We start from the raw sequence: 72,089 nt of genomic DNA on the forward strand, positions 1-72,089 counted from the left end.
CTGCCTATTGAAATGTCAGTTTCGCCTACCATTGTCAATCTCTTTCAACTGAGGGCACCTTTATCCCTTCATGGATTCAAGAATTTTCTCCCTCCCCAAGTTTTTCCAAATTGCCCATTATTTCAATGGGGTTGTCATCTGACTTGTAACCCTCCCTCGCCTAGGGGGCATGGGGACAAAGCCTTCTATGAGTTCTACTCTATTATTTGGCCGAGTCAATGCTTACTCGTCCTGTCAAACAATAAAACTCTGGTGTTCATCTATGTTGATTGATTATCTGAGTCTGAGCATGGAATCTCCCAAAATTTACTATGCTTAGGTCATCGTTCATGGTTACTTTTGTACAATAAGTGTGTCATTCATTTTTGTGTAGTGTGGTTTGGTGTGTTGTTTTGCAAGGAAATTTCCTTCATAGTATGTTTTTGCCTGCTTTACAGATGTCAATGTCTCCTCACATCGGTTTCACTAATGGTGCTTGCCAAAGTACTCAGAACCTATCATCTACAGCATGGGCCATTTATGACCCCCATGGTGAGTTGCTTGATCTTCAAGGAATTTGTCTAGGTCAAACAACTAATAAGATCGCTGAGTATAGCGCAATTATCGAATTTTTGTCAGAAGTTATCACTCTTGGCATCTGGGATTTGGTTGTCAGCCTTGATCACATCTTGTCATTCTTCAACTCAACGAGAAATATTCCATCAGAAACCGTTAGATATTGAGAATGTATCTACGTATTCGTCTATTTAGAGAGAAATTTTGATTACATTACATATCATTATATTCCTAAACATATGAATACATTGACAAATGCATTAGCTAATTATGTGTTGGATAGGCATTTGTGAAACATGTAAAAATAAAAAACAAATCATTTGTATCATAATAAGCAAGAAAATATAGCATATATATATGTGTGTGTGTGTGTGTGTGTGTGTCAATAATGTTTGTCATACATCAAAGCCTCAAAAAATAATATGTGTGCCCAAAATACATCAGTGGCTCGCAGGCCTCAAAAATATGGAATGCTAGACCTATGCACTAAACAGCATGATGCTCATGATAGCATGTAACTTCTCAGACTACGCGAGTTAGAAGCCAGCAGATCTGATCTGACACCCCCACCATATGCCTTTGGTACTGGTGTGGGACATCACCCATCCGAGCGTACTCTGGGATCCCATGGGTCAAACCCTCTAGATTTCGCACAATATCCTCCTCGTTGTCACTCCCCTCCTAGTAAGGAGCGACATCAAACTACAAAGCGACGCACCTAGCGATCGGGGACATCTCGGCAAGGCATTCTTGTCCAACATCTGCATTCATAAAATCGAAGTGTCATAAACACATATATTTCAAAAATAGTTAAAACATCAAAAACTAAAAAAATGTTTGTTTTTACCTCCATCATCAAAATCCTCTCCTTCTAGGAGCAGCATATCCGGATCTCTGCGGAAGTCGGTATCACTGTAGGGCCAATCCTCCACTACAATCAACTGTCGTCGTAGACATGAGAAGAAGGCGGGCTTGTAGGACATTTGTTGGCCCCCTATAACCCTGAGCATCAACTCGCTCCAACGGACCATCCATGGGTCTCGTGGCATCAGCGGATCCACCTCAGTCAGCTGGTATTGGAACAACAGAACCCACTGCAAGAAGAAGTTCACTAGCACAGACCCAAAGAAAAACTACTTCAAGTTTCCTGCCTTAGCTTTTGATAGTTGGCACTTCATGTTGATTTTCATAGATTCTGCCCAGTTAAAAATAGTGGGCGTTGTGCACTCGATAGCATACAGGAACTTTGACTTGTTAGTCTCATGTGGCACTTGGGACCCAGCCACTCTGTTGATGGTCAATAGTAACACTCTCAACAGAAGATCCTGAACAGTTGCGATCTTGATCTTTCCACTCTTAGATTTGAGAGATTCTGGTAAATGTTTAGCAAGTAACATGGAAACACTTGCCCCAATCGGCCTTGACCCATATAGGTTGACTAGTTCCCCTCTCTAGGACAGTCCTGTGATGAAATAAATATCTGAAGTCTCCAACTCCAGCTCTTGGTCACCAATGATAAAAATTTCCCGATTTATGTCCCAGAGACTAATCAGGTACCGTAGCAACTCAAGTTGAGCCTGCATCCCTGGTGTGAGAAAGAACTTGAGGATCCCATAGTTCCTCAAAGCCTCCAAGAAATTTGGATTAGCTATGGCTTGGGTATTGATATCCTCATGCTCTCCTTCTTTCCAATCCACCATTTTCGGCGATTTTCTTCCTGCAAAAACCATTCAATCAAGTCAATGATCATTTTTTGACAGAGAAATTTTGATTCAAATGGTCAAATTGAGCAAAAACATCTAAATTTTTTGTTCACGGTGCCAACGGGACTTTTTAACAACAGTGGCACCGACAATGTGTTTGCTAGTTTTAGCCACCCATGATCAGTGTGATTTCATGCCCGAAAATTGTGCCGACCGAGGGCGAATTTGTTTTGCCAAAATCTCCCCATGAAATCCAAAAAATGGAAGAAAATAGGAAAAAACACTATGAAAATGGAGCTTAAGGTCTTAGCTCTTACCTGCACCTGATGGCTCAGTGAATAACCTCGTGGATCTCCTATAACCTGCTCCAGAAAAATTAGGGCAAAAAAGGATTAAAAACTCTTCACACAAAGTTAAAATGATAAAAACTATAAAAAAAAATTACTTTTTCTCATTTTTATTCATTTTTATGAAAATATTAGGGTTTTTGTAGTGTTTTTAACTTATTTTTCCTCAAAACTGCATAATGCATTTACCTTTCTTGTGCAGCGACAGGTGATGGATTGTTGACGATGATTCTTGAGTCACCTTTAAGCTCTTTTATGACTCGCAAAAGATGAAAAGGTCGTCGAGTATTTTCCCTTTTGACTCATTAATGCAAATAAAAAGGGAGGTTTGATTTCAGCTCTTTTCTGACCTTTTAAACATGAAAAGGTTGTCGAGCTCTTGTCATTTTGAACTCATTAACAGATGTGAAACATCATTTACCCAGTATACCTTTACCCTTTTTGTGGGCTCGGATAAACTATTTATGAAAAATGTACTCCTTGACTGAAATGGTCAAGCGGTTCTCTCAAGTATAATTTTCTACCCTTTCGGGCTTGAGAGACACAAATGTACGAAAAGGGACCATGTGGAGTTTTCTTTTCAATGTCTTTTCAAACTCTCTAAACATGAAAAAGATACCGAGTTACACCTTTGTCGGACTCGTTAAAACATGAAACAACATTGGATTCATCACCATGATGAACATGAGCTTCTCCTTCCTAGGGCTCACTAAACTTACAGTGGAGCGATAAAAATGTGTCTTTTTAACTCCTAATTACCTTCACATTAATTATCAACCCAGGGACGACTTTTTATTTCAAGAGTGTACTCAGTCCGAGGCGGATATTTACTCAAGAGTAATGTTTTGCAGTATAGTGCTTAAAATGCAAAAGTAAATGAAACCTGGAAACAAAATCTAAGTGGAACAACAAGAAACTGAAATTTCCTAAACTAAATCATTCACTCAAACAACCATCAATCGAGGATACAGTAGCAATAACTCATTCCTCTGGATATTGATGCAATTGAAATCAAACCGGAACAAGACAATCAATCTGGGAACAAGAAAGTAATAACCAATGTTCTCTACAGTCAAAAGTCTTGCTTTAAAGCAATTAAAAGGAAATCGAAATTGAACTAAAGCTGCCATTGAAAGTAAACTAGGAAAACTCTTTAAAAGCAAACTATTGCAATTAATCAACAAAAATGAACAACAAAGTAAATGGGTTGATCCAGGTGGATGTTGGTGGCCACCCACCTATCCCATTTGGACCCCCACAATTGTCCCTTTCAGTCTTTTTCAGTTTCCTAAATTGTAGCACAGTTTACTATTTTTAGCAGTTTTTTGGGTCCTGAACTTCCGGAGCCGTTTTGAGGCCCTAAATGACGTTTTTTTGGGAATCTGGTGCAACATGGGTCCATGGACCGATGTTTCCTCCCAAAGTGGTAGTACTCGGATAGATCTTTCTAACGAGCTATCGTACGCGTCAAACGGAGATCGTATGCCAAAGTTACGACCCCGGTAAATTGATGTACCAATTTACCCAAACGGGGCCCACAATTTGGCGTTTCATCTTCTAGGGTTAGGTTTCGGGATGTGAAGGGTTTTCCATTGTTTCTCAACAATAAATAGGCCTTCGAGCCTCATTGTAACACAGTTCAGAACAGTTCAGAGGCATGTAGCCACACATCTCTTCTCAGAGATAAGCTACCATCGCCCTAGCTGGTTTATTTCCATTTCTGGTTGTAAGCATATTTCAGTATTTTCCATTAATGAAATGAAGCATTATTTCCACTGCATCTCTGTGGTTATGGTTATTGCACCTCTGTATTTATGGTTATCTCTGTAATCTATTGCGTTCCCATTTAAATCTGGATCAGTGGTATCAGAGCGGTCTGCTTTTTCTCTGTTTTTCTTTGCATGTCCCCAACGAGGTCAGGATATAAGGAGTTAGGGCTTGAACTGGTCGAACCTTTGCAAGACCAGCCTCGCAAATCCCGACGGCCTCCCATGGTGGATGAGAAGAAAGACGAGGGGGCAGGAGATCCTATCAAAATCTTGCTCGAAGAAGCGCTCGAGTGGCAAAGGAACGCGATGATGTATAGCTTTGCGCAGATTCTTCAGCGGCTACCCAGAGGCGACGCATCGGCTTCCAACAGTGACTCTGGAAATGCCACACCCTTCAAGGTACAAGTTAATTTTGAAATCCCCATATTCGAGGGTCAAATAGACGTAGATGCTGTAGATAAATGGTTAAATATGCTAGATGGGTATTTTTCTGTTCATGAATTTTCAAATCGGGAAAATATTGTTTTCGCTCTTCTCAAAGCAGCCCCCCACGTCAAGGACTGGTGGGAAACCTACTGCGAGCAGAAGGATGAAAGCACAGGCTCACTATTTTCAGCCTCACCCACTTGGAATGACTTCCGGGATGCCATCAAGGAGCAATACTACCCTGTCGGAAGCTATGAGGACAAATACATCAAATGGACCACACTACGGCAGGGACGAGACCAAGGTGTGCCAGAGTTCACAAACATTTTTCATACCCTTCGCACACAGTTGGGTATCAAAGATACTGAGCTGCATCTGGTACTCAAATACCGTGGCTACCTACACAAATACATCCAGGAAGAGATGGGGTTCTTGAACATCTCCTCACTCGGCACATCATACCGATACGCTGTCAAAATCGAGCAAAAGTTCAAACAGAAGAAGCGAGACTTTGGATCTGCAAATCCGAAGCCCAAAGGACAAAGCCAAGGCGGGGTGACCCAAGACAACCCGTCGAAGCCGCAAGAAAAGTACAATGCCATGAAGCCGAAGAAGGACACAGGGAAGTGGTGTGAGTTCCACAAGAGTCCCACTCATAACACAAGTGAGTGTCAGACCAAGCAGTCGCTGGTGGCCGAGTTGAAGGCTTCCGAATCAGATGCATGTTCTGACCCTGAGCCAGAACCCAACAAGGGGAATGGCAAAGGGAAGCAGATCATTGATGCGGATCCCAGCACCACTGTTGCCACTGCTAAGATCTAGAAATATGAGCCCGAAAATCCAGAGGAAGGGGAGCGCCTTTTCCACTCATAGATGTGGGTGAAGGGTTCGCCACTACAATTCATTGTCGACAGTGGCAGCCAAAAGAACCTCGTTTCAGCAGAGGTCGTGAAGCGGTTGGGCCTACCGACCACACTGCACCCGCAGCCGTACAGTATCGGGTGGCTTCACGAAGGACGAGATCTGAAAGTTCGCCAGCAGTGCCGTCTTCCCTATAGCATCAAACCCTTCACAGACGAGGTATTGTGTGATGTTACACCTCTGGATGTTTGTGATGTATTATTAGGACAGCCATACTTGTGGAGGCGACATGCTGTGCATGAGTCTAGGCCTCGTGCTGTCATTATTTCTTTGAATAATTCATTATACAGGATACCGGAGGTAGCCCCACCTACCGCCACATCTTTGATCACTACCAAGAAAGGAAGCAAGCTCATATCACAGACCAGGAAATTCATCTGTCTGGCTCACTTCCAAAGTAAGGGGAAGATCGTTGCTACATCCATGACCCCCGCAAGGGGTTCCTCCACGCAACAACAACAACAACAAAGGGATACGGTCATGACAAAACACAGGAACAACTTCTCCTCACCCACACGGGTACCACACAAGTTTCAGGTGGACAACAAAGTTTGGTTGCATCTGCAGAGAGAACGCCTTACCAGAACCCATCAGAAACTCAGGCCACTCCGACATGGTCCTTACAGCAGTACCAAGGCTATGGGGAACAATGCTTTGGAGTACATCATTCCTCCATTCCTTCGCCTGGACCAAATGTTCAATGTGGACCATCGTCAACCATGCTTCCCACCATCACTGGACACATCAGAGATTGCAGGACAAGTTCAGCAGATGGAGGAACTCAACGCAATGGGGACCATTGCTTCCTAAGGGGGGAGGAATGATCCAGGTGGATGTTGGTGGCCACCCACCTATCCCATTTGGACCCCCACAATTGTCCCTTTCAGTCTTTTCAGTTTCCTAAATTGTAGCACAGTTTACTATTTTTAGCAGTTTTTCGGGTCCTGAACTTCCGGAGCCGTTTTGAGGCCCTAAACGACGTTTTTTTGGGAATCTGGGGCAACATGGGTCCATGAATTGATGTTGCCTCCCAAAGTGGTAGTACTCAGATAGATCTTTCTAACGAGCTATCGTACGCGTCAAACGGAGATCGTATGCCAAAGTTACGACCCCGGGAAATTGATGTACCAATTTACCCAAACGGGGCCCACAATTTGGTGTTTCATCTTCTAGGGTTAGGTTTCGGGATGTGAAGGGTTTTCCATTATTTCTCAACAATAAATAGGCCTTCGAGCCTCATTGTAACACAGTTTAGAACAGTTCAGAGGCATGTAGCCACACATCTCTTCTCAGAGATAAGCTACCATCGCCCTAGCTGGTTTATTTCCATTTCTGGTTGTAAGCATATTTCAGTATTTTCCATTAATGAAATGAAGCATTATTTCCACTGCATCTCTGTGGTTATGGTTATTGCACCTCTGTATTTATGGTTATCTCTGTAATCTATTACGTTCCCATTTAAATCCGGATCATGGGTAGAAAACTGTAATTAAAGGAATATGAACAACAAACTCTAATTAATGGAAATCAACAACAAAATACCTTGAAGCCTAAATCATTCATTCGGAAAAATAAGCAATGTATCAGTCAAGGGTTCGACAGCAATAGCCCATCCCTTTAGAAACTGATGGAAAGGAAATTAGAACATGGACCACGGGTCTGGGAGTTAGGCAGTAAATGCCAGGGTTCACTACAGCCACAGATCGTCTCTCACACCAAAATTAAGATAATGCAAATAACAGGAAATGGAACAGCAGATTAAATATGAATGTACAACAATCCAAATCAAGCACGCAACACACTTATCATTAAAAGGGACAGTAATCCAAGCTTCGATACAATATGCATGAATCACAGTTATAAAGTAACAACAAGTGTAATGGAACAACAATCCCGAATAAACAATAGTCACAATTTAAGAATACATCATACAGTTGTACCGATTTAGGAACATACAGCACGGTTAATCTGTAATCGAATGACAATCTGTAAGGAACAACAATGTTATATCAATTATTAAAAGGAACAGCAATGCAATACAAAGTTAAAATGATAACATAGCATTCCTATTGCAGATAACGATAGTATCCAATCAAGTATATCTAATAGCGCTGATATGTAAAACAGTAAAGTGCGTCAGATTACTGAACAGAGTAAAAGAAAGAGATCAAACCACACATGAAGCATAAAGATATAATACAGCAGCAGCGTACTCCACCAGAGGCTGGGCCCTTAGCCACCAGCGGATGCTGCTAGGTTACTTCAGGATCAAAGATGGAATGGCAACTAGATTTATATTAAAATATCAAAGAAGAGTTACAGTGGATTACAACAAGAAATCTCTCAATCTCTCAGCCATTATCCATTCTCTCTGCCATCCTCAATTCTGAATCTCTAATTCATCCTCAATTCCATCATTTGAATCCCTCCCATCTCTGATCTCTATTTTCATTTAAATAGAGAGAGATCAAAGAGCAGTTACAATAGAGATAACTACAACATGATTTCTATTACAAAATTGGATTGTTTCCAACCAATTGATAAACAAGAAGATATATTTCCATCCAGCTTTCAACAAGAGCAAGACGAATTTGTCTTTTCAGCTGAGATTTGGAGGACGGCCGCAACAACAAATCTAAGAAAATCGTGCTCAAAGAACCCTACGTTTCTCTCAGTACATGCCGAATATGGGAAAACCGTTCTTTGATGAAGTTAATTGGGTCTGTTCTAGACAAAACCCATGTTCCGGATTTTCCAGATTCTGCTTCATTTGCTCATAATCTCAACCTCAAAACCATCACTTCTTATTCTAGCGAATTTCTGAGTTGGCGCTTTTAATGATCAAATCTTCAATCTGGAAATTATCTTGGAGGCTAAAAATGGTGAATAATGTTACAATTGATTTATTAAAACTATCATTGATAAAATCATGCATAATCATCAATTTATTAGAAATAAAGGAGAATAAATAATATTCATTCATAGAAGCATAAATCATCATAAAATGGATTTATATAATAGATTATAATAAATGACATGATGAAGAATAGTAGAAATGGGTGGAATAAGTGTTCAAAAGTGATAATAATAATGGCATATTAATGGCCCAACACTTACTAGGTTGGATTCGCCCGAAGGATGAACTTACAGTGCAAGCATATGCTATCCCCTTCAATCTTGCGATAAAAATAATTGGGGTACCTACTAGAAATGGTGGGGGAAAATTTGGAAATTCAATCAGTCATGTCAGAAGCTCACTCTTGAACATGACACTATTTGTTTCGTGTCGGGTTGGGATATCCTCCTTTTCATCATTGACCTTCCTGCATTGGGCTGCTCATTTTTTTCCTTCCATTTGATCTCTACCACATCATCATGACCACCAATCCTATGGATCCCAAAGCTTCCAAACTCTGGAATCGTGTGGCCAATATGTTCAAGAGTTAGTCCCTCTATAGTTACACTTACTCCTGATCCTCTGTATCATCTAAAATCATTTGCATCCCTTTGTCTCAAGTCGATGATGTGGGATACATCATTACCTTCCTTAGACAAGGTTGCTTCTTGTCGACTTCATCTCATTATCCAGGAAGCTGGTCGAGAGACTCCTTTCCAATACCTTAGAGCTTGCATGCCGTAATGGAAAGTTATTCACACTCGACGACAAGTTCACATAATTGGCTTTCAATTGGGTGATTTCACATGTGTTCGACATCAGTTCCTTCATTCACATTTCGTGAACTGTTCTTCCAGTACCTTGAGAGCCATTATCATTATTGGTGGTTTCTCTCGCGCTTGTTAATGGTTCACATCATTGACGGTAATCAAGCGACTTCCTAGCATGTTCAACTTGAACACATTCATTCGCATGTTAGGATTTGTACTTTTATCAGGTCATTTGGAGTGTAAGATCCTGGGCTAAGATTACATTAAGTCCAGGTTGCGAGGTGATGGGACATGGTCATGTTGATATACATGTCTCTTTCAGATGGATGGCTGCGACCATACCATGAGTTGTTATATGTGATCCTTCTCATTATTGGATGGTTGTGACCATACCTTGGTTTCGTTATTATCCTTTCTGCTGGATAGCTGCATCCATACCATGATTCGTGTATTATTCAGATTTTTTGGGTGACGTATATGTATCTATGCTTGCTTGCAAGTTCTCCGACGATAGACTCTGGTTCCCCACACACACTTTTAAACCATTTCACTCCTCACTCTATTTCGTCCTTCATGCTTTAGGGGGCATCTATTACATAGCATTTTGTCACTGTCCCTGTACTACCCGTCCACAATCCTGGAGGACCTCTACAGTGTACCCGACATGCTTTCCTATCATGAAGAAACTCCCATTGTGTCCCTCTTCATGAGCAGAACAATTCCCTTTTGCATCATTTCCCAAAAATCTTCTATTTATCCCAGTTTACAAGACTGACACTAATGACCCATGTCCTCTTGGTGCCGATATGCAGGGTTTACAACTGCCCCTAGCGCCGATTGAATCGATTGAGCCATTTCTCAGTCACGCTGATCCTCTTTTGGAATTTTTTTTAAATATGGAGCCAAAGCTTCTAGCTCTAGAAGCTTTGTAACGGAAGTCTAGTAAATGGTTAGGCCGGATGGAGTCAAGGAGTTCAGTTTGGGCTCCCTTTCCCTATTAGGATGGAACTAATCCAAGAGATAAGACCTTCTCCCATGAGAAGAGGAACCATCTCCCCTCCATCCCAGCTATATAAACCTCTCTTTTCCCAAGCACAAGTTAGCTTTTAGTCCTAATTAAGTTCTGGCTAAAGTTTTCATTTTGGAGTAGTCAACAAACTACCCATAGTTTGTAGCTTTCTAGTTTGTGTTTAAGGGGGAATTGTGAGTTTGGTTTGGTGTGAAGACTAGAGGGAAGAGCCTTGAGACTACCATTGTTGAGGTTGTCCATAAGGTGCTAGCAGAAGTGTGGGAACTCGGATATGCTGGAGGAGAACAACAACGTCAAGGCATTGGTTGTAATCTCTTCTTGAACTAATATAGATGCAACTTGCAATTATTTTCCTACATGAAATGTCATCTCACATATTTATGGCTTAATGTTACTTGACGTGTTAAGTAGGCTAAATACAATATTGTATGCCATTACGTTTGTTTTTTGTTGTTGTTTGCTTGTTTGAGGTGTGCACAGGAAGGAAACGAAAGATAGCTGGAGCGAGGAAGCATGATCATCACCAAGCGGAAAAATGTTCTAAGAGGTAGGCCCTCTTAATTGATTCTAGCCTAAGGAAATCTTCCATAGATTGTTTTCTTGTGACTAGACCTGCTCTCTTGGGCTAGAGGAATTGTTTGTGTCCACACTTAGAATTTACCTGCATCACAATCCCATAGCACATCCAGGACTCTTTGACACATCCGGCTCAGCTATTCATAGGTAAGTGGTCTCAACTTGTCTTTTTCAGTATTTCTGTCGCTTTTTGTGTATTCACTTGTGTCATTGTTGTTTTCTTGATTTCTTTGAATTCCTGCTGTCATTTACATATATTCTAGCTTTTCCTATCTCTGTTTCAATTTTCATTGCTATCTCACTGCCGCGCATGCATGAAACTGTTTTGCACAGACATTCGCCCAACAGGTGAATGGCCTAACCCACATGCATGTTGATCTGTTAGCTCAATCTTCCATTCATTTTTTACATGCATTTTTTATCACTTTTGCTATCACTTAGTGTCACCATGCATTTCATCGACTTAGTTGCTTTCACTTGCTAGTCGGCAAGTAGGGCCAACCTTGGCTCGGTCTCTCCCTTCACCAAGAAGACATTGTGTAATTTGGAAAAGGAAGGCTCACCTTCCTCTCCATATTTGTGCATTATGGTCCAAAACTAACCTCCTGGACTGAATTGCACATTTCTGGAGGTCTGTGGCTGCTTGGCCCAAAAAATTGTGCAAATTTTCCCCTGGGTCAGCAGTCTTTCATAGCTGGAATCGCGCATTGTGCAATCCCAGCAGCCAACTGCCCAACTGGATTGCGAATTTTGTAGATCCAACAGCCATTCCAACCTCCCAGTCAGCCCAAACTTCCTTTTGTGCAGTTCTAGTAGCCAGTCACTCAGCCTCCCAGTGAGATTTTCACAATCTTGCTCATCAGTTCCCCAGGTATGTGTTGTGACCTTCCCTGGATTTACATTATTTTCACTGACATATTTCTTACCATGCATACTGCTCATTTCTAGATCTTTTAGGTGTTCATTTGTCTCAATTGCTTCCAAGAGAATAGGATCCCAGGACATTAATGGTGTTGCAGCTGGAACATCAGTTGAACTGGTGTCCTCTAGCATGTCGATCTACGAAGATACGAAGTTGTATCTAGACAAGGACATGAAACTGAAGTGGCAAGAGGTGAATGAAATGTTTGCGAGTAATTTTGGGGAAGATCTTGAAGACCATTAGGTGCATGTGAAAATTCATAAGTCTGGCCTGTACCGAATTGCATGCAGATACCCTGTTTTCCCATGTGCGGATATGATTCAATGGATCATCTCTCACACTGACCTCGACATGATGGCCTTGAGCAATGTTAATGGGACAAAGCTTGCAACCTTCTAGGCATGAGATTGCAATGAGATGTATCATATGGATGAGCCCATGATGGTCATGACCCCTCCGTTCAGCTTTCCAAACAGCAGAGGCCACTCCATAGATATTCTGAAGGATTGGGTAAAGGAGCCAGTTCATTTCAAGATGACCCATAACCAGATCTATAAGACGAAGATATTGTGGGAGGCATACCAATAATTGGTCATATTTGCATGTCAACTGAGTGGCCAGGAAAGCACTAAGACCTTCCCTCAGAGTTGGGTGGTCACGTTGGACCAAAAGGCTAGAGAAGGAAGACCATGCAACTGGTTTGGTATACTGGCTCATCAGATGAAGGAGAAAGTCATGAAGGCTTGACAGTCGCTCGACGGCATGCATGTAGAGAGTTATATGTTTGCCTACATTCTAGATGCAGTCTATGACCAACATGAGTTCCCGAGCTTAGAGTAGGCATGGTAACTGGTGGAGACTATTGTGAGCACATATTTCAAGCTATTGTCTGAGTTCAGCTTTAGAGGAGTGATCAAACAGCTGTCTGACCATCTTGTCGCCCTAGTGTATAGGTTGATATTCGAACAAGATCCACCCTCCATGTTAGAAGAAGCAATGAAGGCATTGTTAGGCATCGTAGATTGGTATGCCTCACCAGACGACATGCTCATCCGATTTTTCAACGTGGAGAAGCCTCTGTGTGTTCTGCCAAAGCTTGCTTTGGACGTGCTTGTCATGTAGGAAGTAGCGTGTCATACCTCAATAGGATTAATAACTAGGCTGTAGCAGAAGAAGAAGGCACCTTGGACCACTCTTCCATTGTGGATTGGGTTATACGAGATCCAGAGCATCAAGCAAGAGGATGTCAAATCTGAACAAATGAGGAAGTACCCATTCAACCTCCGCATCTTCAACCCGTATGACCCAAATTGCATTGTGAAGTATCAATGCATGAGAGTTCAGTTCAAGTAGATGCATGGGAATTTAATTGGGCCGAGGAAGAGTCATGGAGGTATTGTTACCATTACTCCAGACCCAATGAATAGATCATTTTCGCCATAGAATGGTTAGCACGACAGCATAAAGTAGCACCACGGAGAATGCCAATAATAGCAGCAATAGCAGAGGCAGCAGAGCCAAGCATACCTGTGTGCAACAAAGGGAAGAGAAAGATTGTCGACCGCATGGAGGAGGAAAAAAGCTACAAGTTTCAAGCAGATCCACTTGTAGAACAAGCAGCTATGGCTATTCAACATAAGAGGTAGCAGCGTGACAAGTGAATCACGTGAAGGCAGAGGGATCATAAGAGAATGGAAGGAATAGATAAGGAGTTGCATGAGCTAAGGGAGAAACTCCAGAAATAACAAGAGCTACACCAACATCAGAAGGAAGCGTAGCAGTAGCAGATTCAGCAGGGGGCACATCACATGAAGACAGATGAAGCAGCTCCCATACAAGTAGCTAATTCTTCTGAATAACTGGCATCAAGAGAATAGGGTGAACCCTCGCAGGGGAAAGACTTTACTCATGAGATGGAATAGGATTTTGAAGAGTTGGATGCAGACATGGAGAAACAGGAGTTCGAACAGGATACCAACCTCATGCCTGACCATAGAGAGGCTAGCTCGCCCGCTTCCATGCATCCAGATGATGAGAAAGTCTCAAATGACCAAGGCTGCACTTAGATCCTTGGTGGTAAGCCAGAAGCAGAGATGCGCAACAGCTCATTTGATGAATCTCAACATAGAGTTGTGCACCTTGACAGAGTACCAACTCTAGAGGACCGAACATCCCGTGTACAATTTAAAGAACAAGTGATCGTGACTGATGTGCACAAGGACCCAACTGCTTTGGCCGATGCAACTAGAGTGTGTGATCCAAAATGGATCCTAAAACCTCTAAGTCTTCATGTATATTAACTATCAAAAGCACTATCCGAAGGGAAAACAATGAAAGAATGGCGGAAAACAGAGCTTAGCAAGGGTTATAGTAACATTACATAGGAGCCGTCAGATCAGACCGATCAACGGTCCAAATCAAATCGGGATATCGCAATCAAGAGAAGTCGGCGGAGTATATTGGAGGCGACCCTATGGAAATCGCGATACCGTTCAACGCGATTTAACGAGGACTGTTGATCGAGTGCGCAGATCGATGAACCAGATCAAATCGCAATATCGCATCGCTATAACACAAAGGGAAGACTTACCGGAGGCCCGAAGACCATGCGATATGTGATTGCGATATATTGCATCACAGGGATTCAAAGGAGCAGGGCTGATACAACATGCGACTTGAGATAGCCGGACTTGACGGGGTTTATAAATGCGAATCTATAAGTTTTGAGTTCTAATATAAAATATTTTTTCGGGCTTTTTTGTGTATTAGCGCATTTCCGTAATAAAACCGAAATACAAAGGACATGACCTGAAGTGATAAAGTCGGACCTGAAAGGTTTATAAATGCAGCTTTGGGTTATTTTAGTTCTGTTGTAAGCGGGATTTCGGGGCGAGCCTTAGGTGGTAAGTGGTATTGGATGGGCTCTGCCCGATCCCATACACTAGCCGACACGTGGCTTGGCACAGGAGAGAGAAAATCGCCTTTTCGAGTGGGTAATCTTCGTGCACATAAGCCACTCGAAATAGATATCAGCCGTTGGATTGGAGATCATGCAGATCAACGGTGGGCTTGCAATAGTGATCCAAGGTGGACCCGATAGGATTATAGGGTGGATTCAATATTATTTGAAGTCTAATAGAAAGTGTTTTTACAGATTTCTCATTGTTTTCTGTGTATTTCTTTGTCTAAATAGAGAAACTACTTTTTGGGATTTCACCTGCGCCAGTGGTCCTTTCCGTTACTAACAGGTGGCCACCATACCTTAGGGAATTTAGCAATGATTGTTAAACGCTCGAGAAGGAGATGAAGGGACAGCGGCCGGGAGTCAGAGAGCCCAAAAGGGGAGATGAATAGACAAGTGCTGATAGGCTTAAAAGCCATTCAATGGCATAGACAGAGGAGGCAGTTGCTAAGACAAAGAGAAAGCAAAAGACAGAGAGCAAGAGGGTGAGTCTGTGTACTCTTGTAGACTTGAGGATTTCAAGTAAATCCCTGTTGTTTTGTCACTGTTGTGTTGAGACTCAGTTTTGAGCTCACACTTGTAATAATCTGCTCTTGAATACATAATATAGAGGTTGACACTGAAAGTTGGACCAAGAGATGTAGCGAGGAAGTCTGGTGAACTCCTTGATTATTTGTTGTGTTGATGTGTGTAACTGTTATGTTTGCTAACTGCTCATTGTCTATATTATTTGCAATATTTTTGATTCGTTGCACTAAGTAATATAAGAATTCTTGCACATGAGTCTGTAATACCTTTATATTGATTTAAGATCTCATTTTCATATCAGTATACCGAAGCCACTAGCTCTAGTGTTCACTTCCTCATGCGAATGGCAAAGGAACTACAAGTGGCCAAGAAGGGGGGAGACTTGGTAACAATGTCCACCAGATCTAAACTGAAGAATGAAATACTGGAGGAAGTGTTGTCCTTCAACATGGTTATGCGAGGATTGTACACCAAGTTTGGTACCATGCATCAATCAGTTGTTCATCTTCACGGATGGTAGCATCCATGTGTGAGAAGATCTCATATCTTGAATAACATACATGTTGTCATTTATAGCATGCGAGCATGGACGATGAAGTATAAAGGAGCCTTTCTTAATTTTCCCAAGATGATGAAGACCAACGTGGTTGAGCTGCAAGCACATATCCAAAGTTAGATCCAGAACTATGAGGACCTACCCCAATTATCACTAGCATATAGGCTTCCCATGCACGAGTATTCAAGAGCATGGAAGTTGTTGTGCACACATATGAGATTCCATCACTTGGGACTCTCACCCAAGTGAAGACCAAGAAGCAAGTCCAACAAGAGCTTGACTCGTACTTCGACGAGTTGATGTGCATCACCACCGGTCCGTACTTGCATATCAGTGAAGACATCATGCGCAATTATGTTGTTGGTTCAGTCACATTGAGGACAATGATGTGCATTCTTTCAGATGAGTTCGATAAAGGATCCCAAGCAATGTACCCAAATGCCAAGGAGGTAAGGTTCAAGTTGCAAACGGATGTCACAGCGTAACACACGGACACTATCAAAGACTACCAATCTTGGCACCAATATGTTATTGTTGATCAGCATGAGGATGTTGAGTAGCTAGACTTATATAGTTGTCTAAGTCAGAGTGGTGTCTAGTTTGGCTTGTTCAAGCCATTGTTCACATGGGTACATGTGCATTGTAATGTTGAGTCATGTCAAGTGTAAGCCAAATCACAAGAGTGAATGTAAGAGTCATAGAGTAGGTGAAGAGTCATGAGGGTAGTTGAATGGTCACAAAGGGGAATGTCAAGGGTCACCCCACCCTTTTCTATAAATATTCCCTCATAACTCGTTGTATAGGCTTTTAGTCTGCCAAGCCTCTACTAAGACTATCTTGAAGAAGGGTTGGATAGTATTGTAACGCACCTTGGCTTCTCCACTGCACGGAGCTAGTACATCTCTTTGGAGGTGTAGTCAGATGTGGCTGTAATGTTCCACTGATGGGGTTAGCAAGTTTACATGGTGTATTTTATGATTGTGACTTACACTTCTTTATACAATGAAAACCAACACATTTTCATGCATATGTTTTTATTATAGTTGGATTGCTCTGGTTTCCTTAATGATATATGTTGTTTAACTTACGTACTTGTATATGATCTGATTTGTATGCAATTATATGAATCTTGTTGTTAATGTGTTGCATATGTTGTTAATGATTTCACCGTCCATGTCGATTGCTCTGCTAGACATCAAACAGACCTTTCTCTGAGCGTTGTTATATCAACCTTCACACTCGTCTCGGACTGATTCGTGCGTGTTGTTCATGTTATCTTACCTTTTATGATGTGACTGTCGCATCCGTGTTGACTATTCTGCCAGAAGTTGTGCATGTCCTTTGTGTTGTGTGTTACTAGCTGAGTTGGGACTGATCCCTTTCAACCTGGAACTCACGTTCACCTTCCTCTCCCTTTGAAGTGTTATAACCTCTCATACTCATTCCTTGACTCTTTGCATCGATCACACCCTTGCTACTGACAGATTTATCTTACTTGCCTCTGTGCAACATCGCTATCAAGGCATTACCTTACGACCCACTGTTCAGACTCCTACACCAAACGGTCTGAGGTCTAATTGAGACTTCTTATCAGGGAGATCCCCTTGACATGTTGGTGGGTCCAACACTGTCAATAGAAGGTTAGAAAATATAGAGGTGGATGTGGCGGGAGTAAAAACATATACTGAATTCGAAGTAATTGATATAAGGGGTGACAAGGACCCATACCCAACACTCCTTGGTATCAACTGGGCATATGAAAACTATGTTTTCATTGACCTGAAGAAAAAAATAATTCTCTTTGAAGTAGAAGGGGTGCAGGTGATACAACCCTTGGACCCCTATCAAGGATCAAAGTTCACAGAACTTGTGGATGACAAAGATGAGCCAGGAATGCTAGACTAACTGTACAAACTAACGAAAAGAAAGAGGGAGGATTATATAAATCCTATAGTAGGAGAATCTGTCAGCTGGAGGAGTATTCGAAGCTCATAAGCTGGTTTACAAGCCACGTGGAATGAATGGAAGTAAGGGGGATACGAACTTGATACCAGACGATGTCTAAAGATATGCAGGATAAACTAGATAGGGGCAAAGGTAACCAACTATCCCAAATTCCATGGTATTGAATCAATAAATTTTTCTTTTAAACAAAGTAGACAGAGACATAAGACAAAATCACAAGGTTCTATGACTAGATATCACGTTACACGCCACCCCGACAAGGTGGTGGAGAACGCACCGCAACACGTTGCGTGAATGGGGAACCATAAAGCAAGCAATGAGAGAGAGGTTTAGTCAAGAAGAATACCGGCCATAGAATACAGTGAAGTATAGAGGCAATGTAGATCCTAAGAAGAATCTAGAGGACTACATAGAAAATTTGGAAAGAGAAAGGCTTCCGAAAGAACTTTGGGTGCATGTATTTTTGCACACTCTAGGCATAATTCTGTAGGCATAGTACATACAAGAGGAAGTTCATAAACAAAAACATATTTGGATGTCATGGATAGCTAGTTCAATAATAGATTCTCGTTCAAATATGTTGATTGACGCATGGTTGAAACCTCATATGCCATCAAAGGATCCTATTCACCCCAGGACAGTTATGGTAAGGTTGTGTTGATGAGAAGTTTCTACAACATTTTTATGAAGTAGGTTATCTAGAATATATGTCTTGTGACAAAGTAGATGCAGAACCATATGAAGATGATTTAGAAGGATTAAGACACTTGACCTTTGAGGAAACATAAGGGGAAAGGGATGTTCAAGAAAGTCCCGAAAGAGAAGTAGCACACCTGCGCCCGATAAAATTGAGAAAGCATAATATTGGATCAGATGATAAACCCAAGATGGAATCCATCAGAGATTACTGAGATGAACAAACAACATGGGAGATCTTTGCCCTATTGCAAGAATACAAAGACTTATTCCCAACTTTGGTAGCTAAGATAAAATGGATGAAAGGGGACATAAGAGAGATGAAGACTGTGCTGAAACCGGATGTCGTCCAGTAAAGAACAGGCCATATAAGCTAAACCCAAGACTGAAAGAAAAGGTCAAGAGGGAGATTGAAAAACTGCTAGAAGCTAGAATTATATTCCCAATGGATGAAGCAGAATGGATTAGTCCAATAGTTATACAGAAAAAGGAATATGCAATGGATATCAGAGTCTGTTTTGATTACTAAAGTCTGAACAATCCATGTGTGCATGATCCCTTCCCAATGCCATTTAGCGATGAGTTTCCAGACAATGTAGCGGGCAATAGCATAAAGGTTGTTGTTTACTAGGCGATGAACTATGTGTTTAGGGTGCCGAACGATAGTGGTAACGACCAAGCGCGCTTGCTAGGGTCGTGGGGTAGATGGACCTTCATGGTGTCAATTATTATCTAGTGGGAACCTAGTCATCTCCAATTCCTGGTTTATGTTTTCCTAAGGTCCTTCTCTCTAGTGCAGTTGTTGGTGGAGGATTGGAATTCGACGATGCCCATAGTCTTGAAGATAGAATGGATTTTTTGGTGGTTACTTTTTCTTCTTACAAATAGCTCCTTCTTTGTAGGTCAGGGGTTGGGGTGGCTCTTTTTTATGCTGAGGCTCTCCGGAAAATTCAACAAAGGAGGGTTTAATTTTGGTCATAAGGTAGTGTTTTATTCCCTGTTTGGTTGTTTCGGGGTTGAGAGTGTTGAAGATTTGAGTGAGTTAATAGGTGGGTGGTTGGATTTTTCTAGGTAGAAAATTGCAATCTTCCCTCCCTTGTTTCACCTATGGGTTGATAGTGGTGTAGGGTTGGCAAGAAAATCCCACGGTGTGGTTTTTGTTTCGCCGTGTTTGGGAGCTAGGCTTGAACAATGCCGTAAGGAAAAAGCAGGTAGTGTGTGGTATTGTTTGTGGGGGCTTTGGCGAGTGCAATTGGTTGTCTCCTCCTGGGAGGTAGTTCCTTCTCCGGTTATTTTGGGTGGTGGTATAAGGGCGTGTCCAGTCATGCCTTGGTAATGTGGTTGACCATGTGGTGGGGGAGGGAAGCAGTGTCATGTTAGGCAGTAACACAGTGGCTCGAGGTCGGCCAAAGAGAATACAGATAGCAGCGAATAGGAGGAAGTGGTTGCCTCACCTCAAGAACAGTTGCCAGGTAGAGTGGAGGCCCCAGACTCATTGGAAACCATTACAGTTCAGTTGAGAGCCATCTAGACCAATCTGTACATTATGAGAGACCACTGGTATGAGGATCGAAATGAATTGGTGACCTATTTTAATAATACCCAATTATGCCTCAATGAGACCCTGTGTTATAGCTCCAAATCTCACTCTTATGGTTTGTGATGCTGCACTTATGGCCTAGGGCAACCCCTCCTTCCAGACCTGGTCCAAAAATTTAAAAAACAGTGTTTTATTCCCTATACGCGACTTTGCCCTGTGTTAAACGCGTGTACACGCGGGTATGTCATACCCAACCGCGTGTATCTATTAAAACACTTAAAAAAATATAATTTCCTCTTTTTCGGGCGGTGATCGCGGGTTTACCTGCTGGATCACCTGTTAGTGCCCGTGGCCCAACTGTTCCCAACCAACTCCTAACTAAAAAACTACTTTGGAGAGGGTATAAAAAGACATCAAAGGGAAGGCCAAGGGGAGAGAGAAAGGAGAGCAAGATTATTATGCTGAGATTTTTCCCTTAGACCAGGTCTGAAGTCCTTGGTGCATTCTGCACTTCCCCCATTTTGCATAGGAAACCCTTGTTTCCATGTGTATTGGTGATCATTCATCCTTGACATCATCATTGAGTAAGACTTGGAAGGAGCTCTTGTTGGAGGCTAGAGGCTGGAACGAATCCGGGAGGAAGCTTGCTTGGAGCCTGCTGAAGGTGTTCAGGTGATATCTTTCCGATATATGTACTTTATTTGCCTTTATATATAAAGAAACACGTCTTTGTTCCCGAATAATCTTTCTTTATGCTTATAAGATTCTTGTGTTGAATTCTTATGAAAGTAGTTACTTAAAGATTTTTTATAACTAACTTTATAGCATAAAGATGATTTATACATAAACTTCTATACATGTACTGTTGTGTTCTTTGATTTGATTTGTCTTGCAGGTCAGAGAAAGAAGAAGGGAACTCCAAGAAGGGTTTGCACCCTAACGGTCTTCTCGAACGTAGGACCTTAGGTATGTACCCTAAACATTAGAATTTGCTTAAAAGTAAAAAAGATGGCTGTGTGTATGTGTTTCTTTGTATAAGCAATTTTCAGTCTGGTAGAGTCTCAGCCCAAAGGACTCTAGGGGTACTTTCCCTTCAACCACCCTGGAGTTTCTTGAGAGTATATGTCACAATCAACGGTGCCTCAATGATCGCTTGCATGATTTGGAGGCCCGTGTAGAAAACATTTAGTTCCATATGCATGAGCGGGCTGACTTCCATGTAGGCCCTCCTGATCTTCCACCTCACCACCCTTTGTGACATGTTTATCTCGAGTTCTTGGTCTTTTTTGTTATCTTTTGTAATTTAAGGCTAGTAATCCTATCGGAAATAATATCTATCAGGTTGCATCTACTGTTATTTCTAGCACCCCTAGCTCTTCCCTCTATTTTTAATGAAGCTAATGTGGTCATGCAACCTATTTTTGTACTCATGATTTTACTCATGAAAATATAATGAAATTATTTTGACCGAAAAAAAGAAAACTGTAATGAGATTATCTTAAAAATATATGAGTTTGAAAATAAGAATCTTGTCATTGGAAAAGTCAAAAACAATGAAAGATACCAAGCTGAGATTTTTAAACTTGGAAATTTTAGCCCTGCACCCCGTCTAAAAAAAAGTAAACATAAAATTGTTATTACTTTAAATACGAAGATCAAAATTCACTTGCTAGTGATGAGAGTAACATAACTAAGCCCATTTTAGTGAAGTTACTTCTCTTAATAAACAAAACATTAAATCGTTTTAATGATCAACATCTTATAATTGATCACTTTACCACCTTTAAAATTATTATATAAAATTAGAACGATGGGAAGAACAAAACCAAAAGCATTAATCATATGTATTGTTTTCTCAATTTTAAAAAATATTTTAAAATTTTTCTTAACAAAAAAACAAAAACATACATGATAAAAAAATGTGTTTTTACTCCTACCATATTTAAATGTATAAGCAAAAAAACAAAAAAAAATTAATATTAATATTTTTAATTTGTATATAAATTGGATGAGGAAGTAAGTGAGGTTTGTTTTTCCATTGATAAAACCTACAAAACCCTTAAAGACAACATCCATGGAGTAAGCCTTACAGTCGAGGGTGATACTACTGGTGGCTTGAATTTTCGAGTATGCTTCAGTGTCATTCTCAGCTCGAGCTCCAACCCTGCCACTGGAAGTTTCAATTCCAATGGAGTTTGACATATTCAAGAGTGCTAATTCTTGAATTAGAGGAGTCAATATCATATATTGGATTGCTAATTTTAGACTTTGGAGTACTCAGGGTGGGAGTTAGGTTTGGTTTTGAAATTTCACTTGTGAGGGTTTCTACGGTACATGGGAGAGCCATTTTTTTGTAAAAGATAGTTTTTTTAAAGGAAAATCAGTTTGAGGGGAAATTCAACTTGAAACCCTCATATTTGTTTGTAGTTTTTTTGGTATTTGGTTTTCACAAGTAGCAACGGTTATATATCCTAAGGGCTCTCAGGCCAGGAGGGTTTATTGTCTATCTAAACCCTAATTCAACGAATAATGTGGTTACAAAACCCTCTTTTTCCCTAGGCTGTGAGTGGGTGCTGGCATGATTTGGAATTTCAAATGGTGTTAGTTTGCTTTCAAAGGAATATTTGAATAAACTCGACCTACCTCAAGATCTAGAAAAAAAAGGAAAATATTTTTTCTGCAGGATCTTTCCTGCATCCAAGATGACATTATTACCCTAGATTTGGTGAATTTTATAGTCTTTGTGAGACCAACCTCAGAAGGTTCCTTTTGTTTTTATTTCAAAGTCATAGATCTCATCTCTTCACTCGTAACCAAAATTCAAGATCGGATGAGAATCCCATCTAGAAATATTTCGCTCCTATATGAAGGTAGGAACCTTCAAGATCTGAAATCCCTTAGAGAGTATGACATAATTAGTGATGCCCCTATTTATTTAGTATCAATATTAAGAGTTGGAGCCAAATGCTAGGGTGCGTCCTCAACCTCCTAACCCAAATCCTTTAAAGATACACTAAAGCACGACTTTCGCCTCTAAACCCAAAAGGTCTCTCAAGACCATCATTTGTCACTGGATCATACAGCATGCATTCTATCCCTTGAAGTGGATAATCTTGCAACCAACTTCATTTCTATATATTATGAATGATAAGCGATTATTTTTCATTTGCATGGATTTTGGCGATTGGCTACTGCTCTTTAGGAATGGGTGCATCACAATTGGTCTCATAATACAATGTTGTATTTTTGTCCAAAATGATTCTTTATAGTGCTCTTCAAAAATTTAAAGGACTGATAGAAGGTTCTTGATCATGGACCCTGGTTTTGGGGCCATTTTGGTCTCTCATTTCAACCATGGTTTCATTATTTTAATCCTCTTTCCATGATGGCTCTCGAAACTCTAGTCTATGTAAGGTTTCTTAACCTACCCATTCATTTGACACAACTAGATATCTTAGCCGATGTGGGAAACTTACTATGTCACTTCATTAAAATAGACAATAAAGGCTTGTGAAAGGAATCGTCACATTGTTTTGCATATTCGTCAAAGTGTACCTTAGTAAAGGGTTTCCAAGATGAAATCCTTCTCAAGTGGATGGATAGGGTTTATTCACAGTTAGTGGACTATGAAAACATTGTTTTTCGCAGTAGGACTTGTCAATAGCCTGATCATATTGAGAATTCCTACCCTTTTTTGCAAGGGCCCTGTCCCCACCCAAATGCTACGAAAAATAGTTGTAGATGGAAAGAAACAAAGTGAAAAAAAGGATCCAAGGATAATTTGGCTCATAATGAGGACAACACACAACAACACAAGACACATACTGCTAAATTGACTCCTTCAAACTTATCTCAGCCACATGTAAAGCCATCTCATCCCTCAGCAGAGGAATCCCATCCTTCAACATAAAATCAATGAGACTCAACCATAATTTTGGTTTAGTTAATGAGTGGGCCCAAACATATCAAAGAATTTGATCACTCAAATAGTGATAAGGAAACAAAAAATATGGAAAAACCTCCAACAATGGAACTATCTCAAAGAAATGTTTTCATTGTCTCATCTACACTTGTTCTTGATAACTCCTCAAAATTGATTAACATCTGCAAGAAAAAAGGAAAAATCTATGATTAATGACTAGGAATGTAATTAATGTATTGTCTTGTATTTCACTTATATGTGATGCATGGAATCATGTAAGTTATTATTTTGAGGTAATACAAATTAACTTACAAAAAAAACATTATTAATTTTTATAAAAACAAGATATATATATATATATATATATATATATATATTATTTTTAATTAATATTAATATTATTAATTTTTATAAAATGTAAACATCAATATTATTAAAAAGAAAAAATTAACATTAAAATGTAATTTTAAATAATTATAATTAATATTCTTTTTATTAATATTTAATCTTTATAACCAAATAATAATGTATAAAATAAACAAGAGCTACATGGTGGCATGTCACTACTTTTTTGCATAGATGAATTTTGTGCAAGTAGTTTTTAGTTTGTTTAGTTGAAATGATATGATAAAACCACTAATCATATCAACATCAAAATTGGTTATTGAAAGAGCTCAAAAAGTAAAATTGGGTGAGCAATGCCATTAATAATAACAACACCAATGAAAAAATGATATATCTTATATAATTAAATATTTTAATGCAAACTTTAAGTAAGCAACTTTATTTGATATATAGCTTGAAAATTGTATTAATATCCACTTAAAAATGATAATATTTTTATATGTTAGACCATTTAATCTATATTTTAAATAAATTTATAAAGAAAGAATTGAACAAAAGAGAAGCAATAAAAATACTTCTCTTTTATTAATAACTTACCCTTTTTTAGTTTGTGCCTTGAAAATGTTCAATTTAAATAAAGGACAATACTTAATGAATATCACTTCTGCATCTGCAAAATGTAGCAATATGCATTGTCATACCACAACAAAAGGTAGTAGTTTAATATAAATATTTATTTGTAGGAATGTATAATATAAGACTAACTCAACTTTGAAGCTAATGCATTGTGTAACCAATCATAGTTCTACATTCAAAGCATCCAAGATAGTACAATTCAGGTCCCAACACAATAGTAAAGTCCAGACCATTGGCACTCTTATGGTATAATTTTGTCAAACCTAGAATTTGATTACTATCATTCTTTCTCTCTTAGTCACAACTATTTTCAATATTCTTTAGATTAGTGAAAAATTAACAGATGCACTAAACATTAAAATGATGAAGCAACACATTTTTTAGCCTCCACGATGCCTCTTTAAAATATTTTTTTTCTCATCAATTAGCCTAGTTGGGAACTTTATGTCAACTTTGATTCGAAGGTTTCCTTTTTGTCCATGCTCTTTGCCAATAAACATTCCTTCAGTGGGAACTACCTTTTCAGTCCCCATATTTACACCCCAATAATTAGAATGCTTACATTTATCTCATCCAAAGTAGTGAAGCTCGTCATACAACCTATGAAGGCTTCCACAAGGGATACTCTTTTTTAACTTCCAGGTCATTACCTTCCCTCTTGTAAACATTATGAGGCTTCTCGTCAATCGCAAATACAATATTGACAGTAACAACATTTGGCTGCCCATTTCCTTTTTCTGGGAATGTGATTTTTATTCCTTTTTCCATCCAGGTTCAACATCAATCATCATAATCTCCTCCACAGGCATTAATTTTTTGAAAAATATAACTTTGTTCGAAACTTCATATATTATAGATCAAGTAATTCCTACCACATAATAAAATGAGAGAAGAAAAAAAAAAACATGTATATAAAGGAACTTGCCCACAATGTTAAGCCATTACAATTCTCTTCCAATGTGAAAGGCAACTTGTTTTCCACCGAGGGCGCCTTGCGAGGACCTACAAGAGTTGCTTCACCAAAGGATCTAACATATTTGTTATCACCCAAAAAATGATCACCTACCAATTCCTAACTAGGTGAATCACAATACACCATGTAGGATTAATTTTACCATAGTAAAATCACTTTCCCCAGTGGAAATAATTTAGTAAACCATTTTTATTAAATTGTTTTTGTTTAAAATTTAAAAAAAAAAAAGACCATGAGAATAATTGAATAAATCATTATTTATTTAATTTTCTCTAGAAATAATTATTAAATCATTATTTGATAATTATTTCTTAACACATTTGACTAAATCACCTTGGAATAATTAAATAAATCACTATTTATTTATTATTCCTTAATCATATTTTTGGAATAATTTCTAAACCATTGTTTTATAATTATTTCAAATTCACACTTTTCTTAATCCTTGAAAAGTGATTAATAAATCATTTTATTTGTTAATTACTTCAACAATTTTCTAAATAAAGATATTTGACCATTTTGAATATCTTTTCCCTCTCCAAAAAATATAATAAAGTATTCCTAACAGTTAGATCTTGATTTGGTCAATAATATTTTATTATTTTCCAATTTCTAATCTAGCCCAATACTTTGTTATAAATAAGAAGGTTTTCCATTCATTCTTCACCATGATCACTATCATCGTCACCATTATCATCTCATGTTGTTATGCAACCAACTCACAAATAGATAGATCAACGACCTAGAAATTATCCTATTCGAGGGGGGAACCTTCTTTACATTACATAAATGAAAAATTCTTGGATGATTCAAATTAAAAAACATCCTTTATATATATAAGAGCCTAAGGGGTCACAATATAATCATAGCCTACATAACAATAATAATGTAAGGGCACAAAAATAACAATAGTGGGCTTCTATGGGGCATAGTAATAACAATATGGGACTACATGGGCACAACAATAACAATAATGGGGCTACACTAAAAATAACAAGAAGGGGTTGCACTAGTATTGTAGGGACCTAACATGTCCCTCTCCTTCAAAAAATGTTGTCCTCAACACTTGCATAGCTCTGGATGCTTCTGTATAAAATTCCTATCCTCCCATGTGGAATGTTTAGCTGTTAAGTTCTTCCACTTGATGAGATACTATGAAATTGGTCGATTTCATAGGTGTCAAGTTCTTGTTTCCATGACTGCTTCAAGTTCCAATATTATTTTTCCTTATTCATCAAGATCTGGAAATATTGTTTGAACTGGAAGCTTGTCACCTATAACCTTCTTTAATCATGAAACATGGAAAATTAGGTGCACTCGGGAAGATGCAGAAGCTCCAATTTGTATAACATAGTAGCAATATTTTACAACACCTTGTAAGGACCATATTGTTTTGTGATAATTTTGTTATCCTTCTTAGCTCTCTTGAGATACATTTGTTTGTATAGTTGTAGCCGTAAAAATATTCAATCGTCTACATCAAAACTTATTTCGTTGCAATGCTGATATGCCTATTGTTTCATTCGATTATGCGCCAAATTGAGGTTATCCTTTAAGAGTTGGATAACTTTTTGTTGATGCTCTATGTGATATTCCACTGCTTGAACCTTAGAATTTTCTCTTAAAGATGATGTGATGGATGGTGGATGATTTCCATAAAGCGCCATAAATGGGTCGTTTTTGTTGTAGTGTGGAAGGAAGTGTTATACCACCATTCGGCCAGAGGTAACCACTTCACCCATTGTGTTTTCTTATTTGATACATTTCAATGAATATATCCTTCCAAACATTTGCTCACTATCTTAGTTTTCCCATCAGATTGAGGATGATAAGATGAGCTATGAACTAATTGAGTAGCCAGGCAAGAAAATAATTTCATCCAAAAAATTTCAGTGAAAATGGGATCTTTATCGCTTACAATAAAATTTGGGTTTCCATGTAGGTTTTGAATTGTTTCCATAAATTCAGTAACAATTGTATTGGCTTTAAATGGATGAGATAATGCACAAATGTGTGCATACTTGGTAAGTATATCAACTACCACCATGATGACGCTCTTTCCTTTGGACTTGGGTAAACCTGTGATAAAATCCATTGAAACCTCCTCCCAACATTGACTTGGAATGGATAAAGTTTGTAACAAACCCGAGGTCTTAATTGTCTCAACTTTATTTTGTTGGAAAAACAAAAATTTCGCCACAAAATTTTGAATATCATATTTAAGGTCATCCCAAAAAAATTCCTTCTTGACCCTATGGTAAGTTTTTAAAAATATTGAGTGCCCTCTTAAGGAAGAGGTGTGCAATTTCAAAAGAATATTTTGTTTGATTTGGGAATTGTTACAATGATATAACCGATCTGTGTACCATAATGAATCGTTTTTCCAACTAAATGTATCAGATGTATTAGGATCTTGATGCACCTTTTGAATGAGCACCCACACTTATTTTTCATTATTCCATTCACCCCTTGCTTCAGTTATCCAATCTGGTTGGATAATAGAAATGTCACAAAGCAATGCTTCCACATCATCATCCTTTCTTGAGAGTGTATCTGCAACAACATTTTTCTTCCATTTTTTGTAGATGATTTCAAATTCATAACTTTAGTGCATGTAGTATTACCAACATTTCCTTCTCATAAATAGGTTTGTGTAAATACTTTCCTTTGATTGGACGATTTTCAAAAGAAATGGGTCTTCCTTCTTCCATTAAAACAACACCAATTCCATTTCCCGATGCATCATGTTCCACAATAAAGATTTTTGTAAAGTTTGGTGTACCTAAGACCAGTGCTTGACACATTGCCTCTTTAAGATGTTCAAAGGCCTTAGTTGCTTCTGGAATCAAATAAAATATATCTTTCTTCGGTAATGTTGTTATTCTCCCATAATTCTTAACAAATTTGTTATAATACCCTGTCAACGTGACAAATTCTCATAGATGTTTTATGGTTGTGGGGATTTTCCATTCCTTAATGGATTTAATTTTGTTAGGGTCTACCTTAGCACCCTCATGAGATACAATATGACCCAGATATTTCACCTCTTGTACTCCAAAGAAAAATTCGGAGGTTTTTTCATATAATTGTTTCTCCTCCAATATTTTGAGCACCTTGTTAACATGTTGAACATGACCCTTCCTAGACTTGTTGTAGATCAGTATATCAACAAAAAATACTAAAACAAATTTTCTAAGGTAGGGTTTGAAAATGGAATTCATCAAACCTTGAAATGTAGAAGGTGCATTGGTGAGGCCAAAATACATCACCAAAAATTCATAATGCCCCTCATGAGTTCTAAATGTTGTTTCTGAAATTTCCTCAGTCTTCGTTCTAATTTGATGATATCCTAAACGAAGATCCAAATTGGTGAAGTAAATTACTCCATGTAATTCATTTAATAATTCATCAATGATAGGAATGGGAAATTTATCTTTAATAGTGAGCTTGTTGAGCTCCCTATAATATGGATACATGTCCCATGATCCATCCTTCTTGTGCACCAATACTACTAGATCAAAAAGGAACTTTAACTAGGTTGAATTATACCATCCTTTAGCTGATGAAGCTCATCAATGGGTAAATAATATGGAACTTAATGCACCTCCATATTACTAAAATCAACTCTTCTCATAATTCTTTACATGTTTTAATTATGTTTTGCTTAATGAGATGAGTAAAAGTAAGATGTCATGTCTAGTGGTATAATGTGCATTGATTGCAGGTTTTGGGAGAAAATTGTGGCTAATTAGGTTGCAGGAACTTGAATGAGACAAGAAGGAGAGATTATAGGAGATATAATATCCCTCCTTAACTCCTTACTCACTCCAATATCAATCAATCAAATCACACCAGCTCGGAGTTGCAAGCAACCAATTCATGAGGATCATTGGCAGTGAAGCCAATGACAATTAAGAACCAGTTGATCTCAATATTAGGAGCCAAGCCTCCCTAGACTTAAGGAAGTTGTTGGCAACTTCAGTTATATAAATAAAGAGGCCTAGAGACTCATTATGATTTGGATTTTTTGTGAAAGATAGCTAAGAATTTTTCGAGTTGAAGGATTGTGATGAAACACTTTTATGTATTTTTGATATGTTAATGAAAATGAGCACCATTCCGTTGATCCAACACAGAGTTGACTCAGAGGGCTGAAGATCTTGGGCTAGGGCCCAACCCTAGCAACATAGGTTCCTCTTACTGTATATGCATGCTTAGGTATATCATAGTTAGTTGTTAGATTGATTTTGGTGTTGTTAATTTGCAAGTATTGGTAGATTTGATTAGTTTGCTTCCATTTTTGAATAGCTCTAACAGTAGCATTATAGAGATAAGAGAATATTAAAAAAAGGCTAACAACAAGTGGATCTTACCTCATTCCTCCCTTCCAGGGACCATGGCTTGAGGAACAATTCTCATTCAGCCCAAAAAAAGACAGAAATTTGGTTTCTTATGAAATTTGGGGTTTTTCTGCTAATTAGGTCATCATCTTTCAGTTTTAGAAGATAGGTTGCAATTAACCTTTCTAATATCTTGGGTCTTGCATTAAATTTCATGTTTCTTTCATAATGGTTTCAAGCATTCCCATTCATGAACTTGGAAAATAAATGATGAAAATTTTGTTTTCTTTTACTTTAGTAAACCCTCTTGATTTGAGATGAATTTATGGATAAATTCCAACAATGATGTATATGTTATAGGAGTTTCTACATTTCAGGAGGACCTCATATCGTTACCCTCAGCCAAACCATATCCACCCATGATCTCCAAAATCTATTAAGTTCTCAATTCGAATTATCGTTTTACAAGGAAAACTTGCCATGCTTATTCAGAAAATCCAACCATCGTAAAGTTTTGGTTTGAGTTCTGAGTGAGTTCCTACCACTCCCTTCCCTTATTTCCTCCTTAATCACCTTCTCCAAGCTCCATCCCACCTTTCAAACCACTCCCTATGCTTTCGGCTTGTTCCTGTAGAAAATAGGGGATCCTGTAGGTGAACTAGTACATCCTGTAGACATCCTATAGGAAAACCTGTAGTGGCTTGTTTTTAGCCCGAATTGTGAAAAAAACATCACTAAATCTAGGAGTAGACCCCTTATTTCCTCCCAATCCATCTAAACCATAGCACTTATCTCCCTCCACACCTATCTCCTCAGCCATGCAACTAAGAAGGATTAGCATTTACATTTTTACAAAAAGATAAAAAAGAAAAAAGGTCTTTAAATTTATTAATGCACACAACAGTTAAGTGCTTGTTTAAATCAAACTTTGTGCTTAGGCTAGTTAAGACCTCACATATATTAAATTAAAGTTCTTTTGCAAGCAAGGTATATTAACAGAAAGCTAGATGAGTTATGTGTTTTGTAGGCATTTCTTTTAATCTTTCATTACTGCAGTAAGTAGCAGTTCGATTCTCTCAATTAGGGTAAAATTCTCCTCTCTAAATTGGCAACCAGACTTATTCTAATCAATAGAAGGCTAGTTTGAGAAACTCTAGTGGTCTATCACCCCATCTCATCAGTGACAAAGAGTGGACCGATTACATCTATTTGTGTATACAGCATTGTCACCTCCAAGTTTGTACTAACTTGTTGTGCTATTCAACAACCCCCCATTTGTTAACATAATAGTTAATATTATATTAATAAATGGGTACCCTTAAAAATTCCTTCCAAAAAAATAAAGTTAACATTTAGGCATTTTTTGTTATTTTTGGAATAAAGCAAGATATCAAGATGAAACCCTTTGAAAAGCTAGCAAATGCTTGCCTTTTCGCATATCTCATGATCAAGCATGTCAAAAGCCCTGTTAACAACCAAAACTCATGAAAAAACGATCAAAATGGATTACCACGCTCAACCTTGAAACTATTAGACTTTTCATTTGAACTAAGCCCTAAAAAATTTCTTATTAAAGTAACACCCGCATCGCATATCGCCACTTGCAAAGAGCACACCCTCTCAGAGTATCTTTAACCATGCGATATGCGATACTATGATGACACGTTCACCATTATCGAATCTCATTGGAAACCCTGAAGAAAGATCTAACACCTTATCAACCCTGTGATATTGTGAAATGCGATGGAAGCCCGGACCCGATGGCCAACTATGTTATAAAAAAAACTCAAGTCCGTTGTGCAACGAAAAAAGAATTTACAAAGAAAATCCTATCAGTTATGCTTTGAAAACTAATAAAGAATGCCCCGCATATCACATTTCGCAAAAACCAAAGGAATGGAAAATAAAGCGCACACCCGAAATGTGATAATGTGATCTGCGATATTGCATCGCAAATAGAAAAATCGTCATTTTCGCAGTTAAAAATATCGCCACCCTAATAAATTTGTTTCCCGACTTACGATGAAATACATTAATGAGCAATAAAGATAGGGATAAGGAACCATTAATGGGAATTTAGTACGGGTTAATGGCATTTACGTTTGAAAAGTTGTTCGACGTGATATGATATCCTCTCACTTGTGTTTAATAAAAACTCATTTCTTGTCACCTTTCCAAAGTCATATGTATCATTCATTCTTATGTTCATTTTTAATTGTGTCTATCTGATAGCTTCTACTTCACTCCATTTTCAGGAAAAATCCACAGCAAGAGTTGTTGGGAGAAATGGCAAAGAGCGAAAAGGCAGTTGCTTCTGAAAAATAAAAAATGATCCCTCTGTTCTCTAACACTACATGTAGGAAAGACACAGGAACCTGGACATGGAGGCCATGTATGATTTATTAGAAGAAGAGAAACCAGGACCTCTGGTAACAAAGGCCACATCAGATGGTCATAATTCCTCCGATGCCTCCTTTTTCGAAACACCATGCTCATTTTTGCACCACATAGCCACAAGGCCAAAGATAATTCCATATACAGATATGGTTAAGTGGATAATCGATCAGGTGGATGTCTCAGACAGAGAATTCAAGAATAGCAGGAAGGAGGTTATGGGATCTTTTTCACTAGACAGTCTGCAGCTTATGTACAATCTACCAGAGTGACAAAATCTCTACAATAAATAGTTCCTCGAGAAATTTGCTAAGGAGAATGAAGACCCAGCAGATGTCACGTGGACCTGGACTGAAAATGAAGGCAAGATAAAAAAGGGTAATACGGGTATGTATTCTACAACATCTATCTCCCCCCCTCATATTTTTGCAGTAGCCATGTTATGTAGAATGTTCGACAAGCTCGATAGTACTAAATTTTCCCCAGAATGGCTACCATTAATAGATGCAGTCTTAAATGCAACAATAATGAATTGGGCCCAAATTTTGTTTGATAATTTGGCGAAAGCCATAATGGAGTATAGGATAAAGAGGAGTATCTCTTCAAGGGTTTACCCTCCATTTTTCATGAGTGTTTATGTAATGGACACTATATGTTTTGGTTCCAAATTTCATATCATGGGATGGAAGTGGACTGTCCAAGACCCGCTTCCTATCCATATATATCATAAGAGTATGTGGGAGTCTCAGTTTCACCCACATTTTTACAAAATTTGTCAAGAAGTTATGTTGCCTATTCATAAAAAAGTCTACAACAAGAATGCCCCTAAATTTCTAGAGAAGATGAAGTAGATATCCTACCTGTAGCCAGATTGTTTAGGGAGGATACATTTACATATTGTTATGCTCCTATACCAATAGGTGTCATATTTCATGATTGACTGGTTAAAATCCCAAATATGTTCATCCTTTCCCTGCTGCAAAGGTTTCCATATTTTGAAAAGATCAAAAAATTAAAAAATGAAAAGAAGGTATGCCCTAAAAGAAAGATCAAAGCGCAAAAAGAATGAAATGGTCAAAAAAGAAAAGAAATGATTCCCAAATAAAGAAGACCAGGAAAGTGTGCTAGTCCAAAATGCCACTACTATTCTATTTTTGCAAAGAATCTCATTGTGTTCAGTTGGTTGACTCTTGCCACAGTTGATGGATGGCCAAACAGCGTAATCTTGGCCAGTTCATGTTTGAATTTCTTGTTTTAGAAATAGAGAATAAAATCTGTCCAAAATGTTCAATCTTGGCAAATAAATAGTTAGGTAGAGAAACAAAGGAGCTCAACTGTTAAATCTGAGCCCTTGGAATAAATAAGGGCAGACTTAGATAGGATTCCCATGAAAAGAAAAAGAAAATTTGTAAGGGTTTGCTAATCCAAGTGCACCCATGGACGAAGAAGAAAAATGTTAGATATAATATGCTGGGTAGGCAGTTTTGGTGTTGCAAAAACAGGCTTATGATTAATTTTGTCTCTCAAATATGTTCACTTTGTTGATATCAGAAGTATCATGGCAATTATTTGGTTACAAATCAAGTGATGTGTGTCTAACTTCCCTTCACACTTTTCCCAAAATCACTTACTAACCTCCCCCCAAGGATATTGAGATCTGCTCAATCCTCTTAAATCACCTCATTTCATGAAAAAGCCTGAGTAAAATAACATTCTTGCTTTAGGCAAAGAAACCACATTTCTTGTGTAAAACCTCTATTCTCTCCTAAGCCTAAGTTGTTGGACTTTATAACTTGGCGCTTACCCTTCATAGATTCATTTTGACCGTTAACACTATTATATAAATCCCTATATTTCTCCCCCCTCGTATTATGTAAACATATGAAAAACCCCAAAAAAATTAATATCCTGCCCCTGGTTAATCTATAACCGTAGCACTATATAAATGAGGGTTTAATGGTTCATCTAGAATGCATTAAAAACCTCCACCGCACAAATATTCAAAAGTTAATTAACATCTGGTTAATTAACAGTTTAATCCCCCCGACAACCAATCAAAGCCACCCCGATATGGTTAAAAATACTTATTTAAATATATGGGTCCCGCGCCATAGCCCTGACCCATCTCCGACATACCGCCAACCGTTGGATCTGGGCCCACTGATCGGATGGCTCACGATCATATCGCGAGGCCCTCTGTTGCCGATGTTTACCACCCGGGGAGCTGGTGGTATTACCATCGTACCTGGGACACACAGCGCCCTCCTGCCATGCTCGCAGCCCCTCCACCCGAAACCACCTTAGCACATAAGTGGTGTGGGCCAATACCACTTACCACCCTCCCGCTGACCCCGCCTGCTGACTTCATTGCCACGTCACCTCCACATCAACATCCGTACCCCGTGTCACGACAAAACGTCACGTCCTGATGACATCATCTAATCGAAAAGCGCCAAAAGCCCTGCGAAGCCAATTTTTGTTAAAAAAACTTGTAAAATTGTCATTTTCGCCCATTTTACTCGTTGTTTTCACGAGATTGTTGCATGCAAATTACGTCCAAGCAACTGCTGAAGCTCCAGTCCGTCACCCCGGCCAAGCAAAGTCCAGCATCCTGCTCCTCAACTCGTCAGTCAACCTGCCAATTACACTCGTTCGGCTCCAGAATATAGGTATTTACCTCCTCTCACCTCCCGAACCTGTATTTTTGGTTTTCCTCTGTAAATTGCACCTATAAGAGCCAAATTCAAGCTGAATCAGTCCATAATTCCCATACCAAGACATCCAGAAACTGCTCTTTACCTGTTTTTCCCACACAAACTTCACCTTCAGTTAAAAACATAAAGAATTGAACAATGGAAGCCCCTGTGGCCCTCAATGTAGGGCCCCTTAATGCACCTCATACAGACCAACATCATTTACCCTTGGCCGACAGATATTTCCAAATAAAAGACCCGATCGATTGCCAAAATCATGTTCATACTTTTTTCCTAATCAGAAATAGTCATTTGAACAACTTTGATATCTATGGAATATGGGAATCCAATCTACCCAGGTATTACCTTCCCTCAGTCAATGTGTTCCCAGATATTATTCGCCACTGCTATGCCAATTATGACCCTGTCAGTAAAGCAGTTATGACCCCATCACAAACTATTCTCTTTTACATAATTGCTGAGTCTATCAATGAAATGTTGCACTTCCTTCCAGTTCAGCCTCTTTCTCCTCTTTCCATGGGATTTTTGCTTGATCAAGGCTCCCAATTGTCCACTGCAAAAATAGCCCGGATTGCTAAGTTATTCATGAGACCAAATTGCCAGCCTCAAGGCCCACCTCCTTATTTATATGTCTCGTTCAACGAGACTGGAAGAATTATGCTTGACATGATATCAGTGATCTTGGGATTTAGATCCAGTGAATATGTGGATGAGACTGTCCTGGTTCTGTTATCCACCTTTACTCCAGGACAACCCCCTACTATTAAGTATGACTATGCCTCTTTCATTGCTGACAAAATACATGCTCAATTTATGAATTTAGAAAGAGAATTAGTGTTTAAATACACAACTTTCATATACCATCTAATGTTGTATTATCACCCAGACATTTTTATATTTCCCATCAAGAAATTGGATTCTAAAGGAGAAAGGAGGTCTGTGATCTTTTGGACCTCTATCTTCCACATAATTGTTGAATCCCCTTATACTTACTGTGAGTTCATTGACTTGTTTATACATCTAGCCTCCAGTTTATTGATAGGAGCTCCTCCTCCTATGCTCTCTAGTGACATAAAGAAGATTTTACAGCTCTCCAAAAACTACAGGATAGGTGACTGGGACTTCTACTAGGACCACACTAAAATCAGGATATATAACTGTGAACTGTGCCCTTATAAGCTGCCCAAATATGTGTCCATGAGACTATTTTCATTGGAATATTTTAGGCAACTTATCAATGCAGATTTAACTCACTTTTGCAATGTAAAGAAAAGGGCTCAGCTAAGAATAAGAAATCAGTTAGGCCCTTTTATCATTAACAAGAGGGAAGCATGGGAAGATGCTGATAAGATATTAGGAGAAGACCTTAAATTGAAGAAAAGCTTCTGGTGGGTACCATATGACCCAAATGGTTTTATAAGTGACAGAAAAATAAAAAACCGGCTATCATCTTACACACATCATAGGATCCCTGAAGTAGAACAATATGCTAATCAGGATGAGTGGGTAGAAGGTACATTAGTAGAAGAACTTACTCGGCAAGAAAAAATGGAATAAGCTATGAAAGATTTAGAAAAGACCCTTGACCTGGACTCTTTTGGACAGGTATCTTTCAAGCTACCTCAGCAAACTGGAGTGGGTACATTTTCTGCTGGAACTTCACAACAACCTATACAAGAAACCAACACACCAGTTTCAGGCTCTTCAAAGGGCAAGGAAATAGCAGGTACAGAGCAGCAAGAAATGACTGATCAACAGGAGAAAATTCCTCCAGTACAAAATAAAGCACCAGAGATACCAGCATTACAGACTCCTCTAAATGAGGAAAAGGGCAAGAAAAGAGATAGAGAAGAGGCCACACCCATCAGTGGACCTGCAGAACAGCTAGGTGCAAAAAGGCAAAGACTGAATCCTCTATCTGAACAGGAAATCATTGAAGAAACAATAGAAAGCCTAAGAGGTGAGAGGGCAACCATCCCACAGACCTCCCCAATGATAGACACATCAACCAACTCACACAGGCAAGAGTTAGAAAGGAAACATAGTGTGGAAGTTTCATCCACAAGGCCACCAAGAAAGCAGGCCTCTAGAATCAAAAGAACATTCACAGAAATAAAGGCTAGAAATGATCCATTGAGGTTGCAAATTTATAACCAATATCTTAAGATGAGTAGCCAGGTAAGAAAATAATTTCATCCAAAAAATTTCAGTGAAAATGGGATCTTTATCGCTTACAATAATATTTGGGTTTCCATGTAGATTTTGAATTGTTTCCATAAATTCAGTAACAATTGTATTGGCTTTAAATGGATGAGATAATGCACAAATGTGTGCATACTTGGTAAGTATATCAACTACCACCATGATGACACTCTTTCCTTTGGACTTGGGTAAACCTGTGATAAAATCCATTGAAACCTCCTCCCAACATTGACTTGGAATGGATAAAGTTTGTAACAAACCCGAGGTCTTAATTGTATCAACTTTATTTTGTTGGAAAACCAAAAATTTCGCCACAAAATTTTGAATATCATATTTAAGGTCATCCCAAAAAAATTCCTTCTTGACCCTATGGTAAGTTTTTAAAAATATTGAGTGCCCTCTTAAGGGAGAGGTGTGCAATTTCAAAAGAATATTTTGTTTGATTTGGGAATTGTTACAATGATATAACCGATCTGTGTACCATAATGAATCGTTTTTCCAACTAAATGTATCAGATGTATTAGGATCTTGATGCACCTTTTGAATGAGCACCCACACTTATTTTTCATTATTCCATTCACCCCTTGCTTCAGTTATCCAATCTGGTTGGATAATAGAAATGTCACAAAGCAATGCTTCCACATCATCATCCTTTCTTGAGAGTGTATCTGCAACAACATTTTTCTTCCATTTTTTGTAGATGATTTCAAATTCATAACTTTAGTGCATGTAGTATTACCAACATTTCCTTCTCATAAATAGGTTTGTGTAAATACTTTCCTTTGATTGGACGATTTTCAAAAGAAATGGGTCTTCCTTCTTCCATTAAAACAACACCAATTCCATTTCCCAATGCATCACGTTCCACAATAAAGATTTTTGTAAAGTTTGGTGTACCTAAGACCAGTGCTTTTCACATTGCCTCTTTAAGATGTTCAAAGGCCTTAGTTGCTTCTGGAATCAAATAAAATGCATCTTTCTTCGGTAATGTTGTTAGAAGTGTTGTTATTCTCCCATAATTCTTAACAAATTTGTTATAATACCCTGTCAACGTGACAAATTCTCATAGATGTTTTATGGTTGTGGTGATTTTCCATTCCTTAATGGATTTAATTTTGTTAGGGTCTACCTTAGCACCCTCATGAGATACAATATGACCCAGATATTTCACCTCTTGTACTCCAAAGAAAAATTCGGAGGTTTTTTCATATGATTGTTTCTCCTCCAATATTTTGAGCACCCTGTTAACATGTTGAACATGACCCTTCCTAGACTTGTTGTAGATCAGTATATCAACAAAAAATACTAAAACAAATTTTCTAAGGTAGGGTTTGAAAATGGAATTCATCAAACCTTGAAATGTAGAAGGTGCATTGGTGAGGCCAAAAGGCATCACCAAAAATTCATAATGCCCCTCATGAGTTCTAAATGTTGTTTCTGAAATGTCCTCAGTCTTCGTTCTAATTTGATGATATCCTAAACGAAGATCCAAATTGGTGAAGTAAATTACTCCATGTAATTTATTTAATAATTCATCAATGATAGGAATGGGAAATTTATCTTTAATAGTGAGCTTGTTGAGCTCCCTATAATCTGGACACATGTCCCATGATCCATCCTTCTTGTGCACCAATACTACTAGATCAAAAAGGAACTTTAACTAGGTTGAATTATACCATCCTTTAGCTGATGAAGCTCATCAATGGGTAAATAATATGGAACTTAATGCACCTCCATCTTACTAAAATCAACTCTTCTCATAATTCTTTACATGTTTTAATTATGTTTTGCTTAATGAGATGAGTAAAAGTAAGATGTCATGTCTAGTGGTATAATGTGCATTGATTGCAGGTTTTGGGAGAAAATTGTGACTAATTAGGTTGCAGGAACTTGAATGAGACAAGAAGGAGAGATTATAGGAGATATAATATCCCTCCTTAACTCCTTACTCACTCCAATATCCCTCAATCAAATCACACCAGCTCGGAGTTGCAAGCAACCAATTCATGAGGATCATTGGCAGTGAAGCCAATGACAATTAAGAACCAGTTGATCTCAATATTAGGAGCCAAGCCTCCCTAGACTTAAGGAAGTTGTTGGCAACTTCAGTTATATAAATAAAGAGGCCTAGAGACTCATTATGATTTGGATTTTTTGTGCAAGATAGCTAAGAATTTTTCGAGTTGAAGGATTGTGATGAAACACTTTTATGTATTTTTGATATGTTAATGAAAATGAGCACCATTCCCTTGATCCAACACAGAGTTGACTCAGAGGGCTGAAGATCTTGGGCTAGGGCCCAACCCTAGCAGCATAGGTTCCTCTTACTGTATATGCGTGCTTAGGTATATCATAGTTAGTTGTTAGATTGATTTTGGTGTTGTTAATTTGCAAGTATTGGTAGATTTGATTAGTTTGCTTCCATTTTTGAATAGCTCTAACAGTAGCATTATAGAGATAAGATAATATTAAAAAAAGGCTGACAACAAGTGGATCTTACCTCATTCCTCCCTTCCAGGGACCATGGCTTGAGGAACAATTCTCATTCAGCCCAAAAAAAGACAGAAATTTGGTTTCTTATGAAATTTGGGGTTTTTCTGCTAATTAGGTCATCATCTTTCAGTTTTAGAAGATAGGTTGCAATTAACATTTCTGATATCTTGGGTCTTGCATTAAATTTCATGTTTCTTTCATAATGGTTTCAAGCATTCCCATTCATGAACTTGGAAAATAAATGATGAAAATTTTGTTTTCTTTTGCTTTAGTAAACCCTCTTGATTTGAGATGAATTTATGGATAAATTCCAACAATGATGTATATGTTATAGGAGTTTCTACATTTCAGGAAGACCTCATATCGTTAGCCTCAGCCAAGCCATATCCACCCATGATCTCCAAAATCTATTAAGTTCTCAATTCAAATTATCGTTTTACAAGGAAAACTTGCCATGCTTATACAGAAAATCCAACCATCGTAAAGTTTTGGTTTGAGTTCTGAGTGAGTTCCTACCACTCCCTTCCCGTATTTCCTCCTTAATAACCTTCTCCAAGCTCCATCCCACCTTTCAAACCACTCCCTATGCTTTCGGCTTGTTCCTGTAGGAAAATAGGGGATCCTTTAGGTGAACTAGTACATCCTGTAGACATCCTATAGGAAAACCTGTAGTGGCTTGTTTTTAGCCCGAATTGTGAAAAAAACATCACTAAATCTAGGAGTAGACCCCTTATTTCCTCCCAATCCATCTAAACCATAGCAATTATCTCCCTCCACACCTATCTCCTCAGCCATGCAACTAAGAAGGATTAGCATTTACATTTTTACAAAAAGATAAAAAAGAAAAAAGGTCTTTAAATTTATTAATGCACACAACAGTTAAGTGCTTGTTTAAATCAAACTTCGTGCTTAGGCTAGTTAAGACCTCACATATATTAAATTAAAGTTCTTTTGCAAGCAAGTTATATTAATAGAAAGCTAGATGAGTTATGTGTTTTGTAGGCATTTCTTTTAATCTTTCATTACTGCAGTAAGTAGCATTTTGATTCTCTCAATTAGGGTAAAATTCTCCTCTCAAAATTGGCAACCAGACTTCTTCTAATCAATAGAAGGCTAGTTTGAGAAACTCTAGTGGTCTATCACCCCATCTCATCAGTGACAAAGAGTGGACCGATTACATCTATTTGTGTATACAGCATTGTCACCTCCAAGTTTGTACTAACTTGTTGTGCTATTCAACAACCCCCCATTTGTTAACATAATAGTTAATATTATATTAATAAATGGGGACCCTTAAAAATTCCTTCCAAAAAAGTAAAGTTAACATTTAGGCATTTTTTGTTATTTTTGGAATAAAGCAAGATATCAAGATGAAACCCTTTGAAAAGCTAGCAAATGCTTGCCTTTTCGCATATCTCATGATCAAGCATGTCAAAAGCCCTGTTAACAACCAAAACTCATGAAAAAACGATCAAAATGGATTACCACGCTCAACCTTGAAACTATTAGACTTTTCATTTGAACTAAGCCCTAAAACATTTCTTATTAAAGTAACACCCGCATCGCATATCGCCACTTGCAAAGAGCACACCCTCTCAGAGTATCTTTAACCATGCAATATGCGATACTGTGATGACACGTTCACCATTATCGAATCGCATTGGAAACCCTGAAGAAAGATCTAACACCTTATCAACCCTATGATATTGTGAAATGCGATGGAAGCCCGGACCCGATCGCCAACTATGTTATAAAAAACACTCAATTCCGCTGTGCAACGAAAAAAGAATTTACAAAGAAAATCCTATTAGTTATGCTTTGAAAACTAATAAAGAATGCCCTGCATATCACATTTCGCAAAAACCAAAGGAATGGAAAATAAAGCGCACACCCGAAATGTGATAATGTGATCTGCGATATTGCATCGCAAATAGAAAAATCGGCATTTTCGCAGTTAAAAATATCGCCACCCTAATAACTTTGTTTCGTGACTTACGATGAAATACATTAATGAGCAATAAAGATAGGGATAAGGAACCATTAATGGGAATTTAGTACGGGTTAATGGCATTTACGTTTGAAAATTTGTTCGACGTGATATGATATCCTCTCACTTGTGTTTAATAAAAACTCATTTCTTGTCACCTTTCCAAAGTCATATGTATCATTCATTCTTATGTTCATTTTTAATTGTGTCTATCTGATAGCTTCTACTTCACTCCATTTTCAGCAACAATCCACAGCAAGAGTTGTTGGGAGAAATGGCAAAGAGCGAAAAGGCAGCCGCTTCTGAAAAATCAGAAATGATCCCTCTGTTCTCTAACACTGCATGCAGGAAAGACACAGGAACCTGGACATGGAGGCCATGTATGATTTATTAGAAGAAGAGAAACCAGGACCTCTGGTAACAAAGGCCACATCCGATGGTCATAATTCCTCCGATGCCTCCTTCTTCGAAACACCATGCTCATTTTTGCACCACATAGCCACAAGGCCAAAGATAATTCCATATACAGATATGGTTAAGTGGATAATCGATCAGGTGGATGTCTCAGACAGAGAATTCAAGAATAGCAGGAAGGAGGTTATGGGATCTTTTTCACTGGACAGTCTGCAGCTTATGTACAATCTACCAGAGTGACAAAATCTCTACAATAAATAGTTCCTCGAGAAATTTGCTAAGGAGAATGAAGACCCAGCAGATGTCACGTGGACCTGGACTGAAAGTGAAGGCAAGATAAAAAAAGGGTAATACGGGTATGTATTCTACAACATCTATCTCCCCCCCTCATATTTTTGCAGTAGCCATGTTATGTAGAATGTTCGACAAGCCCGATAGTACTAAATTTTCCCCAGAATGGCTACCATTAATAGATGCAGTCGTAAATGCAACAATAATGAATTGGGCCCAAATTTTGTTTGATAATTTGGCGAAAGCCATAATGGAGTATAGGATAAAGAGGAGTATCTCTTGAAGGGTTTACCCTCCATTTTTTATGAGTGTTTATGTAATGGACACTATATGTTTTGGTTCCAAATTTCATATCATGGGATGGAAGTGGACTGTCCAAGACCCGCTTCCTATCCATATATATCATAAGAGTATGTGGGAGTCTCAGTTTCACCCCCATTTTTACAAAATTTGTCAAGAAGTTATGTTGCCTATTCATAAAAAAGTCTACAACAAGAATGCCCCTAAATTTCTAGAGAAGATGAAGTAGATATCCTACCTGTAGCCAGATGGTTTAGGGAGGAGACATTTACATATTGTTATGCTCCTATACCCATAGGTGTCATATTTCATGATTGACTGGTTAAAATCCCAAATATGTTCATCCTTTCCCTGTTGAAAAGGTTTCCATATTTTGAAAAGATCAAAAAATTAAAAAATTAAAAGAGGGTATGCCCTAAAAGAAAGATCAAAGGGAAAAAAGAATGAAATGGTCAAAAAAGAAAAGAAATGAATCCCAAATAAAGAAGACCAGGAAAGTGTGCTAGTCCAAAATGCCCCTACTATTCTATTTTTGCAAAGAATTTCATTGTGTTTAGTTGGTTGACTCTTGCCACAGTTGATGGACGGCCAAACAGCGTAATCTTGGCCAGTTCATGTTTGAATTTCTTGTTTTAGAAATAGAGAATAAAATCTGTCCAAAATGTTCAATCTTGGCAAATAAATAGTTAGGTAGAGAAACAAAGGAGCTCAACTGTTAAATCTGAGCCCTTGGAATAAATAAGGACAGACTTAGATAGGATTCCCGTGAAAAGAAAAAGAAAATTTGTAAGGTTTTGCTAATCCAAGTGCACCCATGGATGAAGAAGAAAAATGTTAGATATAATATGCTGGGTAGGCAGTTTTGGTGTTGCAAAAGCAGGCTTATGATTAATTTTGTCTCTCAAATATGTTCACTTTGTTGATATCAGAAGTATCATGGCAATTATTTGGTTACAAATCAAGTGATGTGTGTCTAACTTCCTTTCACACTTTTCCCAAAATCACTTACTAACCTCCCCCCAAGGATATTGAGATCTGCTCAATCCTCTTAAATCACCTCATTTCATGAAAAAGCCTGAGTAAAATAACATTCTTGCTTTAGGCAAAGAAACCACATTTCTTGTGTAAAACCTCTATTCTCTCCTAAGCCTAAGTTGTTGGACTTTATAACTTGGCGCTTACCCTTCATAGATTCATTTTGATAGTTAACACTATTATATAAATCCCTATATTTCTCCCCCCTCGTATTATGTAAACATATGAAAAACCCCAAAAAATTTAATGCCCCTGGTTAATCTATAACCGTAGCACTATATAAATGAGGGTTTAATGGTTCATCTAGAATGCATTAAAAACCTCCGCTGCGCAAATATTTAAAAGTTAATTAACATCTGGTTAATTAACAGTTTAATCCCCCCGACAACCAATCAAAGCCGCCCCGATATGGTTAAAAATATTTATTTAAATATATGGGTCCTGCGCCATAGCCCTGACCCATCTCCGACATACCGCCAACCGTTGGATCTGGGCCCACTGATCAGATGGCTCACGATCATATCGCGAGGCCCTCTGTTGCCGATGTTTACTGCCCGAGGAGCTGGTGGTATTACCATCGTACCTGGGACACACGGCGCCCTCCTACCATGCTCGCAACCCCTCCACCCAAAACCACCTTAGCGCATAAGTGGTGTGGGCCAATACCACTTACCACCCTCCCGCTGACCCCGCCTGCTGACTCCATTGCCACGTCACCTCCACATCAACATCCGTACCCCGTGTCACGACAAAACGTCACGTCCCGATGACATCATCTAACCGAAAAGCGCCAAAAGCCTTGCGAAGCCAATTTTTGTTAAAAAAACTTGTAAAATTGTCATTTTCGCCCATTTTACTCGTTGTTTTCGCGAGATTGTTGCATGCAAATTACGTCCAAGCAACTGCTGAAGCTCCAGTCCATCACCCCGGCCAAGCAAAGTCCAACATCCTGCTCCTCAACTCGTCAGTCAACCTGCCAATTACACTCGTTCGGCTCCAGAATACAGGTATTTACCTCCTCTCACCTCCCGAACCTGTATTTTTGGTTTTCCTCTGTAAATTGCACCTATAAGAGCCAAATTCAAGCTGAATCAGTCCATAATTCCCATACCAAGACATCCAGAAACTGCTCTTTACCTGTTTTTCCCACACAAACTTCACCTCCAGTTAAAACTACAAAGAATTGAACAATGGAAGCCCCTGTGGCCCTCAATGTAGGGCCCCTTAATGCACCTCATACAGACCAACATCATTTACCCTTGGCCGACATAGATTTCCAAATAAAAGACCCGATCGATTGCCAAAATCATGTTCATACTTTTTGCCTAATCAGAAATAGTCATTTGAACAACTTTGATATCTATGGAATATGGGAATCCAATCTACCCAGGTATTAGCTTCCCTCAGTCAATGTGTTCCCAGATATTATTCGCCACTGCTATGCCAATTATGACCCTGTCAGTAAAGCAGTTATGACCCCATCACAAACTATTCTCTTTTACATAATTGCTGAGTCTATCAATGAAATGTTGCACTTCCTTCCAGTTCAGCCTCTTTCTCCTCTTTCCATGGGATTTTTGCTTGATCAAGGCTCCCAATTGTCCACTGCAGAAATAGCCCGGATTGCTAAGTTATTCATGAGACCAAATTGCCAGCCCCAAGGCCCACCTCCTTATTTATATGTCTCGTTCAACGAGACTGGAAGAATTATGCTTGACATGATATCAGTGATCTTGGGATTTAGATCCAGTGAATATGTGGATGAGATTGTCTTGGTTCTGTTATCCACCTTTACTCCAGGACAACCCCCTACTATTAAGTATGACTATGCCTCTTTCATTGCTGACAAAATCCATGCTCAATTTATGAATTTAGAAAGAGAATTAGTGTTTAAATACACAACTTTCATATACCATCTGATGTTGTATTATCACCCAGACATTTTTATATTTCCCATCAAGAAATTGGATTCTAAAGGAGAAAGGAGGTCTGTGATCTTTTGGACCTCTATCTTCCACGGAATTGTTGAATCCCCTTATACTTACTGTGAGTTCATTGACTTGTTTATACATCTAGCCTCCAGTTTATTGATAGGAGCTCCTCCTCCTAGGCTCTCTAGTGACATAAAGAAGATTTTACAGCTCTCCAAAAACTACAGGATAGGTGACTAGGACTTCTACTAGGACCACACTGAAATCAGGATATATAACTGTGAACTGTGCCCTTATAAGCTGCCCAAATATGTGTCCATGAGACTATTTTCATTGGAATATTTCAGGAAACTTATCAATGCAGATTTAACTCACTTTTGCAATGTAAAGAAAAGGGCTCAGCTAAGAATAAGAAATCAATTAGGCCCTTTTATCATTATAAGAGGGAAGCATGGGAAGATGTTGATAACATATTAGGAGAAGACCTTAAATTGAAGAAAAGCTTCTGGTGGGTACCATATGACCCAAATGGCTTTATAAGTGACAGAAAAATAAAAAACCGGCTATCATCTTACACACATCATAGGATCCCTGAAGTAGAACAATATGTTAATCAGGATGAGTGGGTAGAAGGTACATTAGTAGAAGAACTTACTCGGCAAGAAAAAATGGAATAAGCTATGAAAGATTTAGAAAAGACCCTTGACCTGGACTCTTTTGGACAGGTATCTTTCAAGCTACCTCAGCAAACTGGAGTGGGTACATTTTCTGCTGGAACTTCACAACAACCTATACAAGAAACCAACACACCAGTTTCAGTCTCTTCAAAGGGCAAGGAAATAGCAGGTACAGAGCAGCAAGAAATGACTGATCAACAGGAGAAAATTCCTCCAGTACAAAATAAAGCACCAGAGATACCAGCATTACAGACTCCTCTAAATGAGGAAAAGGGCAAGAAAAGAGATAGAGAAGAGGCCACACCCATCAGTGGACCTGCAGAACAGCTAGGTGCAAAAAGGCAAAGACTGAATCCTCTATCTGAACAGGAAATCATTGAAGAAACAATAGAAAGCCTAAGAGGTGAGAGGGCAACCATCCCACAGACCTCCCCAATGATAGACACATCAACCAACTCACACAGGCAAGAGTTAGAAAGGAAACATAGTGTGGAAGTTTCATCCACAAGGCCACCAAGAAAGCAGACCTCTAAAATCAAAAGAACATTCACAGAAATAAAGGCTAGAAATGATCCATTGAGGTTGCAAATTTATAACCAATATCTTAAGATGACCCCCACAAAACAGCAAAGATTAATATCAACATATGACATAAAGGAGGGAAAAATGATCATGAGCTATTTCAAGCCCAAACTGCAGCAACCACAATTAGCAGTTGACTACATCAAGACAAATCTGAAGGTCTTCGCCAAAGATATTCATCCAATAGACCATATTGAGTTGCAAAAACAGACCAGATAGATGGTGTATTCCACACTAGCTGACAAAGCAATGTTGGCTCATAAATTGCAAAACTCATTAGAAAACACCTCTGCTCAGCTAGATTTAGAGAAAGCTTCTTCTCTAGCAAAGGACAACAGGATTAAATCCTTGGATGATATTATCATTGAACTGGGACACGATCCCAAAGATACCAAAGGCATAAAAGCACTAATGAGGAAAAAGGAAGAGGACATTGCTACCCTCAGAAAACAGCTCAAATGCCTCCTTCTATGCATCCACAGACAACAGATGTTTTACAACAGAAGTCCGAAGAGGACATGATGGACCTGCTCATGAGGTTGAATAAAATATTGAGTGAGACAGAGCAGTCATTGGAGAAAGCACTACAAGAAAAGCAGGTAGAGTCGACCTCCCAGCCACCTGAAGTAGCTCCAACAGTCACAACTGCCCCTTCTACATTCATAACAGCAGTGCCTCCCACTTTCCCGACATCAACAGCAGAAGTCATCACAGGAGCAACATCAACAGCAACAGCACCAGGCAGCAGCACTACTATGACCACAGAGAAATTAATAAAATCCATGGAGCAGTTGAAACTCCAAGTATCTGAAGTGAAGCAAGTCAAAGAAAATTTGGCAAAGATTGTGAAAAGCTATGACAAATCTAAGATGAATGTGGCAGAGAAAACAAGGGAGGTCAAAGCATTGGAGAACAAGGTAAGAGCCTTAGAAAAGGATCTCTCTCTGCATAAGCCTCTGGCAAAAATCAGAGGAATCCTGTGGAACAACATCATTCAATCACTTAGTGATGTATGGAGGTCTATTTAGACCATTTATGAACAGTTTGATTTGATAAGAGTAGCCCAAGTAGAAATTCAGAAAACAAGAGCCTTATTGGGACAGATGCCTGAGCAAGCTAACAGGCTAAAACGTTTTTTGAATACTAAGACCAGTGAAGAACTGGAAGCACTAGATATTAGAGACATAACAGGTACCATTCTGGACATTAAGAGAGTTATAACCATGAGAACTCTAATGCAAAACTTGGACAGAAGATGCCAGGACATGCAGGTAGAGATTGATTCTTTCACAGAAAAATTTACAGTCCTGCATCAAAAAGGTTTGCCAAGTCCTTTGGGAGATAATGATCGTCTGATGAAGCACAAGGACTATGTACATAAATTAAATACATTTGTTGTCAATCAAGCTAATGCATCTTCAAGTACTTCAGGAGAAAAAGCACTCCCATCTGGCCAGTCCCTTTATGACAGCCTGGAAAATCTATTCTACATAGAGCATGAGGTGAAGCATCTGTTCACCATCCCTCCTAATTTCTTCAGGTACATAGAGACTGACGAGACTTTAAGGAAGCTACAGAGACATAAAATACCAGGACCAGAGTGGTGGCAAAGCATGTTAGAAATCTTGTAAATTTATCTTTGATCAAATCAAAATTGTGCACCATCTGTTATAATGCGCAGAACAGAAATAAATCACAGTCCTGCAAGTCAAAAAGCATCACATCAGTGTTAAAGGAAGTCTGGCCAAAGAACAAAAATTAGCACAGAGGATCAGTAGAAGAAAACTGGGAACCGACTTGTAGCACCTACCTCCAGTACTTCTCATATATACGGGTCAACCAGCACAGCACGAATTTATTACATCAATTTTTTGTCTCCCTGTTTTCGAGATTGTCTGTCTCTATCCATGTAAAAGAAGCATTAATTGTCAGTAGATATTATTTCTATCAGATATTTTGCATAATATCTTGACATTTTTGTATAAATACCCCCCAGACGAAGTATTTGGGGTTGGTTGGTGGTGAAAGTTCATAGTTTTGACTGTAATACTGAACAATTTTTGGAATAAAAGGCCTCTGGAACCATTTTGTCTAGCTCACTGGATGAAGAATTGATGCTAAGGACCATGTTGCAGAATTATTGAATCGTTTATAGATCAATAAGTCTCTTCTAACTTGTTTTTTACAGTTTCTATGTTTATTATATCATCTATGTTTCATGATCTAAATAATAGAGAAAAAGAATAACACGGAATTTTCTTGTTTGCACTCTGTGTTCAATATTTGTTATTATTATTGTTTTCTTCAGAATTAGCATAAACAGTGAATTCTTAATTGCTCCTGTTTCCCCTGGTTCTTTCACCTTGGATATTAGCTAAGGAATTCTTAATTGCTCCTTAGTAGTAATCATCCATTTTCCCCTCTGTCAACATGATGAAGGATTCTTAATTGCCCTTCACCCATTAACTCCATTCCATCTGATTCCAGCCTATAAATTGTTCCATGTTTGATTACCTTGCTCTGTGATAAATCCTCTGATAAGAAACCTAACCTGGGAAGCCCTCCCTCTTGGACTCCATCGTGCCCAATGGACTGAAATGTTTCAGTTTTACCTCACTGTTCTATTGAGTCCCCATCCTTCCAACCAAAACTCTAAACAAAACCATTTCACTCCATAACTAGCCTAATACACATTAAAACAAAGCTAAATTATAAAGAGAGAGCCCTCTCTGGATGCATATTGGCTAGAATCTGTATCTAAAAGATTGTTCTGTGGTTACCTCGGCCGTATTCCCTTTCTACCAACTTTTGGGAACAACCTAAGTGATAACATCATTGGAGACTCCACTGGGGAATCTGAATAATTGTTTGTTACTATTGTTTATTTTTATACGCTACAAATGGAGTCTAAAGTTAGCCAGGTAGCCTTTGAAACTGTATTTTCTATGCAATTGCAAGAGTAAATAAAAGCTGCTTCAATCTATCTCTAGTCTAGTTTTAGGCGTTGAACAATTGTCTCAAATACTTGATCAGTTCCTTGTTTCAATAGGTCTTTAGGAAAATTCAAAACTCCCATATTTTAAAACTTCCTAAAAAGGTACTGTCTAAAGTTGTATCCTTCAAATATTTCAAGAAAAACCAAAAATATATTCAGAAGTTGGCTCCAAAGAAGAAGATCCGTTACACTAGATAAAATCCAGATCCAAATCCCCCATCTCTGTTTCAAAATCCTAATTTGATTTCTAAGAACCTTAGAAGCTGGTAGAACCTTACCCAATCTGAGCTTACTCCTTCAAAAGCACTAGTCTTTTCTGCCATTACTGTAGCTTCTCCTAGTTCACCATTAGCACTTCAAACCACCTTTTCCACTCCCCCATCCACAACACATATTTCAGCTGCTATCCCTGCTCTTCCAGCTGTTACACTTATCTTTGCAAATATGGCAAACCGATATGCTCCCCTGCAATTACCTGCAAATCCAGGGGCTATGCCTCAGGATTATCAAAGCAAAATCACTTATTTTGATGGTACTAGCACTTACAAAGCTCAACAACACATCAAGAAAATGATGGATTATTTTGAAAACTATGAGATTGATGATGATGATGTAAGAATGAAAATCTTTGTCCAAAGCTTAACTAGAGATGTTAGAACCTGGTTTAGAGCACTCCCTGCAAATACTATCCATGATCCTGAAGCTCTTTATCAAACTTTCTTAAACAGATGGGAAAAGAAGAAAGATCCTCTCCACATTTTATCAAAATATGAAAACTTGAAAATAGGTCCACAAGAAACTATTCAAGGTTACTGCACCGGATTTAACAATGTATACAGTGCTATTCCTCAGAATCTTAGACCTCCACTAGACTTGGCCTTGATCAAATTTCCTGATGCATTTGACTCTGACATGGCATACTAGCTTAGGGAAAGAGATCCTCAAAGCCTAGAAGACATGCAAAGTATAGCTGTCAGTGTTGAGGCCACCTTGATTTCTAAGTGAGCTCAGGCTAGAGCTGAAAGGAGGATACCCATCAAAGAAGAACCTTCTGCATTTGAGCAGAAATTAGATGCTATCATTAAGGGAATGGACAAACATGGTGATAGAGTAGAAACAATTGAGAGAAAATCCCCTTGGGATGGTCAACCAAACAACACTAGAAGAAACCTAAATTTAAAAAAAAATCAGAATCCCAATGCTGGAAAGGCTGGCCTTGATCAAAACATTAGACCTCCATTCCAAGAAAACTATGTTGAAGCTTCATCTTCTAGTGAACCAATAGAAGACACTCAAATTAGCTTAATGGGGTTCAGTAGTGAACAACAAATTTTCTTGACCCAAGAAGACCAAGAAGCTCATACTCTTAATCAATTTCAAATCCAATCAGGTGAGTCGTTTGACACAACCATATATGAAGTTCACAAGAAATCTAATCTGAGAGGCAGGAGAAAAGATGTCCCTGATGATAATAAACAGAAACAAACTAAACAATCTAGCAAAGCTAAAATCAAGAACCCTCCCATACAAACTCCTCCTAAAGCAATTCCTGACCCAAATGGTCCAATGGTTGAAGATGTTTCAGATAATCAACAACCTAATAAATAGCTCTCAACGTCCATTCTTTCCAAAGAAATTGTGGGATAACCTCCAGAAATTGACATACAAGTAACTTCATCCCATAACACTGCTCCTAACAAAAGGAAAAGCATTGAAAAAATAGCAGAAAAAGAAAATCTCACTGTCCGAAATGAAAAAATTCAAACAGAAAAACCTTTCAACCTTGAGACCGAAATAGGCAAATTAAAGATAGAAATTCCATTATTAAATTGGCTAAGCGTGATGTCTATAGAGAACAAATCAGTAGATCACTTCAAATTTCAGAAAATAGAGATGCAGTAAATGTCCTTGATGACCAACCAAAATTAATTTTTGGCCTTGAAGTAAACGGAAAGTCGGTAGATGGAGGGGTTCCTTCTTTCTACGTAAGCCTAAATATTCATGACAAAATACTACACAATGCAATGTTTGATTCTGGAGCTTCCCATAATTTAATGCCCAAATCTATAATGGAAAAGTTGGAACTAGATATCACCAGGCCATACAAAGACTTGTTCTCCTTTGATTCAAGCCAAGTCAGATGTTTAAGATTGATCAAAGATTTATGTGTATCATTAGTTCAATACCCTGCCAAGACAATTTTAATGGATGTATTGGTAGCTGATATCCCACCAAAATATGGCATGTTGTTGTCCAGATCTTGGGGTGCAAAGTTCCAGGGATCTTTACAGTTGGAGATGTCATATGCCACCATTTCAGTATTTGGCCAACCAAAGAGATTATACAGAGAAACTTTGATGAAATACGTGGTGAGTAGCCAGGATAAACCCCATAATTTTCCCATCTATTCCATGCATTCTGATATGGACTCCTTCATCCTATACAATGCTCAAATTCACCCTTCAACTAATGACAAGGTTTTAGCACTTGAACAAGAATAGATTATAAAAGAAAAACCTATTGCTCAAACCCAAGAAATTTCTGAAATAATCGATATATCAGACACATAAGGGAAACCATATGAAACTAAAAATCTAAATCTCCCTAGTAAGCAAGTTTCTAAGACCCTTGATACTGGTTGTAATCAAGAAACCCTATGGTATTTAGAATTTGACGGATCAGTCAATAATCTAGGAGCTGGGGCAGGAATTTGGATACATAATATGGAAAATGATCATGCTGAAGGGCATGCATATAGGTTGAATTTTAGATGCACTAATAACATGGCTGAATATGAAGCCCTCTTTCTAGGACTTAAATTGATCAAAAGTCTAGGGGCAGTTAGGGTATCAATTTTGGGAGACTCTGATTAAGTTATTCAACAAATGAAAGGAAACTTCCTCACAAATGATCTAAGATTAAGGTCTTATAGAGGGGCAACAATTGAAATACTCAATACCTTTCTTGAAACTCAGCTTGCCAAAATTCCAAGGAAACACAATTTGCATGCTCATAGCTTGGCAACATTTGCCAGCACTTGTAAACTGCCATTTGAGCCTAATCATCATTTTACAGCTGAGATTAAACACCGGCCAACTATACCTGACAATGTAAAAAACTAGCAAGTGTTTGACAATGACACTCAGATTAATAATTTCCTGACCTTAAAAGAGGAATTTTCCAGCACTGATATAGGCACAGGCATTGTGGGAGAAGTTGATCAAATTGACAAAGTTGAAACACACATTTCAGCTGAAACAGCAACTCAAATACTACATCCAAAAAAATTTACGAACAAAAAGCTATAAGAGCTTGAGGAAATAGACTTTGATGAAGCTGTTGGAGGAGAATCTGAAGTTATTGATTAAAGGACAATTTTTTACCCACAGGATTAACTCCTCTGGAAGACATTTTTGATTCTAATGATATCCCAAGGAAACCCAAAATGCAGTCATTAAATGCAGACATTGAACACTGTAACATAGGGACTGAACAAAATCCTAAAATGATAAAATTGTCCAAAACTTTGCCTCCTGACCAAAAGCTGAAATATATTGAACTGTTCAAAGAATTCCAGGACGTTTTTGCATGGAGCTATGAAGATCTCAAATCTTACAATACTTTTGTGATTCAGCATACAATACCCCTAAAAGAAAATCAGAAACCTTTCAAGTAGAAACTCAAAAGGGTCAACCCTGTACTCCTCCCTCTAATTGAAAAAGAAGTCAAAAGAATGTATGAAGCTAGAATAATTGCACCTGTCAGATTTTTAGAATGGGTCTCTAATTTAGTGCCCACTAGGAAGAAAATAGGTGAAATCAGATTGTGTGTTGATTTAAGAAATCTGAATAAAGTCTCTTTAAAATACCACTACCCCTTACCTAAGATGGAGCACATTTTACAAAGGGTAGTAGGTTCCTATAGAATTTCACTGCTAGATGGGTTTTCAAGCTTCAACCAGATTTTAGTTCACCCTGAAGATCAAGAAAAAACTGCTTTTACAACTCCATAGGGAACTTTCAAATATGTGAAAATGCCATTTGGACTCAAGAATGCAGGGGAAACCTTCCAACGTGCAATGGACATAGCTTTTGCTAAAGAAATTCATGATTTCCTGGTCATATACTTAGATTATCTCACTGTGTTTTCCAAATCAAATCAACAACACCGAGACCATCTGAGCCAAGTGTTTTTAACCTGCAGAAAATATGGTATATCACTAAATCCAAAGAAGTCATTATTCGGCCTAGAAGAGGGCAAACTGTTAGGTCACATAATCTCAAGAGATGGCATCAAAATTGACCCTGACAGAATACAAGCCATTTTACAAATACCACATCCCAGAAATATCAAAGAACTCCAAGCTTTCTTAGGGAAAATCAAATTTTTAAGAAGATTCATACCCAACTTGGCTGAATTAATTAGATTGTTGAATAATATGCTGAAAAATGATTCCAAGGTCAAATGGACATTAGAAGCCAAACAAGCATTTGAAGAAATCAAAATAGCTTTAACCAAAACACCAGCCCTTACAAGCCAAAAATTTGATAGAGACTTCATAATATTTTCATTTGCATCAAAACACACTATTGCTACTCTTTTGCTACAGAAAGATGATCAAGGATGTGAAAAACCCATAGCCTTCTTTAGCAAAGCACTCAAGGATGCACCTCTTAAATACCAAATCATGCAAAAACAAGCTTATGCACTTGTGAAAGCCATCAAAGATTTCAGAGTCTATATACTATACTCTCATATAATAGCTTATGTGCCAAGCACTGTTGTCAAAGATATCCTAACCCAAGAGGGGATTGAAGGCAAGAGAGGTAAATGGATTGCTACTATATTAGAGTATGATATTGAAATAAAACCTACAAAGCTTATAAAAGGACAGGGATTGGCTAAAATCTTGACTGAAACCAATTGCCAAGCCCTAGATATTAATGAACTGGATAATGAACAGGAGATGGTGACTCCACAAATCAGCCAGGCCTTCCTAGAATCACCTTGGTATGCTGATATATGTTATGTATTATTAAACCTGCAGGCTCCTCCAGGGTTATCTAGAACAAAGAAAAGGTTTATTAAAATGAAAGCTTTAAAGTTTTGTATTTTAGATGGTGCTCTCTTTTGGAAAAATCATGAAGGTGTTCTACTAAATTGTCTAATTAAAGATGAAATTGACAAGGTGCTCAAAGAATTTCATGCAGGGGACTGTGGCGGGCATTTATATTGGAAATCAACTGCTGATAAAATCCTAAGGGTTGGATTTTACTGGCCCACCTTGTTTGCTGATGTCAAAAAGTTTGTTACTGCTTGCCATAAATGTCAAATCTTTGAAGGCAAGAGGAAACTTCTCCCTCTACCCCTTAGACCAATTTCCACTGAAAGACCATTTCAACAATGGGGTTTAGATTTCATTGGGGAGATTCACCCTCCCTCTACCAGCCAGCATAAATGGATTTTGACTGCTACAGACTATTTCACCAAGTGGATAGAGGCCATCCCTTGTAGACAAGCCAATGATTCAATGATCATGCAATTCTTAGAAACCAACATCCTGTCTAGATTTTGCTGTCCTGAAAAAATTATAACAGACAATGCTGCTACTTTTAAATCCAAGAGAATGATCAATTTCTGTCACAAATACCACTTTACCTTAGGCCACTCCACAACCTATTACCCCCAAGTTAATGGTCTAGCTAAGTCATCCAATAAAATCCTGATGAATATCATTAAGAAAGTATTAGAAGAGGACAAGAAAAATTGGCATAAGAAGCTTATAAATGCATTATGGGCAGATAGACTGACTACCAAGAGGTCCATTGGAACTAGTCCCTATGAGATTGTATATGGTATGGAGGCTGTATTTCCCTCCTCTTTGGGAATACCTGTAATGAAATTGTTGCAAGAAGTCCACATACAGCCATATGACATCCAGAGAAGAATAAATCAGACTATACATTTGCAGCAGACTAGAGAAGAGGTATATCAAAGATTTCAAGTGCTACAAGAAAAACTCAAGAAGATATTTGATAAGAGGACTAAGGCAGAGGATTTTTGCATAGGAGACAAAGTTTTCAAATGGGGTTCCAGAAGAGAAGATAAAGGAAAACATGGGAATTTTGACTTCCTATGGAAGGGACCTTTTTATTATTCAGGCCTCACAGGGAAACAATACCTACTTTTTGAAGAGCCTGGATGGTACAGAAGCAGAAGATGGACCAGTTAATGGTCGGATGCTGAAACATTATTTTGAGCCAGTTTGTTGATATGTCAGGACTGTAACTTGTATATAACGATGCTTAGTTTCTGCAGTTTATTACAGCAATAAAAATGGGAAGGAATGTGTACGAAATTTTGAAGAACAGTCAAGGAACTTTACCACCTTTTTGTGTCACCTTTTTAATTTAAGAAAAAGTTGAAAAAGAAGACTTGGGAACTGAAAATATGAGAAAAAATACTCAGACAAGCTATCGAAAACAGAGGTGCAATTATTTGAATCAAGTCATGAGAGATGGGTATATTTTGCATGGTCCTATGTTCAGTTTGTTTACTTACAGCAAAGGAAGATTTCAGAATGCAGTAGGAATTGTACATAAGGCCATCTGACCTGCTGTTCTTGAATTTTCACCAGGAAAAGCCATCCCCAAGTGGAGCCAGTGTTATGCTCCTATACCCATAGGTGTCATATTTCATGATTGACTGGTTAAAACCCGAAATATGTTCATCCTTTCCCTGCTGCAAAGGTTTCCATATTTTGAAAAGATCAAAAAATTAAAAAATGAAAAGAGGGTATGCCTTAAAAGAAAGATCAAAGGGCAAAAAGAATGAAATGGTCAAAAAAGAAAAGAAATGAACCCCAAATAAAGAATACCAAGAAAGTGTGCTAGTCCAAAATGCCACTACTATCCTATTTTTGCAAAGAATCTCATTGTGTGCAGTTGGTTGACTCTTGCCATAGTTGATGGATGGCCAAACAGCTTAATCTTGACTAGTTCATGTTTGAATTTCTTGTTTTAGAAATAGAGAATAAAATCTGTCTAAAATGTTCAATCTTGGCAGATAAATAGTTATGTAGAGAAACAAAGGAGTTCAACTATTAAATCTGAGCCCTTGGAAGAAATAAGGGTAGACTTAGATAAGATTCCCATGAAAAGAAAAAGAAAATTTGTAAGGGTTTGCTAATCCAAGTGCACCCATGGAATAAGAAGAAAAATGTTAGGTATAATAGGCTAGGTAGGCAGTTTTGGTGTTGCAGAAGCAGGCTTATGATTTATTTTGTCTCTCAAAGATGTTCACTTTGTTGATATCAGAAGTATCATGGCAACTGTTTGGTTACAAATCAAATGATGCATGTCTAACTTCCCTTCACACTTTTCCCAAAATCACTTACTAACCTCCCCCCAAGGATATTGAGATCTGCTCAATCCTCTTAAATCACCTCATTTCATGAAAAAGCCTAAGTAAAATAACATTTTTGCTTTAGGCAAAGAAACCACATTTCTTGTGTAAAACCTCTATTTTCTCCTAAGCCTAAGTTTTTGGACTTTATAACTTGGCGCTTACCCTTCATAGATTCATTTTGACCGTTAACACTATTATATAAATCCCTATATTCCTCCCCCCCGCATTATGTAAACATATGAAAAACCCCAAAAAATTTAATATCCCACCCCTGGTTAATCTATAACCATAGCACTATATAAATGAGGGTTTGATGGTTCATCTGGAATGCATTAAAAACCTCTGCCGCGCAAATATTCAAAAGTTAATTAACATCTGGTTAATAAATAGTTTAATCCCCCTGACAACCAATCAAAGCCACCCCGATATGGTTAAAAATCTTTATTTAAATATATGGGTCCCGCGCCATAGCCCTCACCCATCTCCGACATACCGCCAACCGTTGGATCCGGGCCCACTGATTGGACGGTTCACGATCATATCGCGAGGCCCTCCGTTGCTAACGTTTACCACCTGGGGAGTCGGTGGTATTACCGCCGTACCTGGGACACACGGTGCCCTCCCGCCATGCTCGCAGCCCTTCCACCCGAAACCACCTTAGCGCATAAGCGGTGAGGGCCAATACCAATTACTGCCCTCTCGCTGACCCTGCCCGTTGACGTCATCGCCACGTCACCTCCACATCAGCATCTGTACCCCGCGTCACGACAAAACGTCACGTCCTGATGACGTCATCTAATCGAAAAGCGCCAAAAGCCCTGCGAAGCCAATTTTTGTTAAAAAAACTTGTAAAATTGTCATTTTCGCCCATTTTACTCATTATTTTCGCGAGACTGTTGCATGCAAATTATGTCCAAGCAACTGCCGAAGCTCCAGTTCGCCACCCCGTCCAAGCAAATTCCAGCATCCTGCTCCTCAATTCGTCAGTCAACCTGCCAATTACACTGGTTCGCCTCTAGAATACAGGTATTTACCCTGTCTCACCTCCCAAACCTGTATTTTTGGTTTTCCTCTACAAATTGCACCAATAAGAGCCAAATTCAAGCTGAAGCAGTCCATAATTCCCATACCAAGACATCCAGAAACTGCTCTTTTACCTGTTTTTCCCACAGAAACTTCACCTCCAGTTAAAAACATAGAGAATTGAACAATGGAAGCCCTTGTGGCCCTCAATGTAGCACCCCTTAATGCACCTCATATAGACCAACATCATTTAGCCTTGGCCGATAGAGGTTTCCAAATAAAAGACCCGATCGGTTGCCAAAATCATCTTCATACTTTCTGCCTAATCAGAAACAGTCATTTGAGAAACTTTGATATCTATGGAATATGGGAATCCAATCTCCCTAGGTATTACCTTCCCTCAGTCAATGTGTTCCCAGATATTATTTGCCACTGCTGTGCCAATTATGAACCTGTTAGTAAAGCAATTATGACCTCATCACAAACTGTTCTCTTTTACATAACTGCTGAGTCTATCAATGAAATGTTGCACTTCCTTCTAGTTCAGCCTCTTGCTCGTCTTTCCATGGGATTTTTGCTTGAGCAAGGCTCCCAACTGTCCACTGCAGAAATAGCCCGGATTGCTAAGTTATTCATGAGACCAGATTGCCAGCCCCAAGGCCCACCTCCTTATTTATATGTCTCGTTCAATGAGACTGGAAGAATTATTCTTGACATGATATCAGTGATCTTGGGATTTAGATCCAGTGAGTATGTGGATAAGATTGTCCTGGTTCTATCATCCGCCTTTACTCCAGGACAGCCCCTGCTATTAAGTATGACTATGCCTCTTTCATTGTTGACAAAATCCATGCTCAATTTATGAATTTGGAAAGACAAGGAGTGTTTAAATACAAAACTTTCATATACCATCTGTTGTTGTATTATCACCCAGACATTTTTATATTTCCCATCAAGAAATTGGATTCCAAAGGAGAAAGGAGGTCTGTGATCTTTTGGACCTCGGTCTTCCATAGAATTATTGAATCCCCTTATACCTACTATGAGTTCATTGACTTGTTTATACATCCAGCCTCCAGTCTATTGATAGGAGCTCCTCCTCCAAGGCTCTCTGGTGACATAAAGAAGATTTTACATCTCTCCAAAAACTACAGGATAGGTGACTAGTACTTCTACCAGGACCACACTGAAATCAGGATATATGGCTGTGAATTGTGCCCTTATAAGCTGCCCAAATATGTTTCCATGAGACTATTTGCATTGGAATATTTCAGGCAACTTATCAATGCAGATTTAACTCACTTTTGCAATGTAAAGAAAGAGGCTAAGCTGAGAATAAGAAATCAGTTAGGCCCTTTTATCATTAACAAGAGGGAAGCATGGGAAGATGCTGATAAGATATTAGGAGAAGACCTTAAATTGAAGAAAAGCTTCTGGTGGGTACCATATGACCCAAATGGCTTTATAAGTGACAGAAAAAGAAAAAACCGGCTGTCATCTTACACACATCATAGGATCCCTGAAGTAGAACAATATGCTAATCAAGATGAGTGGGTAGAAAGTACATTAGTAGAAGAACTTACTCGGCAATAAAAAATGGAACAAGCTATGAAATATTTAGAAAAGACCCTTGACCTGGACTCTTTTGGACAGATATCTTTCAAGATGCCTCAGCAAACCGGAGTGGTTACATTTTCTACTGGAACTTCACAGCAACCTATACAAGAAACCAACACACCAGTTTCATGCTCTTCAAAGGGCAAGGAAATAGCAGGCACAGAGTAGCAAGTAATGACTGATCAGCAGGAGCAAATTCCTCCAATACAAACTAAAGCACTAGAGATACCATCATTACAGACTCCTCTAAATGAGGAAAAGGGCAAGAAAAGAGATAGAGAAGAGGCCACACCCATCAGTGGACCTGCAGAATAGCCAGGTGCAAAAGGGCAAATACTGAATCCTCTATCTAAAGAGGAAATCATCGAAGAAACAATAGAAAACCTAAGAGGTGAGAGAGAAGCCAGCCCACATACCTCTCCAGTGATAGACACATCAACCAGCTCACACAGGCAAGAGCTAGAAAGGCAACATAGTGTGGAAGTTTCATCCACAAGGCCACCAAGCAAGCAGACCTCTGATATCAAAAGAACATTCACAGAGATAAAGGCTAGAAATGATCCACTGAGGTTGCAAATTTATAACTAATATCTTAAGATGGCCCAAAGTGCAGCAAACACAATCAGCAGCTGACTACATCAGGACAAATCTGGAGGTTTTCGCCAAAGACATTCATCCAATAGACCAGGTTGAGTTGCACAAATAGACCAGAGAGATGGTGTATTCCACGCTAGCTGACAAAGCAATGTTGGCTCATAAATTGTAAAACTCATTAGAAAACACCTCTGCTCAGCTAGATTTAGAGAAAGCTTCTTCTCTAGCAAAGGAAAACAAGATTAAATCCTTAGAGAATATTATCATTGAACTGGGACATGATCCCAAAGATACCAAAGGCATAAAAGCACTAATGAGGAAAAAGGAAGAGGACATTGGTGCCCTTAGAAAACAGCTCAAAATGCCTCCTTTTATGCATCCACGGACAGCAGATGTTGTACAGCAGAAGTCTGAAGAGGACATGATGGACCTGCTCATGAGGTAGAATGAAAGATTGAGTGAGACAAAGCAGGAATTGGATAAAGCACTACGAAAAGCAGGGAGAGTCGACCTCCCAGCCACCTGAAGTAGCTCCAACAGTCACAACTGCCCCTTCTACAGTCATAACAGTAGTGCCTCCCACTGTCCCGACATCAACAGCAGAAGTCATCACAGGAGAAACATCAATAGCAACAGCACCAGGCAGCAGCACTACTATGACCACAGAGCAATTAATAAAAGCCATGGAGGAGTTGAAACTCCAAGTATCTGAATTGAAGCAAGTCAAAGAAAAATTGGCAAAGATTGAGCAAAGCTATGACAAATCTAAGATGAATGTGGCAGAGAAAATAAGGGAGATCAATGCATTGGAGAACAAGGTAAGAGCCTTAGAAAAGGATCTCTCTCTGCATAAGCCTCTAGAAGAAATCAGAGGAATCCTATGGAACAACATCATTCAATCACTTAGTGATGTATGGAGGTCTATTCAGACCATTTATGAATAGGTTGATTTGATAAGAGTAGCCCAAGTAGAAATTCAGAAAACAAGAGCCTTATTGGGATAGATGCCTGAGCAAGCTAACAGGCTAATACATTTTTTGAATACCAAGATCAGTGAAGAATTAGAAGCACTGGATATTAGAGACAGAATAGGTACCATTCTGCACATTAAGAGAGTTATAACCATGAGAACTCTAATGAAAAACTTGGACAGAAGATGCCAGGACATGTAGGTAGAGATTGATTCTTTCACAGAAAAATTTACAGTCCTGCATCAAAAAGGTTTGCCAAGTCCTTTGGGAGATAATGATCATCTGATGAAGCACAAGGACTACATACATAAATTAAATACATTTGCTTTCAATCAAGCTAATGCATCTTCAAGTACTTCAGGAGAAAAAGCACTCCCATCTGGCCAGTCCCTTTATGACAGCCTGGAAAATCTATTCTACATAGAGCATGAGGTGAAGCATATGTTCACCATCCCTCCTAATTTCTTCTGGTACACAGAGAATGACGAGACTTTAAGGAAGCTGCAGAGACATAAAATACCAGGACCAGAGTGGCAGCAAAGCATGTTAGAAATCTTGTAAATTTATCTTTGATCAAATCAAAATTGCACACCATCTGTTATTATGCGCAGAACAAAAATAAAGCATGGTCCTACGAGTCAAAGCGCATCACATCAACGTTAAAGGAAGTCCTGCCAAAGCAGAAAAATCAGCACAGAGAATCAGTAGAAGACAGCTGGGAACTGACTTGCAGAACCTACCTCCAGTACTTCTCATAAAGACGGATCAACCAGCACAGCATGAATTTATTACATCAACTTATTTTCTCCCTGTTTTCAAGATTGTCTGTCTCTATCCATGTAAAAGAAGCATTAATTGTCAGCAGATATTATTTATATCAGATATTTTGCATAATATCTTGATATTTTTGTATAAATCCCCCCCAGACAAAGTATTTGGGGTTGGTTGGTGGTGAAAGTTCATAGTTTTGACTGTAATACCAAACAATTTCTGGAATAAAAGGCCTCTGGAACCATTTTGTCTAGCTCACTAGATGAAGAATTGATGCTAAGGACCATGTTGTAGAATTCTTGAATCGTTTATGGATCAATAAGTCTCTTCTAACTCGTGTTTTATAGTTTCTGTGTTTATTATATCTTCTATGTTTCGTGATCTAAATAATAGAGAAAAAGAATAACGCAGAATTTGCTTATTTGCACTCTGTGTTCAATCTATATTATTATTAATGTTTTCTTCAGAATTAGCATAAATAGTGAATTCTTAATTGCTCCTGTTTCCCCTGGTTCTTTGATCTTGAATATTAGCTAAGGAATTCTTAATTTCTCCTTAGCAGTAATCATCCATTTTCCCCTCTGTCAACATGATGAAGGATTCTTAATTGCCCTTCACCCATTGACTCCATTCCATCTGATTCCAGCCTATAAATTGTTCCATGTTTGATTACCTTGCTCTATGATAAATCCTCTGATAAGAAATCTAACCCAGGAAGCCCTCCCTCTTAGACTCCATCATGCCCAATGGACTGAAATGTTTTAGTTTTACCTCACTGTTCTATTGAGTCCCCATCCTTCCAACCAAAACTCTAAACAAAACCATTACACTTCATAATTAGCCTAATACACCTTAAAACAAAGCTAAATTATAAAGAGAGTGTTGGGTCCCTATAATACTAGTGATTACCCCATTACTATTGTAGTTATACCCATTATTAATATTGTTGTGCCCCTATTGCCCCCATATTGTTATTACTGTGCCCCATAGAATCCCTCTATTGTTATTTTTGTGGCTTTATATTATTATTGTTAGGTCGGCTGGGTTATATTGTGACTCCTTAGACTCCTATATATAGAAAGGAGGTTTTGTCATTTGAATCATCCAAGAATTGTTCATTTATGTAATGTAAAGGAGGTTGCCCCCTCAAAGAGGCTGAATTCTAAGGCGTTGGTCTACCTTTTCTATCTTTTCTTGAGCTGGTTTCATAACATTTGGTATCAGAGCTTTGGATTCTAGGGTTTCGCTGCTCCAAACAGGTCATCGTGGAATTTTCGCTATAACTTTTTTCTGTGACGTTTCAGAAGCTAAAAAAAAACCCATTTGAGAAGACATCGCGCTAAATATTGGATCTGAATTTCAAAGCTTTGTGCGCTATATTTGTGGAGATATGATCTGAGGAAGTTGGTCTTTTTGCAGACTCCCGAATTACATTCCAAACAGGTGACCTGGGGAAAATCATCATAACTTTTTCCCTAAGCATTGGATTGAAATTTCATAAGAAGGTGTAGAAACAGGACGAACTGTAGTTTCTTATATGTATTTTTTCAGAGCCAAAGGACGAAACAGTGACTCGTGGCATGTCGTACAATTTCGCTCTACTGAACTAGTCTATAATCAGGTCACTGTGGGAGATTTCGCATAACTCTTTCTTGGAGAATCCAAATTGGATCAGACTAGTGGCATTAGAAAGAGGACACAGAGGGCTAACACAGGCTGCAATTTCAGAACTGGATGATCTGAAAGTACAGAGATACATCAAAGGCAATATCGAGCTCCTAGAAAGTAAAAAAAAAAGGTGTGTAGATTCTTTTAAATTTTTTCTTAAGAGTGGTTTGAAAATTTATTTTGAAGGAATTCAAAGGGCTAGTAGAGCATTATTATCGGTAATTGATGCCCCGAGGAAAGAAAATGCAAACACCTAGTAAGGAACCTGAAAGCTCTAGCATGACTCATGAAGAAGAAGAAGAAATGCTATATGATATATCAAAATTACAAGAACAAGTGCAACAAGTGTCACTTGCACAAAAAGCAACAAAATCTAAGATGGATGGTTTAAGGAAAGATGTAGAAGCTAAGATGGATGTTTTAAAGAAAGGTGTAGAAGCTAAGATGGATTGTTTAAAGAAAGGCGTAGAAGCTAAGATGGATGGCATGGAAGCTAAGGTGAATGGCATGGACGCTAAAATTGATGGCATGGATGATAAGATGGAAGAATTGAAGATAAATATGAATAAGTTGCTACAAGAAATGGTCAATAATGGTGAAAGGGTACTAAAGGAAACTCATGATGAGAACAAAAGAAATGCTAATCATGATTCAATAGACTCTAATGTTGGATCGAAGACTCACCATATTCCAAAAATCGATATGAGGAAGTTTGATGGCAAGGATCCCGCCACATGGATATTACATATGGAGCAATTCTTCGATCTCAATAATGTGCAAAACACACAAAAGTTACGTATGGCAACTTTATATTTGGAACCAAATCAGTTTGTATGGTATCAATGGCTTTGCTCTCATAAACAATTTATCACTTGGGCAATTTTTGTGGAAGAATTGATAGCACATTATGAGGATACAAAAAGCAACACTTTTTTTAACCAATTGATAAGTCTCAAACAAAAGGGATCAATAATGGAGCACTTTGAGGAGTTCCAAAAATTGAACATAAGGGTAAAAGAGATTCCAGAGGAGCATAGGATTGATGTGTTCATAGGGTCTTTAAAGGATAATATCCAACATGATGTTCGCCTTTGGGAACCTGATTCATTAGAGAAGGCATTCAGGTTAGCAACAAAAAGGGAAAGCAAAATTATGGCAACCAGGAAGCATACCACTCACAACTATAGAGACGGAAGTGTTGTTTCCCCTAGTCTTCCACAACCTATAAGGTTGACACCACAACAATTGGAAGAAAAAAGAGTAAAAGGGCTTTGTTACAGTTGTGATAGAAAATACACTAAAGGTCATAAGTGTGTTGAGAAGAAATTATTCTACATAGATTGTGAAGAGGAAGAAGAAAAGGAGAAAGAAAGGTCAAACGAAGAGGATATACTCGAGGAACAAAGCCTAGATGAAGAACAAATAAATCTGACCATATCTTGTAATACATTGGCGGGAATTACCACTCCTCAAACTATCAAGATAGAAGGACAAATCAAGAAGAAAAAGGTAATAGTGTTGATTGATTCAGGAAGCACCCACAATTTTATTCATTGTAAGGTAGCAAAAGAATTGAATTGCTTCCTATATCCGGCACCAGAGTGTCAAGTGATGATTGCAAATGGAGGAACAATAAATTGCTCTGCAAGGTGCCATAATATCAAGCTATCCATGGGAGAATATGTATTGACTAGCCCAATGCTTTCCATTCCAATGGGAGGTGCTGATGTTGTACTAGGAGTCCAATGGCTACAATCCTTGGTGTTATCGGGAAATCTAGTGTCTATTTAGAGCTGCTAGTCCCACTAAGGTTGGTAGCTACCTTAGAAACAAACAAACTAAAACCACTTTCGTTTTCCTTTATGAGAAGTAGATAAGAGGGGAATAAAGGAGACCAACCTCTGTCTTGCACTTGGTTCCTTGCTTGATTCCTCTCCCTTCTGATAGATCTTTGCCACTCACTTCCTCATCTACCTAGCTTCAAATAGCACCTGTGGAATCAAAGCAGCATAACACTATCCAAGCTCTACTATCATAAACAATATAGGACCAGATATATATTGACCACACAAATTCACATATCATCAATCAAACAAGAATGTGGAGGAAAACTTGAATAGCTTTATTAATAATCAAGAATAGCAAAGAGGATTACAACCAATTGTTCTGACCCAGTGTCATCCTCTTAGTAAGAAATCACTTCTTCACCTCATGAAAAGCTTAGATCACCCAACACTATGATGTTACACCAAGAAACCAGCAGCACTTCCTTACAAGATACAAAAATCCAGCCTCCGGATCTCTGGGATGAGGGATCCATATATAGATGTTTGCAAGGGGGGTGAGTCAGCTTCTGAGATTTGATTAGTGTCTTCTCTCTGATAGTTCTTGATTCCACTTGGAGATTGATAATCTCTTACACATCCCTGGGCGAATGCAGAGAGGCAAGTGTCACAGGAGAAGTTTATGGAAGATTCCATGATCGTCCACCTTGCAGATTGACCCTGCCATTTGTCCACTCTCTCCCATCGCACCCCATAGAAGGGATTTTCAGTATGCATCACACCTCCCGTGTGAATTTAGGTGGGATGCAGCACACTTTGACCATGGAGCAGGTGAGATGGTCTAGTTTTGACCAGTTCTGAGTAGTTTTTCATGGAGAACTTCTGGGAGATGATGTAATCAGCTGACCTTGTTCTTTTAGGGGTTGGAACAACACTTTTAGGGACTTAAGAGCCCTTGGTTTATGGACATTTATGATTGGGGTTGCAGTGCCCAAAAATGTCTATAACAGTTGCCCACTAAAGCATGAGGTCGTTAATATTTTGATGTCGGGTGAAATGCTTTATCATGGGGATCTGAAGTTTTTCCGAGCTCGAAGGCGACCTGTAATAAGATACAATACAACACATTATCTTCATAACATTTTCATGATCTAGCTGAGGCAGGCATTCCCATGCTCAGCTTTATAAATTCATTTTCATGTACATAAGATAGATAATCGTCTTTGTGCAGACTGATGATTCTGGTAGAGCCATCATCCCTTGGATTAGATGATTGTTTGTGCAGAAATGATGTACATTTGATGTCTTTATTTTCCTGAATATATGTCGCAACCCGGATGGATGAAACTAGATCCGGGGTCTTCAATCTCGTTCGATCTTCACTCAAAGTACAAGTCGATCCATGTGAGAGATGTTCTGGAGTCGAACATGGAAAGACATCGCCTCATTACCAGCCAAGGATGTAAGCTGTTAACAGGCGCGAGAGGAATCCCCAATAATGATGATGACCCTCAAGGTACTACAGTACAAGTCACGTGGTGTGAATAAGGGACTTGGCATTGAACACCACGCAAAATCTTTCGGTCAAAGGCCATTGATGTAAACCTGTCGCCGGAAGTGAGAAACTTGCCATTTAGGCATGCAAGCTTCAAAGTACTGAAAGGGTTGTTCCTAGATCGACTTCCTGGATAATGAGCTGATGTCAACAAGAAGTGATCCATCATAGGAGGGCCTTAGTGAATCCCACATCAATGACACGGAACAGAGCAAATGATTTTAATGGAGGTGAAAACGATTTGATGACATAAGTTTCAGGGTGGCGGTCATGAAAGAATGGAGAGTAAATGTATTGCAGTGGATGAGACACAGGTGAATTCTCTGAGTGACTTCTCTTGAACATATCGGCAACACTGCCATGATGGATTGGTAGCGTTAACCCCAAATATGGATGGTGTGACAGAACCATGGTGATATGACCAGTGAAAGGAACAACCCAACCCGACTCGGATGTGGAGTGAAAGTGTCATGTTCAAGAGCGACTTGCTATCAATAAAGTTTTTTCAAGTTTTCTTCCCAATTTTTCCCCAGTCATTGCTGACCAGTACCTCTTTATTTTTGTCAAGCTTGAGGACGATAACATATGCTTGTTCTACAGTTTTCCCTTCAGGCAAACCCATCGCTATGTTTTAACGAGCCTAGCGATAGTGAAACTCGTTCTTGTCTGTATGGACAAGTTTGTCGCTATTCGGTTTTAACGAGTTTAACGACAAAGATAACTCGGTCCTTTTCAATTTTAGAGAGTCTGAAAAGGGACGTAAAGAAAACTCCAACAATCCTTTTTCGTCACATAATCCCTTAAGTCCGAAAAAAGTATAAAATAATACAAAAGGGATGAATTTTCGGTAATTCTAACGAGCCGAACAAAACAAGCGCTCAATCTTTTGTGTAATAATCCCTCAGGTCCAAAAAGATTAAAATCTAAAGGAGGGATAGCACTTCCGGTCACTTTAATGAGCTGGAGAGGCCAATTACTTGGCAATCTTTTCATATTTTATGAGTTAGTTGAAAAGAGCTTAAAGGAGACTCATTTTTTGAGGAACGAGTGATAAATTTGGGTAGCAGCTAATTCCAGGTAAGGTTTGGAATTTTCCAATCACGGCAGTGTCACAAGGATGGCTAATAGGATCACTCTTCATAGTGGTTCCTCAAAAGGGTAAACAATCAAATGGAGGTGAATGATCGGCCAAAATAGAGTGGAGGTGATCATGAGAACATGACCAAGGCTTCAAAGGCTGATGATAATACATTCACAATGGTTATTTACCAGAAATTGGTTCATTTTTTAATGAGCTTAAACTCTGGGGGAACATTTTCTCAATGCTTATGTTTATTTTTTAACGAGATTGAATTCCGCGTTAAAACTGCTCGAGATAATGGTCATTGATGATCTTGATTTTACCATCGACAACTTTTTTTCCTTCAAAGGTTGTATTGCCTGCTCAATTGCTTCATCAAACTAGTTAGAAACGAACAATATATGTTTGAAAAATGAGTCAAAACACTAATATTTTACTTGAATTACGTGAAAAGTAATTTAAAAGTGGTTTTTACCTCTCATTTTACCATTTCATTTGAACTTTGGTTTGTTGGAGCTTTGGAGGTGTTTTCCCCCTTGATTTTCACCAGCTGATTCTGGGAGATTCTGTGGACGATTCTTGGTGTCGTCTGGACCAGGTAGGAGCTAAACCTGAGCTCTTCAGTTTCACTCTTTCCTTTTTGAATTCTGAGCATGTTTTCTAGTTTTTCTGAGCCTCTGGGGTTTGAGAAACTCGCCCTGGTCCATCGCACCTCTTCTATATTGAAAGGTGCGATGCATGCTGGCTTGGCCATTAGCCAGTCAGCATGCATCCCACCCAGAACATTGCTGGGGGTGCGATGGGTGCAAGGAGGGAAATTTGTGCGTAGTTTTTCATTGAAATTTTTGCCTGTTTTTCAACAAATCAGGATCCTGACTCTCCTCTTGTTTGTTTTCAGAGATTCATTGGAGAAAAATGCCTGTTACATGGCGAGAACATGAGCATGAAGAAGAGGACATGCTTGCTTTACATGATCCAGTTACGGTAAATGCACTGTGGAACTGTTGCCTGTTCAAGTTTTTCCGCATCTCTAGCATGAGGCAGAAAATAAAATTGTTGCAATATTTTCTCAATGCATGGGATCCTACCACCCAGGTGTTCCAGATTAGGGGTAAGTCCATCCCCTTGCCTATCGTGGACATCTATTTTTTGACCGGCTTATCGAGGCGGGGTGCCCTTATCTCATTATCAGGTTCAGCCCGTGGGGGTGAATCCGTGAGAGATTACATTCGCAAGTATTGCAGAGAGGGATCTCAGCCGAGTAAGGACGGCAAGATCAATATCCAAGATGTCACTGACAGGTCCTTGAGGACCATTCTGTTCACTTTTGCTAGACTGGCTAGTAGTGTGGCTCTTCAGGTGGCCAACAGGTCTTATATGCAGTATGCCTTAGAATGCCTTGAACCAAAGGTGTTCAACTAGTGTGATGGAGTACTCTCTATGATGAAAGAACAACTGACCAGGGTGAAAAACGGAAGATTGAAGAACTTTGGATATGGTTCTGTTTTGACCGCTTTTGCCTTGGAAAAGATCCCGCTGATGCAGCCGCAGTATGTTTCACTTGGTTTACCTCCACCGATTTAGCCACGGATGTAGAGATGGGTCGACCTTATGTCCAGACATGCTGGTCAGTCCCAGGTTTCCTTTTCTGATACCTTCTTCGAGTGGTTCAACCATCAGGAGATGGTTTTATCCGAGTATCCATATGTTGGTATGGATTTCCAGGGTGATCCGGATTTGGTACTGCCGACTGGCGAGCAGTGGGGTGTCATCGGTAAATTCTCTGACCATATCTCTGTTTATCGTTTCTTTCATAATGTTCTTGTGCTTTCTTCTATTAGGACTAATCAAAACTCATGTGCTCATGCAGATGTTGGACCAGTTCGGCCAGTAGTACGCCTGAGAGTGCCAGCTGCCACTCCAATAGGAGAGGCTGTGGGAAGGGCTTTCCTTCACAACCTTGATGTGGCCGAGACTCTTTCAGCATTGCAGGATCAGGTCGAAGGCCTCACTCTTGGTATTCTGGACGTGAGGACTGACGAGCTGCCTCTGAGGTTGCAGGGACATACTATTGGCGTGTCGAGTCGATGGATTAGGCTTTTATGCATGATCAGGCGGTGACTTGTTATCACCAGCATCATTAGACTAGGGTGCCCCCTAGAGTTTTGAGTTTTGGGTCATCTGACCAATTTTTGTCTTGGTTACAGAAAATTATGTGTAAACCATAAACAGTTATATATATATATTTTTGATTTTCGGAGCTTTATTTTGGTTAAGTTACATGATCCTTATGCAAATACTGATGAAATGCTTCTTTTTATAAATGTTGCAAATGTCTATCTAACACATAACTTGCCAATGAATCTGCTAATGTGTTCAAGCTTCTGGAAATATGCTGATATTGAATAAAATCAAATTGTCTTTCCAAAATCTTGACCCTTAGGAACATGCGATAGATAGCTGGATTTCGGACATAGTAGATACCAGTGAGTTGTAGTATGACGAGTTGTGAGTCTAGCCTGACAAAAATTCGGTGTATGCCATGTGTGATGGCATCAAAGAGGAGTTCTATCAATGCGCTATATTCAGCGATATTATTTGTTGAACGACCAATACATACACCTCTGAAACTTACTAACTCGCCGCTTGGATTAAAAATGGCCCAGGCTGCAAAAGATAGTTTCCGCGAACTACGACTTGCTCCGTCGGCATATCCAACAAAATATTCCAATACGTTCGACATCTGTGATGAATGTAAAAAATGGATTGCTTGACCCAAAAAATTACCCTCAGCGAAAACAAAAATGTAACAAAAGCATATGGATTACTACAGTGAATCATGCGTAGTAACACTTAAGGTACAACCCATTACGGGGTTGTGCCAGTGGAATCCCGTCATAATCCACTAACTCGTAGGCCCCTTTTGCTAATACATGTTTAACAATATAGGGGCCCATCCACAAAGACTTGAATTTTCCTGCTCCCAGTTTATCGGATTCTTGGTCGTAAAGTAAGACCAAGTCACCTTCTGAGAAGACACGGGGTTTGACATTTTTGTCAAAATACGCCTTGACTCTTTTCTTATGGGCTTTGTTAGCCAAAGTGGCATCACGATGGGTTTCATCCAATTGGATTAGTTCCAAGAAACGAGCCTCCTTTTCTAAAGTTCTGGGGAGAAGGTCGACTACGAGTTTGAGGGACGAGATCTCACACTGAACTGGTAAG

At 38.7% G+C, this 72,089-nt stretch overlaps 1 pseudogene; it reads right to left on the bottom strand.

Annotated features, from left to right (window-relative positions):
- Positions 1–25,445: 25,445 nt before the first annotated feature.
- On the bottom strand, positions 25,446–58,525 carry LOC149152568 (uncharacterized; annotated as a pseudogene).
- Positions 58,526–72,089: the final 13,564 nt, after the last annotated feature.

The sequence above is a fragment of the Pinus tabuliformis genome, chromosome 9, assembly GCF_031772625.1.
Source record: "Pinus tabuliformis cultivar Carrire ecotype Pingquan chromosome 9, CPIR1, whole genome shotgun sequence".
NCBI classification, from domain to species: domain Eukaryota; kingdom Viridiplantae; phylum Streptophyta; class Pinopsida; order Pinales; family Pinaceae; genus Pinus; species Pinus tabuliformis.